General features: G+C 40.2%; 3 protein-coding genes across 3 annotated transcripts; 1 reads left to right on the plus strand and 2 right to left on the minus strand.

Annotated features, from left to right (window-relative positions):
* Nucleotides 1-442: 442 nt before the first annotated feature.
* LOC124150905 lies at nt 443-5,267 on the plus strand. The gene has a single exon (XM_046523095.2). It carries the CDS (start codon nt 460-462, stop codon nt 3,124-3,126), a length of 2,667 nt encoding a protein of 888 aa, XP_046379051.2. The 5' UTR covers nt 443-459; the 3' UTR covers nt 3,127-5,267.
* Nucleotides 5,268-11,279: 6,012 nt separating this feature from the next.
* On the minus strand, nt 11,280-36,168 carry LOC124150952 (solute carrier family 23 member 1-like). Its single transcript, XM_048393618.1, has 12 exons — nt 35,878-36,168; nt 35,629-35,786; nt 34,996-35,153; nt 26,102-26,199; nt 24,108-24,190; nt 19,231-19,412; nt 18,292-18,412; nt 16,576-16,732; nt 15,749-16,002; nt 14,437-14,710; nt 12,677-12,772; nt 11,280-11,887 (listed from the first exon to the last, which is right to left on the minus strand). The coding sequence occupies exons 2-12, from the start codon at nt 35,776-35,778 to the stop codon at nt 11,613-11,615; spliced, it is 1,848 nt and encodes a 615-aa protein (XP_048249575.1). The 5' UTR covers nt 35,779-35,786; nt 35,878-36,168; the 3' UTR covers nt 11,280-11,612.
* On the minus strand, nt 30,427-34,674 carry LOC125378251. Its single transcript, XM_048393619.1, has 4 exons — nt 34,387-34,674; nt 34,067-34,211; nt 33,535-33,720; nt 30,427-32,703 (listed from the first exon to the last, which is right to left on the minus strand). The coding sequence occupies exons 1-4, from the start codon at nt 34,512-34,514 to the stop codon at nt 31,564-31,566; spliced, it is 1,599 nt and encodes a 532-aa protein (XP_048249576.1). The 5' UTR covers nt 34,515-34,674; the 3' UTR covers nt 30,427-31,563.
* Nucleotides 36,169-54,452: the final 18,284 nt, after the last annotated feature.

Raw genomic sequence — 54,452 nt, forward strand, 5'->3', positions numbered from 1 at the left:
TCTTGCACGAATTCTTTGATTCTAAATCATATAATGCAGTACCGAGTTGGACTATATACCTGAAAGCGTTAAGTGTGGAAAGATAGGCTCACCTTTTCCAGAACACCTTGTATCATCACTATTTGATAGTGATTTGTTAACACATGGCCACAATGTGGTTGGAATCGTGCAATGGATTCTGCCTTTAGCAGGTATTCTTATGATTGTGTAAATGGTTTGGTCGTTTTATGCAATTAAATACGGTATGAAACTATCGACTGTTCATACGCCATCACCTGATCATTGTCAGATTTATTATTCTGTAACAGCTTCATGTCACTTGATTGGCTGGTATTACACAAGTCTTTTAATTTCATTGGTTTACACTCCGTTAAGAAATAACTTTTGGGAATATATATACATCTGCCCTGGGACAACCGAAGATGATTTTATCTCAAGCGCATTCAGTCTGCATCAGTCATGTTTCCACTTCTGCATTGTGCCTTCATGGTGATTTCTGTATCCGTGGTTTCCTCGGCCTCGTCTACAGCAACGCCATTGACGACAGTGGCGACAACCCAAGGTACAGTTTTCAATTCGTCTCAGTGTACATTAAAACCAGTGGATAAAGATGTGGGTGCTATTCTTCATATTTACTTGAGGAATACAGATATCAATATAGTAAGATATACCGTGACGTTTCAAAACTACCCCAACACGGTCCTCGCTGATGCTGGTGGGGATTTGTTTCGACCGAACATTTGGATCCGCACAGTCAACCAGCAAGGTGTCAGATTGCTGATGCTTAATGATAACTTTGAATTTTATTCAATGGGATTCCTCAGCAACGGTATTGCAGAAATGAACGTCGAATTAACTGATAGCCCTAGTGGATGCCTTCAACATATGAACAGTGCCCAGAGACTTCTTGCCATGCGGACCCTCCTGGCTTCGGATTTCCACTATGAAAAAAAAGAAATTTCTTTACATAGAACGCATCAACGAATATGCACCATGGTTGTGAACAAGACGATTGAGAACGGGAAAGTGGAAGCAAATCTCACATATGTCTGCTGCAGGTTTGAGAAAGGTCAAAAGGAAATGATATGTGAGTACATGGCGAGTGATGTGTGGATTGATCTGCTCCATACGATCATTTTAGTGGCAACAATTCTCGCGGTCTTGTTCTTTCCTCAAATCGTTCCACGATTCTTTTATATTCACCATAAAATTTCTTTTAAGAATTTTAAGGCTTACATTCTTCAACACCAACCGGTTGAGCTGATAAGAACATGCAAAGAATGGTCCATGAAAATAGGAAATAAAACGATTCCTCTGAAAGAACTTGACCATGAAGACTGTAAAGTACCAGTTGAAGAAACGACCTGGGTTATCAATAACGTTACAGTGCAAGTGGACTCTTCAGAATACCTCATGGAAAATGAAGCCCCTGTTACGTGGACCAAGCTTCTAAATGAAACACTTATTGCAGTCCCGAAGACGCGTGCGTGTTGGCTGGACTTTTGTATGAACTCTATGCACCTGTCCCTTTATGTTTCAGAAAAAATATGTAAAATTTTCTACTATATTAGAAGGATGAGAAAGCGAGCAGTCTGGGTTATTTGTTTCGTACCATTGGTTGTAAGCATTAGTTGTTCCTTAACTTATCTTGACTCGAAATATACTGAATATGTCATTGCTTTAGCAAGACAGAACATTACAGCCGAACAAGGTATTTACTCTACATCTGTCCGTATTAGAAGGTGTTTGAACACATTATTTGCTTCCCTAATACCTTTGGCAATCCTTATCTTTCTGCGGATAAAAAGCATAAAATTGCCAAGTCTTGGCAAGGTTCTTTGGACATGCGACAAGGAAAGCATACAAACAGTGCTTCATGGTAGCTTCCAGATGTGTTTGGTCATTGTGAGAAACACGGGAATGGTTGGAATAATTCTGTCCCCAATCATTGTTATAATTACCCTTCCAATATCAATAGTGCTACACATACCATTGTTGTCCGTTGTGGTACGCCTTTTCATCCTCCCTGGAATGCATATCTCAAGGTTAAGACGCTTTCTTGTTAAGATTAACAAGCTGATCAATCCAAATAGTACCAATGAACCACCAGAGTATCTCAAGACTGATGGCTGTAATATGTTCTTGTACGTGTTGTCATATAGCGTACTGTTTTGTTTGGTGCTCTACTGGACCCATTTCTGTTTAGCCTTTTATATTAAAGTTATCTTCTATACATTCCTTGGTTTAGTGTTCCATTCAGACAAAATGTTGATCTATTGTGCAATGGCATTATTTTCTGCAATGTATGCAAGAGACATATTGAGGTGCATTACTTTATTGTATGTTCAGTATTCTAGAATAATGAGGAAACTTATATTTGCTGAGGTAGAGACCGAGCTTGTAAAGTGTACATTGCCCGAAAAGAAACAAATAGTCCTTCTTCCACTGTCACCGAACTTCAATGGGTCCATTGACATTAACTATGATGAAAGAACAAATAGAGTTAGTTGTGACACTGTGGGTATGGCTGCAATTTTCCTTCGGAAATCTCAAGATAAGACTTGCTATGCAATATCAAAAAACTTTGTGATGAATAATATACATTTACGGGTGCCCGGATGTCCAGGCGTTGTTCGTACGAATGTTATGCGGTCATTCAACAGGCTTGTGTCAACTGGTGTCTTCCTAGGGTTGTTCCTGTTCGTGGTGCTCGTCTTTGGAGATAGGTATAAGGTATCTTCATTGAAACAACTTCTTTTGACCGCGTCTGGTGGACTTCTACCGTTAATTTTCGGAGGGGTTGCTAGAAGTGCACTTGGCACGTGTGGATTAAAGCTAGAGAATACAGAATTTTCGGACCTAAGACTTATGTTGAAACTTGGACTAGAAAACACCATTGAGAAATGGCAGGTCGTTGAAGTGAGTCTTTCCCCAAAAGATGGTAAAGCTGACGTTACTTCATTGTCATCTGAAGATATTGCAACTCCAGAAGTGACAGCATGTTTGTATGACAAATATGATGAAAAAATAACTGCAAAAGAATGTGCATGTGTATGTCCGCCTCCTAAAAAGAAAATTCTTGAGGAACCTGAAACTGTGGTTGACTTAGAGCCAACTAAAGAATAGACGATATTGCTAGCCTAGGGGTCGTCATGCTGTAGACCCGGGTTCGATGCCTTGCATGGGTACAATGTGTGAAGCCCATTTCTGTTATCTACCGCTTTGATATTGCTGGAATATTGCTAAAAACGGCTCAAAACTATACTCACTCTTTCCCTTTCCGAAGATATATTGTACAAAAACTTTGCCGTCGGCTACACAGTCACAACAACCCATATCTTTAAGAAATGTACACTCAATCAGGAACCGTTATACGCGCAAGACCTGCTTTCCATGAAAGTCATTCTTAAAATCTGTTTTAGCAAATTGAATACTGTCATTCGCGGAAATACCCTTTGGTAGATGGTCATGGACTGAGTGGGAACATTCATGCTTTTCTGAAGTTTTTCACGATTTCTATAAGTCCGACCTCAATATCATTAGATAGTTAATTAAAAGTTTCGTCAACAAGTCTTACCGTTATCTTCGTGTTTGTGACCATAGGTGTCCCTGTTTGAACAAATGAACACATGACTTGCCACCGGTGGGGCACCTTTTCGCAAGAACACAGACTCTGATTAGAGATATTTGTTATGTTTATGGTAAAGGTTTTGTCACGTTTATTTATAAGACTGCAGTCTGATGATGATTATTTTCACTTTGCCCATTTTTCAAATTGTAATTACAAAAGCACTAAAACTGTATATGTCGTACAATCAATTCTTCTCTCATTGACAGGGTGGGTGGCCCAGTTCTCTCAAAGAAAGGATTTTGTTTGATATTAATCTGTACATATAAATAATCGTGGTGCATTGTTTTGCCTTCAACTAAGCTCAGTTAAATTATTATAGTTTGCATTTTTGTCCAGTTCTGTTCTCCATTGATCGCTGTCAATTGTCTTCACTAGCCATAGCAATCATACAACCTGCACAGTTGTGGTATCACATTTAATGATTTGATTTCTTATTCTTGTTTTTAAACCAATCACTTTTAGGTGGTGTGTTGTTTGTAGTTAATATGCATTCCAATAAATTTATGTAAACGTCGGACATTATTATTCTGTTTGTTCATTTTAGTATTCAGTATTCAAATATTTTATGTTTTCCCATTCCTTATGAAACTGTGGATCTAAAAACTTCAGCCATATTCATGTAGAGTCTAATGTACACGATTTTCATTGTTTATTGTGCATATAGTTTTATTACAGTCTGTGTTATGCCTAGTGATGTGTACAATATATTTGTGAAATATTATTTCTGTATTAGTTCAATTTCTTGATCAAGTGAGTTAATCTAATGTATAGCGTCCATTGTCCATTGTCCATCCATCAACTTTGGTCGATTTATATATTTTCATAAGCTTTTTTTGTCTATTACGCTCTCTAGAATTCGAGATATCCGAGACTGATTATTTTCCGGCGTTGGAGCTTCTAATTTGTATGTTTCCGATTTAACCCCTTAAACCCGAGGACCAGTAAAACGGAAACACAAGCCCCTACCATTCTATTATTAGCTAATCAGTAAACCGCAGTCTATTAGCGGGCGAGGCCAAATGTGTTTCGGGTTCCTGGAAACATAAACCCCAAAATAAAATGTTTGTCTGGCGAACCTAAGAATCGCTTGCAGTATATTCCTCAGTTAAATACTGCACCTATACATATGAACTCAAATGAATCACCATCTTGCGATTATGTAGGTATTGTTTCAAATTTTGAAGCAATATTTAAAACATGATGTGTTAATATAAATTTTACTATTTCTACAAACATGTCTATGTTCGTGTTGTTTTGTGGTTGTTTTCCCGAGTTTGTGTTTGAATTTTGATTATAAAAATAGTTATGGCAATCTTAAATTAATCATGTGTTGCAGGTTTTGGTATCATATTCAGTTGAGTTGATTTCTTGAATTTATTTATTTGAGTTATATGTTTTGGATACAGGTGGTGGTTTCTTAGCTGTTCTTTAAGTATATTTATGTGAAAAGCACATACACGTCAGTATAATGTTGTGTATGAATAAATCTTATTATGATTTGATTTTGAGTGTTGTCCATTAAGTTCGACAATATGCTTTGTTAATAACATGTATAAATGCTGTTAGTATTGCCTGGGTACTCTTTGCATGGCATTATGTGATACTTGTTCACTTTTGAGTAAATTACTTAGCATTCCTACATTGTTATGTGATTCCTTTCTAGTTCTTGGTGTCATCTTTGAAGTCCTGATGCATATATGGAGATGACGAGGAACACAAAGGACGTTGCATCATACTGTAGTCGTCATCTGTGAATGCTTGTTTGTTTATTTGTTGTTTAACGCCGCACTCAGCAATATTCCAGCTACATGATGGCGTTCTGTAAATAATCGTGTCTGGACCGAATAATCCAGTGACTGACATCATGAGTATCGATCCATGCAATTCGAATACGATGACATGTATCAACCAAGTCAGCGAGCCTGACCACCCGATCCCGTTAGCCGTATCTCATGACAAGATTGATCGCTTTTTACGGCAAGTCTTTGTTGCTGAAGACCTATTCTACCCCGGATCTTCACCTGTCTGTTAATGCGTACAACCATTATTATTATGCAACACCTTTCATCTGTCAATGAGTCCTACCATTAATATTATGCAACACCCTTCCTCTGGTGAGTAGTACTACCATTAATATTATGCAACACCCTTCCTCTGGTGAGTAGTACTACCATTACTATTATGCAACACCCTTCCTCTGGTGAGTAGTCCTACCATTAATATTATGCAACACCTTTCATCTTTCAATGAGTCCTACCATTAATATTATGCAAGGCCCTACAATTGTTTATGATTACTACCATTAATATTTAGCAGCACCCTTCGTGCTCATATGGTATTGAGTCAACTGCATAAGATCAAAAATCATATAAACCTCTAAATGTTCATTATTATCATTACAAACGGATATACATATATCATAGTCCATGCTAAACAGGGGGCACGGGTGGCCCAGTCGTCTAAGGCGCCGCGATTCGCTGTGCAGAGTTGCGTCCCTTGGGCACGCCAGAAACCTATTGTAGGTTCGAATCCCGGTTCGTCCCGATTATGTTTCTAAGTTTGTCAGCACCATACCAGTACTCGTGGATTTCACCGAAGTGGTAATCGTCTGAGACCTGCATCACTTCGGGCTTTCCTTCCACATTAAGCTGACACGCCGTGATATAACTGGAATACTGTTAAAAGCGGCGTTAAACCCAACTCACTCTCTCACTCACTCATGCTAAACATATCAGTACATATATGTTCGTATTGGTGCACCGCGTCAATCATTCTCCAAAGTGTAGCAGTTGAAATACCAGTGAGTGATGCAAGCAATATTGTAGAGTTGGAGCGTGTAAGCTCGTCTGTCCTTTAACGTTCGACTTCTTCTCCAAACAGATTGAAAGGATGAGCCTGGAATCTTTGCAGGAAATCTTGCACCATAATAGGAACAAGACGTATTCATGGCGCTATAATCAATTTTGGTTTTAAATTGCAATATTTCAAAGTGTATTAAATGTAGTATCAGATTATGTGTATCAACGCGATGATATAAGAGTATTCATGCCATTCAAAAACGCTTTGTAAAAATCAATTCTGAACGGTGAAGAGACTTACCCTTAGAAACCACAGAGCCATGTGGGCTGAAACGTTAAGATGGATATGTGGATGTATGGTTGCAATTGGTGATTGCGTCATCATGTCTTTCAAACAATCTTCCAGTTTGTTCAATAAAAGGATCGTTAGTGCAAAGTTTAAATAGGCATTCGATTTGTATAGAGGCAACTGATGCAAGTCACTTCACAAGCGCGAGTACAGCTTTTTCGAAATCACATTTGCTACCATCACTGCTGAACAACCAACGGCGTAGTGTACGACGACACATACATCGAGGTACAACATGATAACAAGTACTCAATCATTCTGCCCTGGGAAGCTAGTCTCACTTGTAATAATACCCATGTGGTATATGAAGCATTTTATATGCTTGTCGTAAAAGGCGACTAACGGGATCGGGTGGTCAGGCTGGCTGACTTGGTTGATGCATGTCATCGATCCAAATTGCGTGGATCGATGCTCATGATATCAATCACTGGATTGTCTGGTCCAGACTCGATTATTTACAGACTGCCGTCATATAGATGGAATATTGCTGAGTGCGGCGTTAAACAACAAACCAACCAAACTATGAACTTGTATATCGCACTTATCCATTTGTAGGTGTTCAATTGCGCTTAGACTATGATAGATCTTAATATTGCCCCAGTCACCTGATTAGCGTGCACCCGATTTATATTCTAAGCAATCTAGGGCCAATACACCCCAAGCTGCCTGTGGGACGTTAGAAGGTTAAGTCACATTACCATCTCCTCCTACCGGGTACCCATTCACTACAGGGCATACATAGGCATATTTTGAACATGCCGAAAGGGGACATTGCATGTGCTACAGGCCGTAGAAACAAACTCTCAGCAGTCAGTTGTCGAAAATGGTCACCCATCCTAAAACTTTCCGTGACCATCGTCGCCCAACCACACGATACAGTTCATGTTTTTATTACAGGTGATAAGTAAAATATAAAATATCGTTCTGGGTCAAACATGCTTCCAGAATGGAAATCATTTAATGACAAAGTGAGTGAGTGAGTTTGGTTTAACGCCGCTTATAACAATATTCCAGTTATATCGCGGCGTGTCAGCTTAATGTGGGAGGAAAGCCCGAAGTGATGCAGACGTTTACCACTTCGGTGAAACCCAGGAGCACGGGTATGGTGCTGACAAACCTAGAAACATAATCGGGGCGAACCGGGATTCGAACCAACAATCATAGGTTTCTGGCTTGCCCAAGGGACGCAACTCTGCACAGCGAATCGCGGCTCCTTAGACAACTTGGCCACCCGTGCCCCCTTAATGACAAAGAAGGGTTGTAATAACCTGTTCTTAAATAAAGATTTTCTGCACACAATTCACTTGTTTGGTTTTGAAATAATCTTTGTGTGTATAAAATCACATACAAGTCCAGACAGTAAATTGGACCAAATATATATTTACACAATGGCCAATGTGAGCGTCGTTATTGGTTTCATGTTTCTATATAGAAATTATGTGCATAAACATTTATTAGACACAATGATATTGTATCATATTACCAGACTGCAATGTAACATTGTCTCGAAGTGAGAGAGCCAGGTTCAAGCACATGTATATCCCTAATGCTGTATTTCTGTAAAAGGCAAGTTGTTGGTTTCGATTTGTGAGTAAAAAGTAACAGACTGTTGATATGTTTTATAATCCAACTTAGAATCACTTCTGCTACAGTGGCCAAAAATGTATATCAATCATAACCATTTTCATTTTTTTTCACTATTTTCATTTCCCCCCACATTGCCACAACGCTAATTGGTGTATTGGAGGACATTGTGTGTTTGCCTTTTGCATAGTATCATGGTCATTATCACCCCACATGCTAATAATGAGTATTAATACAGACCCCACATACAGTGGGTGGCATTATTTCCTCTGGTCGGTGGATCAGTGTGTATTCTATTTGCTTTCTCAACTTCCTGTCAAGTTTTATTTACTGAAGGGCGGTCGGGTAGCCTAGTAGTTCAAGCGTTCGCTCGTCACGCCGAAGACCCGGGTTCGATTCCCGACATGGGTACAATGTGTGAAGCCCATTTCTGGTGTCCCCCGCCGTGATATTGCTGGAATATTGCTAAAAGCGGCGTAAAACCATACTCACTCACTCACTTATTTACTGAAAGGCGCCAGAAGGTTTTGCACACACATCCCCATGTCATCCAACCTGAAACCATTCCTGCTGTGCCAACAGAGGCACATTTCTGTCCGCAAGCGTTGCGATGTATCAATTTCATTTACCGTATTCGACGTAATAAGCGCCCAGGGCGACCTCAAAATTAAATATAGAGGGCTCATATTAGAATATTATTTTGCGACCTCATAATTAAATATAGAAGGCTCATATTAGAATATTATTTTGCCGAAAAAAAAATATAAAAGATAAAATTTCGTGGTTTATGCTGACAGCCTGAAATGTTCATGTACGACAGATATATTTTATAAGAATTTAATTGCCCATAATTAAGGTTGCATTTAACACACGAGTGCGATTTATACGCGAATAAATTAGTCTTGTGTACATTGATCAATCGGAAGGGGTGCTAATTGGTATTGTTCACAAGCCAATATATTAGCAAATATCGCCGTGGGCGCTTATTAGAGCGGGGCGCTTATTACGTCGAATATGGTACTACAGACCAGACTACATTATAACCAAAGCAGTACTTCACAGGAACAGTATTCATGGGACGTAGGAATGTGACAGTTGGCAAACCATTTGGTAGCATGATTACATCTGTGACAAGAACACTATCGATCGACAAACAGGTTCTATATGTAATGTGGTTTGGACAATGCGTTAATTTGGCAAATATTTTGTTCAACTCTTTTTTGTCCGAAAAAACTTGTGGTTAGAATGACCTTAATGAACACGACATATTTTCTCCATTAAAACCTCATGATGATGGATAAAGGTACATGATAAAGGTACATGAAATGTATCATTCCAGTAAAATTGCAAAATGAATATATTTCCTAACCCTGCAATTGTCAATTGTAACATATTATAGTTTACTGAAACGGCAGATCAGCCACAATATGCACTGTTATGATCCTTACAATGTTAAATTTTTTACGTTATTTCCAGCATTGTAGTGAGTGAGTGAGTGAGTTTGGTTTTACGCCGCTTTTAGCAATATTCCAGCAATATCACGGATTCGAACCCGGGTCTTCGGCGTGACGACCAGCATTGTAAGCGATATGAGTTTCCAGTAATAGTTGTATGATGATAACGAACGAAATGGGAACCATTAAAACCGGTAGCGAAGTATGATAGTAGATGTTATGACCGCCAACGATCTTCATGGACGATAGGGGTAAGATGGGAAATGTGACGTTTTGGAACAGTAGTGAGTAATATCACCAGGAGGTGAGGTGAGGTGAAATTGGGTTTAACGTCGCGTCCAAGATTATTGCACTTATATAGCGACGTGCATGCACGTGTGTGTGTGTGTGTGTGTGTCTGTGTGTGGCTGCTTGTACTAGACCGGACTGATGCCGATTTATAGTGTTAGCCCACTGAGATACCATGCCGCAGTTTAACATGAATACACCACTCACAGTATACTGACTCCGAGCCGACCAGTCCTTGCTTGAACCCTTTAAAGCCGAGCGCCAGACAGGGTAACAACAAGTACCATCTTTTAACGTCTTTTGGTATGACGCGGCCGGGGATCGAACCCCGGACCTTCCGCTCTCCGGGCGGACGCTCTACCACTAGACCACGGAGGCGGTCTAATATCGCCAGGATGTACAAAAATAAAAATTCATTCGACGAGGCATACTGCCTGTGAGTCTCCCAATGGAGTTGAGGGAGTCTGTCCTACTCCTCTTGCAGCGACTGGACAAGTTCAGCCTACGTGGTCGGCGGCCAATGACGTTGACGCACGCGTCTCCCTGTCATGTCCCAGACGTGTTCAATGGGGGGAATATGTGGGCTCATTGCTGGTCATGGCATTCAATGGATGTAGTGCTGCTTGGGGTAAGCATTGACAAATCGGACCCGTGAAGATTCCGGGGTAGAATAGGTCTTCAGCAACCCATACTTGCCGTAAAAGGCGACTATGCTTGTCGTAGAAGGCGACTAACGGGATCGGGTAGTCAGGCTCGCTGACTTGGTTGATGCATGTCATCGATCCCAATTGCGTGGATCGATGCTCATGCTGTCAATCACTGAATTGTCTGGTCCAGACTCGATTATTTACAGACCGCCGTCATATAGCTGGAATATTGCCGAGTGTGGCGTTACAGTAAACAAACAAACATTGACGAATCGTGCATGATGAGGCACGTGCAAACTATGGAATGTGTTTTTGGTAAGTTTTACAGACACAAACGTTCTTGCATAGAATGTTTGTCGTCAACACTTGTCTTTGTTGCAATACTTAGTATTTACATGTAAATTCATGACTCCGTACTTTTTGTTAAGAGTGAACATTTCACAAAATCTATCCACCCTATCGGCTGTGGTTTTCCTAATAAATCTGACTAAGCATAAATAATATGCCATTTCCAAAACAACACACAAATTTGATAACACACGCTGTTTATGCCTTAATCATGTATAAGGTGGGTGAGTGAGTGACTGAGTTTGGTTTCATGCTTCCTTGAACAGTATTTAAGCTTCAGTGTGCTGACAAACCAAAAAACATGGTCGTGGCGAATCTGTACCCACGATCATAGGATTCTGACACGCCAAAGGGACGCAACTCTGCTGCCTCTCAGAATGGATGATCACTGGAACGAAATCTCGAACTCTATCAAGGCAGGTCTAAATCATCCCCATAAGCAAGATAAAGTAAACAGCCGTCTGACTACATTGAACATGCACCACTCTCCTCCCATAATGAATATCGTCATTGTCAGTTATGTTTCTGACATTTTTTGAAAATTCCACCCCCACGTCTCTGCTTGTATCCGGGTAAAATGGGGATTTTCTTAAACCAACGTGATGTCTTCCACGACAACGGCAGAAACGGGATGTCGTATACCGTGCCCTCCTCTGTCGTGTTATCGCCTTTGTTTTGAACTTCATTGCTGAATGCATCTTTATTTGAGGCCATTTCGTCATCAGTTGCTTCCGTATCTTCCACCATGTCCACCTGCCAGCCGACGAGTCCCCGTTCCTTTAAAGTCCCTGTCAAAACAATACAGTATTTTGGATACCTGGGATAATCACATTGATACTGGCTGAATCCACGTCGTGCATGCAGAGTGTTAATAAATATTATATTATAATATATATATGAGATGACTTTTTCGCAATCTTGATCTTACTGGGTGCGAGATCCTAGAAATACTAATACATAAAATTATATAACTCCGCACTAATTTAACTGACTTCGTGAACGTATTCTCTAAAAGCATTTAATATAACAACAACAATGTTTTGGGCTTCAAATACATAAAAAAAACTCCGCACTAATTTAACTGACTTCGTGAATGCATTCTCTAAAAGCATTTAATATAACAACAACAATTTTTTGGGCTTCAAATACATAAAAAAAAACTCCGCACTAATTTAACTGACTTCATGAATGCATTCTCTAAAAGCATTTAATATAACAACAACAATGTTATTGGCTTCAAATACATAAAAAAAAACTCCGCACTAATTTAACTGACTTCATGAATGCATTCTCTAAAAGCATTTAATATAACAACAACAATGTTATTGGCTTCAAATACATAAAAAAAACTCCGCACTAATTTAACTGACTTCGTGAATGCATTCTCTAAAAGCATTTAATATAACAACAACAATGTTTTGGGCTTCAAATACATTAAAAAAAACTCCGCACTAATTTAACTGACTTCATGAATGCATTCTCTAAAAGCATTTAATACAGCAAGAATGTTTTTGGTTTCAAATATATATTTACATAACACTGCATTCAATGATATCATTGCCACACCTAAAACACACCTGGGCACGTGTTGTCAAGGAAACAGGCGAGGCCTCCTCCAATGATTGCAGGATTACTGAGAAGACTTCTAATTACACTGTCAGCTTGTTCACTACCTGTAACAGGGATGTTAACATGTGAAACGTACTTGAAATAGTCCAGTGTAAGCGGAAATCTAAGAATTGACTGACATCTTCTGAATTGATGCGTTAACATTTCGATTTCCAGCGTTTCAACACTGATAAACGATATTATTGTAGACTAATGGACAAATACATGGTTATGCTAAACAATGTATCTATTATTGTAATATCAGTATATTGTCTTGTGATACGAAGACATTCTTTGATGAGTATTTTCATTTTACTGAAGGGGCGGTCGGGTAGCCTAGTGGTTTAAGCGTTCGCTCGTCACGCCGAAGACCCGGGTTCGATTCCCGACATGGGTACAATGTGTGAAGCCCATTTCTGGTGTCCCCCGCCGTGATACTGCTGGAATATTGCTCAAAGCGGCGTAAAACTATACTCATAGTCTGATAATCTCAACTCCTACTATTTTTCATTTCAGTTTCAATTGTTTAGAAATTAAGTGTGTGTTCAGGAAGGTCATACCGATATTGAGCTTTAACTTGAATATTTATGAAAGGTCCTTATCATCAGTTTCGGAGTTGTCATCAAGGTCTTGGTGATGTCAATCATGTGAACACGTTCACTAATATTCTAGTTCTTCCAATTGCTGTCATGTCATTTATTCCCAAGACAATATATGTGAGTATGTCAGTTTAGGAAATAGCAGTGACCCTTACATAAAGTGTACGAGTTCGAATTGACAAACTTAACCCAGGACAGACTTCCATGTGGCCATTATACGTCTGTGTTGACAAACTCACCAGTGGCCCTTGCGTACAGTTTGACAAACTCACATGTGGCCACTTCGTCTAGGTTGACAAACTTCCCTGTGGCTACTGCATCAGGATCGACAGATTTACACGTGGCCAATGTATCTAAGTTTACAGACTTATCCTCGATCACAGCATCCAGGTCGACAGACGGACCTGTAGTAAAAGCATCTAGGTCGACAGACTTACCTGTGGCCACAGCATCTGGGACGGCATATTTACTATAAGTCACAACATGTAGGTCGACAGATGTACCAGTAGTGACAGTATATTGGTCGATAGGCTTACCTGTGGTCAAAGCATCTAGGTCGACAGACTTACCTGTAGTCACAGCTTCCAGGTCGACAGATTTACTAGTAGTGACAGCATATTGGTTGACAGAAATACATGTGTTCAAAGCATCTAGGTCGACAGACCGACCTGTAGTCACAGCATCCAGGTCGACAGATTTACTAGTAGTGACAGCATATTGGTCGACAGGCTTACCTGGGGTCAAATCATCTAGGTCGACAGGCTTACCTGTAGTCACAGCTTCCAGGTCGACAGATTTACTAGTAGTGACAGCATATTGGTCGATAGACTTACCTGTGGTCAAAGCATCTAGGTCGACAGACTTACCTGTAGCGGCAACCTCTAGGTAGGCAGATGTACTAGTAGTGACAGCATATTGGTCGACAGACATACATGTGTTCAAAGCATCTAGGTCGACAGACCGACCTGTAGTCACAGCATCCAGGTCGACAGCTTTACTAGTAGTGACAGCATATTGGTCGACAGACTTACCTGTGGTCAACGCATCTAGGTGGACTGACTTACCTGTAGCAGCAACCTCTAGGTAGGCAGACTTACCTGTAGTGACAACCTCTAGGTAGGCAGACTTACCTGTGGCTGCTGTGTCTGGGTTGTGTTGTGTCCAGTGAGGAATCATCAGGCCCATCATCAAGGAGATGCCGAGGATGGACACATTGCGGACAGAGTTCAGGTCGACCAAGGAGAGGTTGGATAGAACGACGCCAAAGAGGATACCGAAGTTGACGATCTGAATTCCACCGAGCACCGAGTAGGGGATGGAGATGAAGAAGGCTCCTATTTTCCCCACAATGCCGAACACGATGTAAATCAAGCCTACCGCCTGAAACACGCGCCGGCTCGCAACCTACGAATGTTATTTTAAAATTAACCGAAGGTGTGCATGGAAGTTCAACTCTCTATACATGGTTACCCAATGGAAGTTCAACTCTCTATACATGGTTACCCAATGGAAGTTCAACTCTCTATACATGGTTACCAAATGGAAGTTCAACTCTCTATACATGGTTACCCAATGGAAGTTCAACTCTCTATACATGGTTACCCAATGGAAGTTCAACTCTCTGTACATGGTTACCCAATGGAAGTTCAACTCTCTATACATGGTTACCCAATGGAAGTTCAACTCTCTATACATGGTTACCCAATGGAAGTTCAACTCTCTATACATGGTTACCCAATGGAAGTTCAACTCTCTATACATGGTTACCCAATGGAAGTTCAACTCTCTATACATGGTTACCCAATGGAAGTTCAACACTCTATACATTGTTACCCAAAGGAAGTTCAACTCTCTATACATGGTTACCCAATGGACGTTCAACCCACCCAACACGAGTACACTCGACTGTAAAAGTGTAAGTTGATGAGCTAAATGTACCTACTTAATATAACATCGAGATATGATACAAGATATAAAAGACGTTTCAGCAATCTAGATCTTACTCGGTAACAAGATCCTCGAATTGATCCGTGTAAAGGAAATAAGGTCTTGCATCACAATTTTAATATTTATGATAATTTTATATTTTAATAATTATTAAAAACGTCAATGCCAGAGAAAACCAATAATCAATGTTGAATATCTGCCAAAACGAGTTGTAAAAGACAAAAATGAGATAAAATTATGATTGAATCACTTGTACCAGAGTATTAAGGGACGATGATGTCTTAGGACGCACTTTAATGTCGGTACGGAATAACAGACAATAGCTTGGAACTAATTACTTTCCCACGAATTTCGAAACAAGTGGGTACTTGCATAATGCATAATGAAAACGAACAAGCAACAATTATACAATTATATAAAATCATTCATTCTGTGGCTACAACGTTTGAACTTTAGACAAACCAAGATATGGTGAAAGAGAAACATCAATCTCACCCTGGTGACTCCTATTGCGCCGATGTTTCCGCCAATAGTTGACGTTGCGTGGCCAATTCCCATTGCTCCTGAAAGGGTAGAAGCGACTCCTTCCATACATATACCACGGTTGACTGCATGGGAGGGAGGTGCGGGCTCTTGACACACCTTAGCGCATGCGTAATAATCCCCAAGAGAGTCGATGATGGAGAGAAACGTTGCGATGAGGAAACTGGCGAAGACGCCAACGTTCATATTTGGAGGACCAAACTGACCTAAAATAATAACTTATGTATTTACAATGAACCTCATTTGTCAAAAAATGATAATCCCACTCTCTCTTACTGCTATGAACGTGGGCGAGTTTAATTAAACGCCGCTTAGGGCATTTCTTCAGCTATAACAGCGTGTCAGCTTTATGTTGTAGGAAAGGCCGAAATGATGCAGGTGTTAGACGTTAACCACTTTGGTGAAACCCACGAGCATGGGTAAGGTGAAGACAAACCTACAAAAATAATTAGATCGAACAAGTATTCGCACCCACGATCTGGTTTCCGACACGCCTACGGGACGCAACTCTGCACAGATAATTTCTGCACCAAAGGGGACAGGGACAACCGGGTCTCTTCAAAGGACATTATATTTATTATAATAAAATCAGACTATCTAGTGACTGACATCGCAAACATGAATCTACGCATCTGAGATACTATGACATGCATCAACCAAGTCAGCAAAGCAGACCACCCGATCCCGTTAGTCGCCTCATACCACAAGCATGGGTTGCTGAAGGCCAATTCTAATCTGGATCTTCACGGGTTCCAGTTTAGTCAATTAGTTTATATCACCTGGATACGGAATGGAGAACCATCCAATTTCAGTGATGATGTGTGTCCGGGCGTCCGTCCTGGCCAGGTATTGGCGAATGTTCGGATCTGATGTGAACACGCCCATCTCCGTCAAGATGAGGCTTACAATCCAACCAACCATCATCGCGATCAATATCTGTTTATGAAACAAGTGTCATAGATACATTGTATGTTTTCATTTTTTCTCAATAAAACCTAGGGCAAATTGCCAGTTCCAGCAAGTTTCGAGTCGTTCAGTTTGTTTGCTTGACTGCTTGTTTGTTGCTCACACGGCAGTATTCAAGCTCTATGACGGTGGTCTGTAAATAATCAAGCCCGTGCTAGACAATCCAGTGCTTCACATCCTGTGCATCGATCTTGGGGATACGATAGTGAGTGAGTGAGATTGGTTTAACGCCGCTTTTAACAGTATTCCTGTTATATCGCGGCGTGTCAGCTTAATGTGGGAGGAAAGTCCGAAGTGATGCAGGTCTCAGACGTTTACCACTTCGGTGAAACCCACGAGCACGGGTATGGTGCTGACAAACCTAGAAACATAATCGGGGCGAACCGGGATTCGAACCCACAATCATAGGTTTCTGGCGTGCCCAAGGGACGCAACTCTGCACAGCGAATCGCGGCGCCATAGACGACTGGGCCACCCGTGCCCCCTCAAGCTCTATGACGGTGGTCTGTAAATAATCAAGCCTGTGCTAAACAATCCAGTGCTTCAAATCCTGTGCATCGATCTTGGGGATACGATAACATGCATCAACAAAGTCAGCGATCCTAACCACCCAATCCCGTCAGTGGCCTCATACGACAAGCCTGTTGAAGATCAATTCTAACCCGGATCTTCACTGGGGCACCACGTTCAGTAAATGTGGATATATACAAGGGAACATTTATTCTAGTTCGTTATAACCGTAGTTCGTTAAAAGCATATATACAGCAATTGGCCGGCACCAAAAAAACAATTCGTTATATCCGTCAGTTCGTTATAAGCGTGCTCGTTTGTTTACGTAGTTTACTGTGTATACAATCTCATTAAAATCAGATCTAAGTTCCCGCTACCGCTAAACAAAGATCTGAGGGCATTCCATATACGGGTCACGTCAGACCAACCTTGCACGAACGTTGACCGACCAATGAAACGACTGACAAGAAGTCGACATTTGCCAATCAGAAGGCAGCTTTCTCGTGCTTTACGGCACTAATTTCAAATTGGCGACTTTGACAAATTCTCAATAACAAATTTGACACCTGAACAAAATAACATTCTGGAATGGCTAATAGATGGTCTAGATTGTATGGATTCAGTTTTTAAGTCCGTAACTATCGTCCGGAATACCCCTTGTTAAACTTTTCGAGGTTGCATGATAAGAAATCACATTCCGACTGTCACTTTCATGATCTGGTAAGCGACGCTCTGATTGGTCGGAAGAAAGGTCGGTCTGACGTGACCCCTAATGGGATGTCCTCAGATCTTTGTTTAGCAGTAGCGAGAACTAAGATCTGATTTAAATGAGATTGCTGTGTATATGAATGTTGTTTTTACTTCGCAGTCATCAATTTTCAAACTATATCACGGAGGGATATAAATAATCAAGTCTGGTCTAGGTACAACACAGGTCGAAGCATTAGCAACACATGATGGACTCTATTGGTGTAATGTAAACAGTTGTAGCTGAAACTAATCCCTTTAAACAATCTCACCGAGAAGACTTTGTGTAGTGGGTATTTCTTGATAAAGAAGCCTCGTTTTCTTCCCCAACAGGGTATAGGTGTGTTGTAGGGAGCAAGGTACAGGGACAGCACGACGGCAGTTATCGTCGTCCTGCGAAACACATACAAATATTATATACTTAAATCGAACTTGAAGTAATGTTTAGTTGCGTAATACTATGCAGAAGACATTATATGAAAATTGCTTGATCGCAGATAGTGTTAAAATTGTTCTACAGTTCAACAGACAAAAAACAGCTATCATGTTTTCATATCTAGTTAGGGTAATAATGGAATTAAAGTTGTAGAATTGCTATAGGGATGAGGAGAAATATTTACTTATCACATAGTTATTTTTGTCAAAAAAATCTCACAACCTCAGAAAACATTCCGATAATATCCTTATTAAATTGTATACTCCCATCAAGAAGTTTATTTGTTTGATGTTTAACGCTTCACGCGGCAATATTCCAGCTATATGACGGCGGTCTGTAAATAATCGAGTCTGGACAAGACAATCCAGCGATTGAGATCATGAGCATCTATCTACGCAATTTGGATCGATGACATGTATCAACCAAGTCAGCGAGCCTGACCAGCCGATCCCTGAAGGCCAATTCTAACCCGGATATTCACGTGTCTATAATAAAGTATATTTGCCAATAAAACGTGTTTTTCAACGCAACTGTAAGAAGTTACTATTTTCAGAAGAGTGAAAGAAAATATTTTGCTCAACACTTCAGTAAGCATAACACTAAAACATAGTTTTTAAATACTCGATTTTGGAACAGTCAATCCAATGCTTGAAAGCATGAACACACAACGAAACGCAATCAGCAAAGGAGATCCGTTCTCCATTATCTCGGCTCTTTCTATTAACATGACAACGTTGAGATCATTCTGACTCGTATTAAACCAAGGGCTACTCACAATAGACCAACTCCCCATTGTGTGGATATGAACTTCACCAATGCCTTGACCATGAAGATTCCGATGAGTGTTATGGCGGGGACCACTGTAAGGGGGCCAATAAACCGGAGTACCGCCCCTACCATACCCGTCAGTCCAACAATGGTGTGGATGCATCCAGCCACAAGGAGACTCCCACTCAGCTACAGGAAACAGGAATACCGTATTCGATGTAATAAGCGCCCCACTCTAATAAGCGCCCACGGCGATATTTGCTGATATATTGGCTAGTGTTTCAGCTACAGGGAACAGGAATACCGTATTCGACGAAATAAGCGCACCACTCAAATAAGCGCCCACGGCGATATTTGCTGATATATTGGCTAGTGAACAATACCAATTAGCACCCCTTCCGATTGATCAATGTACACAACACTTAATTATTCGCGTATAATACACACTCGTGTGTTATATGTATCCTTAAATATGGGCAATTAAATTCTGCAAAAATATATCTGTCGTACATTAACATTTCAGGCTGTCACCATAAACCACGAAATTTATCTTTCAACTCTGTTTTTTTCAGCAAAATAATATTCTAAGAAATATAAGAGACACCTTTTTCTAATTTTGAGAGCGCCCTGGGCGTTTATTACGTCGAATACGGTACTAGTTGTGACAATAAACAAGAACATCGCATGAAGATCATCTGAAGATCATTGGACTTACATGTACCTCAGTCCTATGCATCAACACGGCCAGTATTGAGACGAATCCACATTGGAACCAGTTTCACTCATTCACGTGTCTCTCATATTACACAAAACATGGATAAATGTTGTCGGTATGAAATTATATAACCTTTTTAAGTAAAATAACAATATTTCTCTCAAAATCGGCCGTCATGTTGTACGCGGAGGCATTAAACGGTGAGGTGAAATTGGGTTTAACGTCGCGATCGAGGATTATTGCACTTATATAGCGATGTGCATGCACGTGTGTGTGTGTGTGTGTGTGTGTGTGTGTGTGTGTGTGTGTGGCTGCTTGTACTAGTCCAGACTGATGCCGATTTTATATTGCTAGCTCACTGAGATACCATGCCACAATTTAACAAGGATACCCCACTCAGACACAGCATACTGACTCCGAGCCGACCTTTCATTGTTTCAATGCCGAGCGCCAGGCAGGGTAAGAACAAGTACCATATGTTAACGACTTTTGGTATGACGTGGCCGGGGATTGAACACACGACCTTCCGTTCTCCGGGCGGAAGTCAGCTGCTACTTCTACTAAGCCGTTCACTTTTATTCACAGAAGAATTGTGTCATGGCTACATAAGTTCACTTTTATTTTATGCCATGAGAAAATTATTTTATATTTCTCGATTATACTTGACTCTTTTCCCTTTCCTCAAGACTTCTGAGTTCTCGAGGGGGAACGGGTGGCCCGTCGTCCAAGGCGCCGCGATTCGCTCTGCAGAGTTGCGTCCCTTGGGCACGCCAGAAACCTATGACTGTGGGTTCGAATCCCGGTTCTCCCCGATTATGTTTTTAGGTTTGTCAGCACCATACCCGTGCCTGTGGGTTTCACCGAAGTGGTAAACGTCTGAGACCTGCATCACTTCGGGCTTTCCTCCCACATTAAGCTGACACGCCGTGATATAACTGGAATACTGTTAAAAACGGCGATAAGCCTAACTCACTCACTCTGAGTTCTCGATCTAAGGCTTGGGGTAGGACAGCAGCCCGCTAGGGACGCCTCGTGTTGGTGATTGTAAATATGAGAATAGAACATTAGATTTCTGGAAGCTCCTGAATCAGGATTTTACCGAATACTTAAATCCTTTTGACTTCATCGGCGTAACAGAAGTTTGATATTTCCAGGCTTCAAGTTTTGGATCAAAGAAGCTGAAAAGATTTCCGACTTTGGTAGACTTTCAAGTGGTATTGCCATATTAGTTAGACAACAGCTTGCTAAATATGTACAATGGTCTAAGGTTAACGACAATGGCATCTTATGTTGTTAGATAAAACCGTATTTGGATGTGAGAAAGATTTACTTTATTCATGTGTTTATGCTCACCCTGACTGGCGTGGTAAACAAACCCTTTGAGCTATGCAAAAATGGCATACATATATACTGAACAGCACTGAAAACGCACCAGCAATAAATCTTGAAATATTACAAAAAACAACTTGAGCAATGATCGATTTTAATTAGAACAGACATAGACGGATTATTAAGAAAGACGACAAAGGAAACAGGAATACCACACAGTAATTACATTTACGTCATCAGTGTGAGGAAGACACATAGGGTTAAAATGAAAAGTCAATATCTGGTATGTCCGCCATTGGCAGCAACACAGCCCATGCAACGTCTTCTCATTGATCGAATAAGTCTGCGAATAGTGTTCTGGGGCTTTCACTCTTGACGTAGTGTATCTTCAAGTTCTCTCAGGTTCCGTACTTGCGGACGACGTGAGAGGAGTTGACCCAGGTAATCCCATAGATGTTCAATTGGCGATAGATGGGTGACAGGGCTGGCCATGGAAGCAGAGGCACATTATTGTTCGCTAGGTACTGTGTTGAAACACGTGCCGTGTGCGCTCTTGCATTATCTTGCTGGAAGGTGTGCATATCCTGGTGCTGATGAAAGAATGGGATGACGTGATTTGCCAATATGTTATTCTTGTAGTAAAGGGCATTAACTCTTCCACGACAAACATGGAGCTCTGTTTGATGGACTGATGCCACCCCACACAATAACACCCCCCCCCCCCCCATCGATCTGTCTGTACAACGCAGTCATTGTGGTAACGTTCTCCACGTCGACGCCGCACTCGCAGTCGACCGTCAGCATTCCGTAAATGAAAACGGGACTCATCAGAGGACAGCACGCCATGCCACTGCCGCAATCTCCAACGACGATGCCTTTTGGCCCAACGCAGACGTTCATTTCGATGTCGATCAGTGAGTATGGGTCCAACATATGGACGTCGAGCACGTAGCCCTGCTTAGCGGAGACGTCGACGTACGGTGTCAGCACTGATCAATTCCGTCGGCCTTGTACGGTTGCTGCAGTCCTGGTAGCCGGAAGTGTACGATCACGGAGATGCCGACGAACAATATGGCGATCCTGACGTGGTGTAGTTACACGACGTTGACCCGGACGTGGTCGATCTCTGGTGGTTCTTGTCTTCTTGACTGTTGAATGATGGCATTGAAACCGTTGTGCAACGACTCTTCTTGACGTACCAACTTGAAGCATGCCCAAGACACGTTCACGTTCCTCTGCTGTTAATCTTGGCATTTCTTGTGTCAGTACCCTTAACGTCTGATGTGATGTGGCTTTTAAAAGTTTGTCTTTTATAGCCCTATTCTGCATGCTTCCCGTGAAACAAAATACGTTTTCCATGATGCACGCGCAATTTGTTGCGTTTTGGCGTTGTCGCTCACAAAAAAATTAGGAATGTGTTTTGACGAGCTGTTCTTCTTCATGCTTCGTCCAGAACGTCGTATATTACTCATTCAATTATATATTTTCATATGACATAAGCCCGGATAAAAATACATCCATTTTCATGGTGGTGCGTTTTCAATGCTGTTCAGTATATTACAAAATGCCTTACTTGATGTATTAGCACGCTGTGATGCGGTTTATATGATGGGAACTCGCACATAATCTGACTTTGTAGATGATATTATCCTCTAAAACCTCGAGGAACATCATAACAGTGTATGGGGACTTCTGTTGGACAATTTCAGCTTAAAAAGATTTTCTGTTGAATTATTTTCGAATAATTTGGGTATATATATATATATATATATATATATATATATATATATATATATATATAGAGAGAGAGAGAGAGAGAGAGAGAGAGAGAGAGAGAAGTATAATCCTTTTCAGAAGAGTCCACGCATCGTTTTACAAAACCCAATAGAGTGGAAGAAAGAAATAATACACTGGTTACCACAACAAACTATCATTACAAATGTGAATGATAACAGGAGTGAAAACGCTCAATGGCTCAAAATATATCTGGAACCCTGTTCTCCCACACTCCCACTCAAGTGTTTAGGAAACTGGCAACCCAGGGAAGGTAAGTGATTAAGCTGGTGACCTGATGGAAACGTGTCACCAGCATAATTGTGGTTTGTTTAGCCAGACCCTAATCGTTATAGGGTTAATGAGGTCATATCAGCCTTGATGGCAAAGGTATCAGGATATGTGAAATAAAATAACGTGAACTCTATTTTTCAAATAATTGACACATTTGATCATCTTAGTACCGGTAATATGAGCATATAAAAATTAACCAACTACATACCCTTGATCTCCGGAAATGATACAAGCCTTTCAACGGCATGAAAACATTTGAAAATGTGCAAATTCACAAAATCTTTCCTCGTCAAAGGAAATGCCCACATTTCAAACCCTAATAAAATGGAGTACCCATTCAGCTCTATTACAACTGAAAGAAATGCATTGGAAATACTCTATTATCAAGTATTTACTGAGGTATCAACTTTTGAATTCATGCTTGGAGATATCTGCAAATCCGGTCACAGTATTCATGACAATGGTTCTTGTGCATACGGAAATATACGATTATAATATGTTTCCAAGGCTAAGCTTCATATGAAATAAACGCCCAAAGAAAGTTCATATCGGGAAACATACCCAAATCCGGTCATTGCATGCATTTCCTACTTTGTTTCAATGTTGTTAATTTCGGCTTTTGGTCCCGTGATATATCAGAATAACTTTGATCAATTTTCTTAAAGAAACGAAAGAGGATAACTAATCATACATGTTTCTAGTGCTGGTCACGTATAGCATTTCATCTGGTGCTTCAATGTTATACAAAATGTAAATAGAAGATTATGGTGTACCAGTTGGATTTTAGGGATGATGACGTGTTCCCTGTATAGAGCGTCCACGTCGCTGGAGTTGGTCAAACTGAAGTTGGCCGGCCCTGAATGAAAAAGATTGAGGGTTATATGCACTAAAGTAAGTCTCCAATGTAGGAACCAGAAATATCTGAGGGGTAAAAGAAAGTATACCGAATTTGTTTTTAATGTCATTGAAACTTTAAACACTGTTGTTAAACTTGCTTATGTATATTTAACGAGCACTCGTTCCTGCATTGGTTTGTGACTGGGTAGGTTTGTGTAAAAATGAATTGATTCAATGAAGACTGGGGTAAGAAATGCATTAGCAAAGACATGACCCCTACCACGTTTGTTCTAATGCGTGTCGAAAAGAGCAAATTTATTGATTTACTGAGCTGAACTATCTAAGATTCCCATCAGCATTTGTGTATCATTTTCAAAATTACATTACCTATTTAGAAAATAAAAAAACGTAAACGTATTTTGTTGATCGGTGTCAAAGGGGCAGTACTGTTCATTTTATTGATAAGATTTTGCTACTTTTATATATTTTAAACAGAAAATCAAACATATGATAAATTCAACTGAGAGGTATAGCTTCTATTGCGCAACTTTGAGCAATGGGTTTATGTAATATCATAATTGGACACTGAATTATAAAAATTGCAGTACATTACACCTAATGGTTCATGTGTGAGTGTTCATGGGTACAATGTGGGAAGCCCAATATTGCTGAAATATTGCTAAAATATGGCGTAAAATGCAACTCACTAACTGACTCACTCTTGTATGAGTTTTACGGTACCACAGTTTCTGCTGGATCACTCAACTCATGTTACGTAAATAGTGAGTGAGTGAGTGAGTGAGTGAGTGAGTTGGGTTTAAAGCCGCTTTTAACATTATTCCAGTTATATCACGTCGTGTCAGCTGAATGTGTGTTACGTAAATAACTTTGGGCCTTGTATATGTGCATGATTTTAAACATTATTCATAAAAGATAGCAATGTGGTCACGAAATGGTTATTTGTAAGTGTAACATTAAAATAACTTTCTTTTTCAACATTTAGCTTTGAGTTTTTTCGGTCACGTTCATAATGCAATAGTGTCCTGCAATTTGTCATAAAGAACGGAGATGAAGCATGTTCGTTGCGTAACTGTACAATTAACATTAATTATTACTTATCACAAGGTAAGATGACGCTCTTATTAAGAGTTCTCGGGAACTAAACATCACATCAGAAGAGGATCCCAATAAACCATAATTTTTTTTTTTTTCGGGGGGGGGGGGGGGGTTGTGTATGGTGACTGGATATTCTTTCATCTACAGCTGCAAAAGCAGTTATTTTCTTTAATTAAAAAATAAATCAACGTATATATAACCAACTCCCCTTAAATAGTTTTATTATCTTACTACAATGTAATTTTGTGACAGGCAATTTCGGGATTTTTTCAACAGTCTGAAGCGTATTGTATTTCTCAAGAATTTTCAGCAGAAATTTAGTTTGGCCGCTTCCAAGGAAACGTCGTCAAGGCATGACGAATACAGGTACTTGGGACATATGTTGCTTCCGACTAAAAACAGTTAACACTAAGTTAACATTGTAGTTACCATGTAGTGAGTTTAACGTGGTCTTACATCACTAATATAGCTGCGTATAAGCTTAAATGTGGGAGGAAAGCCCAAAGTGCTAATCAGGGCAAATCTTGGGACAGAACCAAAGATCACAGGATTTTGGCACGGCTAAGGGACGCAACTTATACCTCTAGGTGGGCGGTAAAGTGCACAGCAATACTCAATGTGGTCACGATATACGATCCACCCAACTCCCTTCAAAATTAAGCTTGAGCTCTATGCAAACGTAATACCGTTAAAAACAGCGTTAAACCAAGGCTACTCTTGCCCCACCTCCTGTAAGTTATGACATTATTTACTTCTGATGTGTACAATTTACAATGTGATTACTGAACATCATTGGACCGTTAGAACCACTTACCAAAGTTGGTCAAATCTGGGCACCGCCATTCCTTCAGTGGAGCCAGTGCCAGGAGAGGTACCACATAGGCCGCGGATGGTCCTTGATACAGTGGCAAGCTGAAGGAGAACAGTTGGTATGTAGGCTATTCTGGGTTTTTTTTTGTTTTGTTTGTTTGTTGTTTAACGCCGCACTCATCAATATTCCAGCTATATGACGGCGGTCTGTAAATAATCGAGTCTGGACCAGACAATCCAGTGATGACATGTATCAACCAAGTCAGCGAGCCTGACCACCCGATCCCGTTAGTTGCCTTTTACGACAAGCATCGTCACCTTTTACGGCAAGCATTGGTTGCTGAAGACCTATTCTACCCCGGGTCTTCACGGGTCGTAGGCTGTTCTGACAAGTGTCACTTGTAGGCTGTTCCGACAAGTGACATTTGTGCTAGGGCGCGCTATCGTTATGCAATAAGTCAAATATAGATAAGATCAATAATATATATTGATATTAGACGTGCAAATCAGATTCCAGGTACTTGCATAACACATATGCCACCAGGACTTATAATAAACGTGGTGAAAGGTTTAGAAAACCCAATAGAGTGGAAGAGAGTAATAATACACCGAACACCACAACAAACTGTTATTACCAAATGTGAATGATAACGCTCAATGGCTCAAAATCTATCTGGAGCCCTGGTCTCCCATACTCCCATTCAAGTGTCCAGGAACTGGCAACCCGGTGAAGGGAAGTGATTAAGCTGGTGACCTGATGGAAACGTGTCACCAGCATAATTGTGTTTTGCTTAGCCAGACCCTAATCGTTATAAGGGTAATGAGGTCATATAAGCCTTGATGGCAAATAGATCAGGATATGTGAACTAAACTAACGTGAACCCTTTTTTTGACACTAAAATTGACACTCATGACGACAGGAGTTTCCGTGGAACAGGTGGTCGAGTGAAGGACTACAAATCAAGGAGTCGCAGGTCCATATCCCGCACATTAAAATGTGTTGCGCTTATAAATGAGTTTTGGGGCGGTGGACATGCAGAGGGATTTACTTAATATGTTGCTTGTCAACATGATGTCACATACTATGATGTTAACACCTGGCATTCACTTTTTGATGAAACTTGTGTGACATGAGATGCTACTGATAGAGCAGGATATGATGACCCTTTTCGTGAACAGCTGGTATTATCAATGATTTCCATGATCCATCGTGAGCATACATGTATGATAGCATCCCAGGTCGTAACAGGCGACTATGCTTGTCGTAAGATGCGACTAACGGGATCGGGTGGTCAGGCTCGCTGACTTGGTTGATGAATGTCATCGTATCCCAATTCCATGGATCGATGCTCATGATGTCAATCACTGGATTGTCTGGTCCAGACTAATTAATTTACAGACAGTCGTCATGTAGCTGGAATATTGCTGAGTGCGGCGTTAAACAACAACAAAATAAACAAGTATTCACAGATGACGACTACAGTATGATACAACGTCCCTTGTGTTCCTCGTCATCTCCATATATGCATCAGGACTTCAAAGATGACACCAAGAACTAGAAAGGAATCACATAACAATGTAGGAATGCTAAGTAATTTACTCAAAAGTGAACAAGTATCACATAATACCATGTATGCCTTTCCAGTATAATTCAACTCTGCATTGGTAGTTGACATACTGCATGTTTCTTCCACGTTTTGCTAGGATTGCCTTAATTTGTGACTGGTAGCCTACACAACAAAGGATTTAAACAATTTCGTTTTGCTCTTTCTCGATATCGTAGTTATTTACACTTCTCCATTTGTTTTAGCTGTACATTAACAATGGGTGTGATTTACTACCAAAGGTTTAGTATACTTATTCTACAGGTATATTTCTAAAACACATTTACTGGTACCAATGCTTATTCAGTTTCTTTACAAAGTATGTTTGTAAATGCATTTCGATATTGTGGCCAGGTCAAGTTTTACGTATTTGTACATATAAGTTAGATATTTTAGATGTTTCATTTCAGCTTTTAACTTTACATACAGTACACTACAAACCCTTAGAGTTATTAATCACTGGATTGTCTCTGGTCCAGATTTGATTATGCACAGAACGCCGTCATATAGCTGGCATATTGCTGAGTGCGGCGTTAAACAACAAACCAACAACCTTACAGGTTGTTTTACAAGCCCTCAATACAATAAACCCTGCATTTAACAATAGCCACCTAACTGGGTCAGGCCAGATTCTGACCCATGCGCAAGTCTCTTTTGTCTTTCTGCTGTAGTTTCCCTGGTCAGCTTACCATCTATTGTGTATTTAGTTTTAAAGGTTAAAGCAGTCTTACACATGTTTGAGGAGGTCACTTTGATCGTTTTCCCTAAAATCAACCCCTAGAATAAGAACGTTTGCATATTTTATATGGCCATTATTCTTCCCCGGGAAGTATAAGGGAAACATTAATTTTGTAGCATGTATGACGACATGTTGGTTTAATTGAAATTTCAAGAAACGCATTTACGGAAACAATACATACAAATCATGTGCGTGGAATGTTGACGCCATACTTTTCCAGCAATAAGAGATACTTCAAAATCGTGTCTATGTAGTTAATTGATGCATCTGACCGTTTCTGGTCATTAGCTGACATTATTAAACCATTCATGTGTAATCCGATGTCCTCATTTCCTCAAGGACTAATTTTCTGATTTTCACGGTGCATACAAAAGAAAAACTGTACTCCGGAGATCGTAAATAACAGCATAATATAAAATATGTTATGAACGTAATATGGCTGAATTCCACATTCTACATACCACACTTTTGATTGCTTGGATGCTCATATTCACTGGAAATATTTGGAATGGTTATATTCCGTATTTTGAATTAAGCCAGTCCCCCGTGTGTTTATTTTAATAATTGCACCGCACATAGCTACCAAACGTTTCACATGTCACAGTGGCTAAGTCAAAGCAAAATCGGAGTAGTGTGTCGGCGAATTTGCATCAAGGCTGTAGTATTTTTCAACCGTTTTAATGCATTGGAATTCAATGTACAGCCGTAGCTCTGGTCGTTATCATATATTTTGTGTCCCATGGCTCGAATCTATTTGCGTCTGTACCGTGTTTCACTGACCTCGTTAATCGGTTGGATAAAGGCACAGCTCTCTACAGTCACAAAGTTAACACCGAAGGCTATGAGGGGTATTTAGGTCACAATCAGTTTTATGGCCCCGTCACAGGTGCTCCAAATATTGAAGCAGGGAAAACAAATTTAATAGAATCATTTCAACAAGCAATATTGATATCACAGTCACTTTTTGTAACTTTTAATGATGCTTCTATTGCAATTTTTACGGATTTTGATTTGTATGCATTATTTGACTCTCCTCAGCGGAATGATCCGAATGGACAAGCAGTTTTACTTCTGTTTAGTATTATGGATGAATTGTTTTGTTACATCTTACAACTACAGTATATCAGGCGACTATGCTTGTCGTAAGAGGCGACTAACGGGATCGGGTGGTCAGGCTTTGGTTGATGCATGGCATCGATCCCAATTGCGTGGATCGATGCTCATGATATTAATCACTGGATTGTCTGGTCCAAACTCGATTATTTACTGAACGCCGTCATATAGCTGGAATATTGCTGAGTGCGGCGTTAAACGACAAACCAATCAATCATCATCATATATGAACTCAAACCAGTAATTGTTACAAGTAAACCACATTCCACAACAGTTACTGACACTGGATACAAAACAGTACATAGAAACAGACCAAGTAACTCAACTCACAATTACTGTTCTTTGAAAGAAAGAAATTAAAAAAAGAAACTGACCAAAAAACGTAAAACAAGGAATCTCCGTTATTGATTAGTCCAGGTATTGAAATGTTCTCCAACTACGTGATAATATTTTGAGTATGTGCATCTGTGGTTGTGACAAAAAGACCTTATCTAGTATGACTTTTTTGCCATATGGAGCCCTTACTATTTTCATTTACATTATTATAACCAAATGCCAAGTGTAAAAAGAATGTGATCTATTATTTGAGTATGTGCATCTGCCAATGTTGTTGGCAGTTTTGATACTATTTCAACATGTTTACATTTGTGAAAGAAATTGCTTCCATTTCCTTCGATCTACTTTTTAAATAAACCCATGCTTGCCGTAAGAGGCGACTAACAGGATTTGGTAGTCAGGCTCGCCGATTTGGTCGATGCATAACATCTGATTAATATTTGAGTTTAAATACATAATATGTAATAGAAACAATCATATCATGAAAACAAAACCAGTAATGGCTTCCTGAAACATTTGTTATTGTTTTCAAGGAAACATTGTTTAGAGTTTAACAAACAATTATGGCGGTGACAAAATGGTTGGGCTGAAAGGCATAAAAATGTTTTGCATATCTACAGCGGTAATGTTATTAATATTTTTCATTATTACTATTTTCAAAGTAATAGTTACATTGTTGGAATATTATTTTATCATAAACTAGATCAGTGGAGACATGCAGATACTGTTACAATTGAAACAATGGTTGTGAGTGTGTAGTTTTTTTAATATAACCACAACGAATCATACTTCTCGCTGAGTGATACCTCCGTAATGTTTACTCTTGTAGTCTTGACATGTCAATTATTCACGCTGTACAAAAGTGTGCATACCTCCTATACGGAAACTGGGTCAATGTTTCAGGCCTGTTCCCAGGACAGACATATCAATTTGTACAACAATACCATGTTCAAATGATCATTCCAATACATGCTGCAGTTGTTGGGAAAAATACCTTGATAAACAGTGAAATAATTGTAATACCTTGTATTCTAATAACAGTTATGACGATACATCTCACCTTCAGGGACATGTAATAACACAGGTGAAGTACTACAGCCAACAATGCTGTTAAATATTAAAGTGGTTCAAAGCTCATATGATGATGGCTGCATGTCTTTGAAGAAAGTTTAGCATGATTCCAAAAACGATTTTCTGGGATAATATGTATGAACATTATGACACAGAACAGATCACAATTGTGAATGATTCAAACATCTACATTCACAAAAATAAAACTGATTAACTAATTAGTAGCTATTTGATAAGGACGCAGTGAAAACTGAAACAGACATGAGTCTAAAATTGTTCACCAGCGCCAGCCGTGGACATATACATGAGGTGTCAATAAAAATTTGACGAGCAATATTACTCTTTTATTATTTCTTGCTGCAGGTAGTGACAAGTCATGATTGATCACCGATATATGGCATCGCAAATGGAACCTGGCGATAGATGCTGAGTGATGACTTGGTTCATGATGTACATGTTTTAGTGCGCTTTTTATTGTAAAAAAAAGTAGTATTTATGAGATATTGAAAAATAATCGGCCGATAACTACAACTACTCTGACTAGAATTATCGTACCTCCTATCACATGTATTATAAATTCAATCATGGTAATGGGCTAATGCCCTATTTAACAAGTGGTGGCTGATAGTTGGAAAGCATTCCTATAACAAAAACTATCTGGGACGCTAAGTGTTTCATTGAAAGAGGAATAACTGTGTTTAATATACGATACTCCCTCAACCTTCCCACTGATCTCTCCACATGTATTCTTGTTCTAGCAATAGATCGAGTCAAGATATCTTCTTGAGGAGTCAGCTTGTCCCTTTTGCCTAGAAATGGAGGAATATTCAAGTGTGCTCTACGGCTCATGAGGAGATCTTTGATATTGAAGCCTCTATCGGCTAAGATCAAATCACCTGGGTTAATTTTTTCCAGAAAGCCTGATTTCCTGATAATATCTCTGTCTGATATGCTACCTTCATATGCATCAGACAAAAATGTAACAGCACCAGTTGGAGAAATACCAAGTAAAACTTTCAAGGTGTTGTGAGTTTTGTACTGAGAGTACATGTTACCTTGCTCACCATAATCACTTGGTCGCTCAGAAAACACTTCGAAACAATCAACAATAACTCTGATGTTTTTGAAGCTTTTAAACACAGATGGCAATGTTTTCCTGATAAGATGTCTAGAAGGAAAGATGTGATCTTTCAAAGTAATAAATTTCATGTACAAAAACTGAATCCAAGTGGTAATGATACAGGAAACAGAACCGACACTGATGTTATATCTATAGGATAAATCTTTTGTTGGAAAGTTTCTCCTTAATCTGACAAGTGTCAAAACAAGCTGGTCTTTGATTGATAAAACCCGGCACTTGCCAGGTTTACTGGAACTTATCTTATTTCCACGCCAGTAACAGATGTCATTTACACTGTCACCAAGGGAAGCAAAAAGATGATTAAAATGAACAGTTTTCATGCCAGTATAGTACTTGAATTTCTTCTTATTAGATACCAAATTAATAAATAGTAAATCACAGCTTTTGTTGTCAAGATCCCTGCTTATTTCACAATCTGAATCAGGGACTTGTGCTGTCATCTTTTCATAATTTTTAGATACCAGAATGCTGGAACACACAAACTCAGTCTGATTGGACTCATGCTTCGTTGTTGGCATTGGTTGGCAGGCAGCATCACTGGACCTGAGCTCAGTCAAGGTAGCATCTTCTATGTCAGCACCAGTAGCACAGACATTCTGTTCCTGTTGACATAAAAATTAACTTATGATACATAATGTTTGATCATTAACATCTAAGGCATGGTTAGGAAATTGTTGTATCTTAGTGGCAATGTCATGGTTGAAGTAAGTTCCTGGTGCCTGAGTGAGTATGGCTTTACACCGCTTTTAGAAATACTCCAGCAATATCATGACAGGGGACACAAGAAATGGGCTTCACACATTGTACTCATGTGGGGAATCGAGACCATTCTTTGGCATGGCGAGTGAACACTTTAACCACTAGGCTACCCCACCGCCCCTCCTGTTGCCTTGAGGTCATACTTGTAAAATCTATTATTTCAACAATACCATAATACCACCTATTACAATGATTGCATCAGCTGCTATTAATGAGATAAACAAATGGTGAACAAACAACGTGCTTAAATGCTTAATGCATCAATGAAAACAGTGTTATCAATTTCAATGAAATTGAAAAGGGCAGGGAATAACTTTTAAATTACAACTGCTTATTATCTAGCCATGGTGAAATGACATTAATGAGTCTAACCCTTTAAGGTTAGGTGTAAGGCGACATTTTCATAAACAAGTTATCTGCTGAAGCTAACACTGACTTGCAACTATGTCTATATTCAAAGTAAATATTCCTTTAGGATAACATTATTAATGGTTTACATTCCAAAATTGCATACCATAATTTTTTTTACTTAAACAAAATATGGATCTAATATTTACCATTGTTTACACGGTTAAATATGATTGCAGAGCCCATTTTACATCTGATTACAGGCTTAAATAAAAAAAACTTTACAAATGTAATACATTTATGGCAATACAAAATTTGGTCCATACCAATTCAGTATTGACTGTTTCCTGCCACTCCAGGTGCTTTCTAGAGGTGTATGGGTCGTCAGCTGCACACACTGCAAGTAAAGATAGGCCATCACCTGCTGTAGAAGTGGGCTCCAACCTGGATACCTTACTTGGAAGGGGACATCTCTCCACAGGGCTCTTTCTTTTCTTAGAAAATTTCACCACCTAGAAAAAAAATAATATATGGACTGCACAAATCTGCCACTATGTTTGGAACATGGGCCTAGAATCTACTTATTGCTCACATGGTTGCTTTAATCAATTTTCCATGACATTTGAACCCAAATTAATGTTGTCATAATTCCTAATTAAATAAATCTAAATCAGTTGTTAAATCTGAAAACTGTTCACCAAATTGACAAAATGTGGTATGACATATCCAGTAAACACTTTGAACATCGAACATTAATTTGACCTTCTAGGCCTAGTCTACCTATGGTGGTATCGACATAGATCTAGATCTATGTGTCTGACGTTATAATGAAAAAAATACACAAATCATAACACGTACCTGATCAAATGTATATGTTACCGGGATAGGATCGGGATGTTCAAGTGAAGGACCATTCCCGCCGATAAAGTGCTTTGAACATATGTAGGTGTACTTGTTGACCTTGTCCGTCGTAAAGCCCTCTCGACGACAGGCGCGAACCCACCTTGTAGTGAGTGAGTATGGTTTTACGCCGCTTTTAGCAATATTCCAGCAATATCACGGCGGGGGACACCAGAAATGGGCTTCACACATTGTACCCATGTCAGGAATCGAACCCGGGTCTTCGGCGTGACGAGCGAACGCTTTAACCACTAGGCTACCCGACCGCCCGAACCCACCTTGTACACTTCTCAGGCTGCTTGTGAAACTTAGGAAACAAAATAAAATGGATCCCTGCCATGTCAGGCCTATCCGTATAGCGGTTGTCACTTCGGCAGATCCCATACGCACAGTGTTTAGCTGGCATCGTGTTAAAATATCCGAAACCGCGCTACGATTCTAACAAGCGGAAGAGGGACAAAATGGCAATGTTTGTCCCTCGTTTTTCGCGCATGCGCGAACCCAAAATAGAGCGGAAGTATCTAAAATTCTATTTTTAGTAGTTTGGCCTTGTTGATGAAATGGCTTATTGCGTAGTTCGATGGTGTCAATCACTGGATTATCTTGTCCATACTCACGCCGGCTGGAATACTGCTGAGTGCGGCGTTAAACAAGAAACTATTTTTAAATAGACCTACCCGATGCATATGTATCAACTGTATTGCCCAATACTCAAAATAAATAATATTTTTTTCCACAACAGCGTTGTGTTATTTGTGGTTAATATAATTATGCTCCTTCATGCCTTTCTCTCTCTGAACCAATAATTCATTTATCTTATTTATCTTTTCTTCTTGTTCTTGAACCACTGTATACCAGAGAAAATTATATGAACGAAGCGAACTTACCGTATTCCAACGGTGCTTTGCAATAATGTGCAGATCCCTGACATCAACAGGGTAGAGGAGAAGAGTTTTGTTTTCATGTGTTCGTCTTTGTCTGAACATACTAACTCGGCCACAAGGATGCACACAGTCAAGCTCTTGGATAAGGACAGCATACTTTGCTGGGGAAAAATTGAGCGAGGTGAGTGTTTGTTTGTTTGGTTTGGTTGGTTGTTTTACGCCGCACTCAGCAATATTTCAGCTATATGACAGCGGTCTGTAAAATAATCAAGTCTGGACCAGACAATCCAGTGATTGACAGCATGAGCATCGATCCGCGCATTTGGGATCGATGACATGTATCAACCAAGTCAGCGAGCCTGACCACCCGATCCCGTTAGTCGCCTTTTACAAGCATAGTCGCCTTTTACGGCAAGTATGGTTTGTTTGTTGCTTAACGATTCACTCAACAATATATCGAGGTGAGGTGAGCGAACAGCATTGCATTGATGGGTTAATGCACCATACAAGCATTGAGATCAACATTTCTTTCGTAATGCTTTAACAAAAATCAAGTCAGTAAGAAATAGTCTATCATATGTTCTTACTCAAAAGTAACAACCCTACACCCCACTTTATTAACTGCTCGCTTCTTACCTGAATACCAAATAGAAGGCTAAGGTAAATCGGTGGGTTCTCATTCACTCTGTAATGCAGCCTTTTAAAATCGTCCATTTCCATTACGACATCGTCTTCCATTACGACATCGTCTTCCACGTGGGTCGTCATGTTTAGATGTATTGTCATGCATCAACCTTGAAAATAAATCGATTTCTTTACGTGGCATGATTGTTCATGACCTCAAAGTACTGTCCAGACGTTTAAACAAAACAAGAGAACCCTTACCGTGCATCCAAACGTCTGACCTGTATACAGAAAGGGCTCAACTAACGCGAAATATCAAGGCGAGCATGCCGAAACAAGGTTCCCAGATCAAGGCTGGAGCGATTTAAATGTGCTTCACGTGGTTGGAATTTGATATGTCAGCTTGTAAGGACGATCAACGGGGACTCGTTTCCGACAGGTTGGTATCGTTTTCCCATGGACCAGGTGCCGCTGTACTTAAGGTATGATCACCTCAGCGCTAAGATCGCTTTGTACAACGGGACCCTGGTTTATTCCAGGCCAGTATGTGCCTAAAACGTCGCCTCAGTACTGTCAACGCTTTGCTTGACTACAAAACATGAAGATATGCTTATTCCTCATTTGTAGTGGATTCCAAGGCTCCATTAGTTTGTTTGTTTGTTGTTTTACGCCGCACTCAGCAAAATTCCAGCTATATGACGGCGGTCTGTAAATAATCGATTCCGGACCAGACATTCCAGTGATTTACATCATGAACATCGATCCACGCAATTTGGATCGATGACATGCATAAACCAAGTCAGCGAGCCTGACCACCCGATCCCGTTAGTCGCCTTTTACGACAAGCATAGTCGCCTTTTACGGCAAGCATGGATTGCTGAAGACCTATTCTACCCCGGATCTTCACGGGTCTCAAGGCTCCCTTAAAATCCGTACACGGGTATTGTTCATTATATATAGTGCTAGTTCCAGAACATCTAAGGACATGTAGGTTGGTTGGTTGGTTGGTTGTTTAACGCCGCACTCAGCAATCTTCAAGCTATGTGACGGCGGTCTGTCAACAATCGAGTCTGGACCAGACAATCCAGTGATTGACATCAAGAGCATCGAACTACGCAATTGGAATATGCTGTCATGGATCAACCAAATCAGCGAGCATGATTATGCTTGTTGGAAGAGGCTGGTCATCCTCGATGATCGGGTGCTGTGTGCGGCGTTCAACTACAAACATCCTCATCATCGTCTGGCCGTCCCGAAGATGCCATATTTGAAACTCAAGTGGAGGTTGTCACCACATGTTATGGCTGACCAACGTGTTACAATTAATCATATCGCTAACACTGTTGGGATCAGTTTGAGGTCAATAGAGTCCGTCTTAACTTATGCACTCCAGATGAGCAAACTGTACGCACGAAGGGTACCCGGACCGTTGACGCCAGTTCAGAAGCTGACTCAGGTGGATATATCCATGAACGTTTTGTTCAGTTATCAGCAGAATCCCAATACAGTTTAACGCAAATTGTTATCCCGAAAGAGACCTTGGGCGCGCTGCAAAGCGCAAATAGCTTGCAAGCGATGTACAGGGATTCGCCTTACAACGCTGCGCTAACTTTCAGCCGCATGCAAGCCCAACAATCGCTGGCTGAGGTCGCTTCGCTCTCAAACAAAATTGGCGGGTGAGTTTGACAGCGGAATGAGAAATTCGTGACAGGATCAACTGGGAAATTAGCACAGGCAGCTAACGTCGCACCATCCTCAGTCTGCTCCACATCTACAAAGTAGTCATAAATGCATCTGCTAGTCATCGAGCTTCTTCTATTACATTCTTCATTAGGGCAAGACAACCAAGCGGTAGTTTAGCCGCCATTTTGGAAGAGTGCACAAGTGCACTGTTGCAGACAGGGTGAGCAATTACTTTGATTAATATAAGCGATTCGGGGCTTGCTACGCGCCCCATGTCCCATTTCTTTGATCCAGACAAAAACAGTGGAAACTAAAGACGTACAAGCTGGTATTGTCAATTGTAAAGTCACGTTTTCAGTGTCTGTGGTAGTGGACGCGGCTGGACTTTGCGGTTTTGAATTACCACCTCTATCCCATTAATCTCCTTAACTGGCATCCCCTAAGTCAAATTACAAATAAGGTTGTTTTTTGTTGTTGTTTTTTTTGTTAGTGTGTGTGTGTGTGTGTGTGAAAGACGTCATCACAGGTAATGTTTAAGTCTAATGCCATGGCACTACCATACTTGGTTTCCATTACACCGTTAAGCTCTATAAACATGTTACTGCATATCAATGATCAGGCATTGAGAGTACATGGCGTATAAAAATGCTAATAGTCTAATGAATGTCCGTGATTGAATACGTCTACTGTCTCCGAACGTTCTCGTTCTATCGGGCGGTCAGGCTAACTGAAGTGGTTGATGCATGTCATCGTATCCCAATTGCGTGGATCGATGCTCATGATATCACTGGATTGTCTGGTCCAGACTCGATTATTTCACAGACCGACGACATATAGCTGAAATATTGAGTGCAGCGTTTTTTAACAACAAACGTATGGACATTTGTAACATTTTGTGCTTGAAGGTTTCACCGAATTTGTAAATGCTCCACTTCGGGCGTTCCTCCCAAATCAGGCTGACAGGCCGAGATATAACGGAAATAAAGTTAAAAGTGGCATAAAATTCAACTCAATCATTTTTTTAATGTTGATTGAAGCCGTCTCTATTACATGTTTGTGTTTCTCATCCTCGTTGCCCCTCGCGTGCTGAATGTCTAGTATGACACCTGGTATCACCACATGATAGTGATTTATGAACACACGATCGTGGTATATAGTCGGAATCGTACGATCGAGTTTGCTTTCAGCAGAAATTTCAAATGACTATGGAATGAATTTTGTCGCTTTCATATGCCAATAAAGCATGTCAAAACCATATTCACACTCACAGACACACGCACGCGCGCCTGAATTGTTACTTTGTAATCACGTTTGGTTACCACTAAAACATTCACTTGAGAGACCCGTGAAGATCCGGGGTAGAATAGGTCTTCAGCAACCACGCTTGCCGTAAAAGGCGACTATGCTTGTCGTAAAAGGCGACTAACGGGATCGGGTGGTCAGGCTCGCTGACTTGGTTGATGCATGTCATCGATCCCAATTGCGTAGATCGATTCTCATCATATCAATCACTGGATTGCCTGGTCCAAACTCGATTATTTACAGACCGCCGTCATAAAGCTGGACTATTGCTGAGTGCGGCGTTAAACAACAAACCAACCAACCAAGTATCCCAATTGCGAGGATCAATGCTCATGATGTCAGTCACTGAATTGTCTGGTCCAGACTATTTACAGGCTGCCGTCATATTGCTGTATTATTGCTGACAACAAAATAATTTCATATGACTATAGTTATTTGGTCATTGTTGATGGGTTTTGATACCCAAAGCCTTCCAATTGTGGGCGTTCCTTAACTGTTTAGAGTTGTATACATAATGCTACACTGAATGTCCATCATTCATACAAGCTGGGAGCCACATCAAAGACTGTTAGAAAAAAACGTACCTTGTACCACAAGGCTACAGAGGTGCTGAAAAATCACATTGTTTTCAGGATGTCCTTTTCAAGATCCGTATGCCAGCAACAGATATTTTACGCCCGTTTCCTAATGTTCATGGAAAGTATGTTCGAAACATAAAAATGTTGATACACGTTGTTTTCTTTTTTCGGTTCTTAAGTTAGATAAAACACTTCCCCTCGGGTTGTTAGTGATATTTAAACCCTTCCCTCGGGATGCGGGTTTAATATCATAACAACCCTCGGACGTGTTTTATCCTATACATAAAGCATTTGAAACAGTATTCTTTCTGAAAAAATCCAAGCACACACTAACACCTCCAGAAAATCAAATGGTCAAGATCTTTATTGGGTCTACACTGGGCGAGTAGAGATAACATAACAAGTAGGTGCAAATTAATTTATTTTTGTATTTCTCTCAATAAAAGTCTATTTCTTAAGCAGTGTCTCTGTGAATGTTTCTATGACAGCAGTTCTTTCTCTCGGAACCTCGATGCCCTACCTCTGGAGTTCTTTTATCTCCATAAGTTGCTGATTCTGGTTTCTGGCAAATTCCAAAAACCATTCTGGCGCATCATTCCGGCTTTCTTCATTAATTGTCTGGCCTCACTTCGAGGCGACAGTGATGTAGATGCCTGTCTTGAGGTAGATGCCAGTGTTGATGATGAAGATGCCTGTCTTGAGGTAGATGCCAGTGTTGATGATGAAGATGCCTGTCTTGAGGTAGATGCCAGTGTTGATGATTAAGATGCCTGTCTTGAGGTAGATGCCAGTGTTGATTAGGTAGATGCCTGTCTTGAGGTAGATGCCAGTGTTGATGAGGTAGATGCCTGTCTCGAGGTAAATGCCGGTGACGATGAGGTAGATGCCTGTCTTGAGGTAAAAGCCGGTGACGATGAGGTAGATGCCTGCCTCGAGGTAAAAGCCGATGACGATGAGGTAGATGCCTGCCTCGAGGGAAATGCCAGTGTTGATGAGGTAGATGTCTGTCTCGAGGTAGATGCCAGTGTTGATTAGGTAGATGCCGGTGTTGATGAGGTAGATGTGATGAGGTAGATGCCTGTCTCGAGGTAGATGCCAGTGTTGATTAGGTAGATGCCAGTGTTGATTTTGTAGATGCCAGTGTTGATGAGGTAGATGCCAGTGTTGATGAGGTAGATGCCTGTCTCGAGGTAGATGCCAGTGTTGATTAGGTAGATGCCTGTCTCGAAGTAGATCTTATCTCCAGAAGTTGCTGATTCTGATTTCTGGCAAATTCCAAAAAACATTCTGGCGCATCATTCCGGCTTTCTTCATTGGTTGTCTGGCCTCACTTCGAGGCAAACGTGATGTAGATGCCTGTCTTGAGGTAGATGCCAGTGTTGATTAGGTAGATGCCAGTGTTGATGAGGTAGATGCCTGTCTCGAGGTAAATGCCGGTGGCGATGAGGAAGATGTCTGTCTCGAGGTAGATGCCTGTCTTGAGGTAGATGCCTGTCTCGACGTAGATGCCTGTCTCGATGTAGATGCCAGTGTTGATTAGGTAGATGTCTGTCTCGAGGTAGATGCCAGTGTTGATTAGGTAGATGTCTGTTTCGAGGTAGATGCCAGTGTTGATTAGGTAGATGCCAGTGTTGATTAGGTAGATGTCTGTCTCGAGGTAGATGCCAGTGTTGATTAGGTAGATGTCTGTCTCGAGGTAGATGCCAGTGTTGATTAGGTAGATGCCAGTGTTGATGCGGTAGATGCCAGTGTTGATAAGGTAGATGCCAGTGTTGATGAGGTAGATGCCTGTCTCAGGTAGATGCCAGTGTTGATTAGGTAGATGCCTGTCTCGAGGTAGATCTTATCTCTATAAATTGCTGATTCTGATTTCTGGCAAATTCCAAAAACCATTCTGGCGCATCATTCTGGCTTTATTTAATGGTTGTCTGGCCTCACTTCGAGGCGACAGTGATGTAGATGCCTGTCTTGAGGTAGATGCCAGTGTTTATGATTAAGATGCCAGTGTTGATTAGGTAGATGCCTGTCTTGAGGTAGATGCCAGTGTTGATGAGGTAGATGTCTGTCTCGAGGTAGATGCCTGTCTCGAGGTAAATGCCAGTGTTGATGAGGTAGATGCCTGTCTCGAGGTAGATGCCAGTGTTGATTAGGTAGATGCCTGTGTCGAGGTAGATGCCAGTGTTGATGAGGTAGATGCCCGTCTCGAGGTAGATGCCAGTGTTGATTAGGTAGATGCCAGTGTTGATTAGGTAGATGCCGGTGTTGATGAGGTAGATGCCTGTCTCGAGGTAAATGCCAGCGTTGATTAGGTAGATGCCAGTGTTGATGAGGTAGATGCCTGTCTTGAGGTAGATGCCAGTGTTGATGAGGTAGATGCCAGTGTTGATGAGGTAGATGCCAGTGTTGATGAGGTAGATGCCTGTCTTGAGGTAGATGCCAGTGTTGATGAGGTAGATGCCTGTCTCGAGGTAGATGCCAGTGTTGATGAGGTAGATGCCGGTGTTGATGAGGTAGATGCCAGTGTTGATGAGGTAGATGCCAGTGTTGATGAGGTAGATGCCTGTCTTGAGGTAGATGCCTGTCTTAAGGTAGTTGCCAGTGTTGATGAGGAAGATGCCAGTGTTGATGAGGTAGATGCCTGTCTTGAGGTAGATGCCAGTGTTGATTAGGTAGATGCCTGTCTCGAGGTAGATGCCAGTGTTGATTAGGTAGATGCCTGTCTCGAGGTAAATGCCGGTGACGATGAGGTAGATGCCTGTCTTGAGGTAGACGCCAGTGTTGATGAGGTAGGTGCCAGTGTTGATGAGGTAGATGCCGGTGACGATGAGGAAGATGCCTGTCTTAAGGTAGATGCCAGTGTTGAAGAGGTAAAGGTCTGTCTCGGGGTAAATGCCGGTGACGATGAGGTAAATGACAGTTTTGAAGTAGATGCCTGTCTCAAGGAAGATACCGCTGTCGAAGACAAGGCAGGTGTTGATTGTGGTAGTGAGGATATGGTTGATGTCGGAGGAGTTGAAGCTGTTCTTGGGGTGAGAGCAGTTCCAAAAGCCTTTCCATGATTATCTACAAAAAACAACAGAATTTACACATCATTAATTGAAGCTTTTCAGAGTAAGTGAGTTAGTGAAAGGTGAAGATCCTCCATTCTGTGTCCCTTGTGATGACAGAATCACAGACAAGCATGTCCTGCTTGACTGTATTGATTTTTCTATCACAAGGGATCAATATTTCAAAGTTTCAGAAATCAAGGATCTTTTTAATCAGGTAAGTTCTCATTTTATTTTTGTTTGTTTTTAAAGGAAATTGAATTGTTTCATAAAATTTTGATAACTTTGTTTTGTAAGTAAATAAATTCAGTTTTATAATTGGTAAAATAAATCAGTAACTGAGATTGTTAGGGGGTTAACGTAGTATACAATTTTTGTCGCCCTGAGAGGGTATGTAATACCACGTCTTGCAAAGTATATTTATTTCTACCACGTTTTTAATCGTAGCATACATGTATGTGTTGGTTTAATGTTTGCTAAATTTGTCAATAATCGCCAACAGCTGAATGGATGATATGAATCCGGCTGGGGTCCATGCAGGTAGCAAAAGTAATGTAAGTCCCCATTGACCCTTGCATGATTATCTCTCTTCAGTGGGGGGCACGGGTGGCCCAGGCGCCGCGATTCGCTGTGCAGAGTTGCGTCCCTTGGGCACGCAGGAAACCTATGATCGTGGGTTCGAATCCCGGTTCGCCCCGATTATGTTTCTAGGTTTGTCAGCACCATACCCGTGCTCGTGGGTTTCATCGAAATTGTAAACGTCTGAGACCTGCATCACTTCGGGCTTTCCTCCCACATTAAGCTGACACGCCGTGATATAACTGTAATACTGTTAAAAGCGGCGTTAAACCCAACTCACTCACTCTCTTCAGTGGCTGGCGATCCATAGCTCATTTTTATCTTGTATTGTTACGTATGGTGTTATATCTTTATGGGTATCTCCTAATTTAAATTATAGAATATGTGATAAATCTAGTTATCTTACTGACCTTCGACGACAGGTTTACAGTATAAATATATCTATTTTGAATATAATACTTTTTCTCGTCACGATATGGCTGAAATAATGCCGATGTGACGTTCAATTTTAACTCACTCACTCACTTACTTAGACATGTCATTACTTTCCGTCAGTAAATGATAAGGGCGATACTGTTCTGACGGGTGCTACTGTTGGGTCTCCCTCTAGAACATCGGCCATCACGTCGTAAAACTCCCATGGTCGCCTTCCCCTTCCTGTGGTTGGTTGAGTTGGTTTGTTGAACGCCGTAATGTATTTTCTAATTCCTTGAATACTTCAATTAATGGTTGAAAGTCTTTTTCTCAGATTAACCACAACTGTTGACTCGGCAACGACATCAGATGTTCTTGCAATTTCAGTGCAGAATAGTACGAGGCGACCAACGGGATAGGGTGGTCAGGCTCGCTGACTTGGTTGATGCATGTCATCAATCCCTATTGCGTGGATCGATGTTTAACACGCGTCTATGTTGGTCGTAGGAGGCGACTAACGGGATCGGGTTGTCAGGCTCGCTGACTTGGTTGAAGCACGTCATTGTATTCCAAATGCGTGGATCGATGCTTATGATATCAGTCACTGGATTGTCTGGTCCACACTCGATTATTTACAGACCGCCGTCATCCAGCTGGAATACTGCTGAAAGCGGCGTTAAACAACAAACAAACATAAAATGTAGATATGGTTTTATAATGAAATGAGTGAGTGAGTGAGTGAGTTGGGTTTAATGCGGCTTTTAACAGTATTCCAGTCATATCATGCCGTGTCAGCTTGACGTGGGAGAGCAGCCCGAAGTGATACAGGTCTCAGACGTTTACCACTTCAGTGAAACCCACGAGCACGGGTATGGTGCTGACAAACCTAGAAACATAATCGGGGCGAACCGGGATTCGAACCCACAATCATAGGTTTCTGGGGTGCACGAGGGACGCAAGTCTTAGTACTTCTGACATTTCTGTAGGTGCAAGAAATATTGTTTCTAAACAGATTATTGTTAAATAATGAAGAAACAGTTTGTCTTAGTTTCATATATGGCATATATATATGTGTGTTTGTGTGTGTGTGTGTGTGTGTGTGTGTGTGTGTGTATAAACGCTACTCCAGAACATGCAACAAATCTGTGAAGTGAAAAGTATTTACTGAATCTCCAGACCGCTAGGGGGCACGGGTGGCCCAGTCGTCTAAGGCGCCGCGATTCGCTGTGCAGAGTTGCGTCCCTTGGGCAAGCCAGAAACCTATGATTGTGGGTTCGAATCCCGGTTCGCCCCAATTATGTTTCTAGGTTTGTCAGCACCATACCCGTGCTCGTCTTAGACCTGCATCACTTCGGGCTTTCCTCCCACATTAAGCTGACACCGTGATATAACTGGAATAATGTTAAAAGCGGCGTTAAACCCAACTCACTCACTCACTCACTCCAGACCGCTCATTAATTAATGATAATATTACACAAAACGAGAAGTAGATACCACTGAAGCATCGACAAAATATTGCTAGAATGCCGCTCACTAAATTGACCCCGTCCGCCACGTTTGCCCCTCAGCATGCCTACTGCTCGGAATGCACGGAGGCGCGTGCGGGCACGGACAGCAGGCGTCGCGTTCATTACGAAATACTCGCTGGCGCCTCGGGACCCCTCGGCTTATTGAACGCACGCCTGCGCTGTCATGTGTCATCCATGAACACCCTACCACTCAATAGTTCCTGTGTAAATAGGTATGTTTGTTTGTTTGTTTGTTTGTTGATTAACGCCGCACTCAGCAATATTCCAGCTATATGACAGCGGTCTGTAAATAATCGAGTCTGGACCAGACAATCCAGTGATTGACATCATGAGCATCCATCCGCGCAACTGGGATCGATGACATGCATCAACCAAGTCAGCGAGCCTGTCCACCCGATCCCGTTAGTCGCCTCTTACGACAAGCACAGTCGCCTTTTAGGGCAAGCATGTGTTGCTGAAGACCTATTCTACCCCGGAATCTTTACTGGTCCGAATGTATTCAGTATGGTAATCACGTAATCTTTTTTCTTGTCAAAACAGGATAGCATACTTGTCATCATCTGCCGTTTGTAATATACTGTTGTTTGACACTGGCGATAATGCCCTGGACCATCAGTTGGATCTTAGATGTTGTGTTGGGTGGCAGAAACACAAGTTTGATGTTCGTGAGATTAGACACAGGTTGGTGCGCAGGACAGTTGTCAATAAACAAAACAATCTTTCGCTTTTGTTTGGCCGTGCTCTTAATTATATAGATCTCGAATCCAATCAGTGAATATTTCACCTGTCATCCGTTTTTTTGTGCTTTTTTATGCTTCTAACTTTCTTAAAACAACGAGGTTCTGAGATTTATCACTCGCAAGCAAATTCAATTTGTCCGTGCCCGACATATTGGCTGCTGCTAACAGCGTTATTCTGTCCTTAGCTATCTAACAATCACCACCACCCTCCCCCAACACACACACACACACACACACACACACACACACACACACAAACACCATTTCTCAGATTTAAGCTGAAGAGATATCTCGGGTGTCAGTTAATAAAAACATGCTGGTTTCGTCATCATTTCCTGGCTCGTATATTAAAAAAAACCTTGGAACTTGATAGATCAACCAATCGTCGACAATGCTGCCGGGACAGCGGTCATAACATGAAGAAGAGACAGGTGTTATTCGCAATTATAGCCATGTTTATAACTGATAAATTAAACCCTGGAAAAATTGTGAAACATTCATTAGACAAAATATTAATATATGCTAACAGTAATATTACATCAAATATTTCATTAAACGTAACCGTATAGATAATATTTAAAATACTGTTAAGCTGGCATTTACTTTGCATTAACACTTAATTAATGTTATAATACATACATACTTTATCTCACATATAAACGTGACATGATACATTTACTGTCATGTCTACATACAATATACAATATATATGAGAAATATATAGAAAACATAATAGATAAGCTTGACATTAGGAGTGAGTATGGTTTTACGCCGCTTTTAGCAATATTCCAGCAATATCACGGCGGGGGACACCAGAAATGGGCTTCACACATTGTACCCATGTCGGGAATCGAACCCGGGTCTTCGGCGTGACGAGCGAACGCTTTAACCACTAGGCTACCCGACCGCCCCCTTGACATTAGGAAAGCCGAAGTGTGAAGTATATAAAGTTCATACAACATACTTGACTGAATATTGTATTCAGTCAAAGCTAAAAACTAAAACTATCTTAATATATCGAAATAATTGATCCTCTTATATGCTTCCCTCATTCCATGTTCTTCATCAAGAACAGAATGCCCTGGAGATGCTGGTGCTGATATGTCCAAAAATGCCAGTTGCTGCCAGTTCTTCAAGGCGTCGACTCTTCTGGGTCAGAAGTCTAGAACTGGCACATAACTCAATTTCCCGAGGTTTGCCAAGCAGGCTTCCTTCCTTATTTACACAGACCGCCGTCATATAGCTGGAATATTGCTGAGTGCGGCGTAAAACAACAAACCAACCAACCAACCAACCAACATTCAAAGGAAATGCAACGATAAACACAGGAACGTATAGTACCAATTAAGTCAAGGAATTGCATCGAAGATAATTGATGTCACTGAAGCGTCAAATTTGGAAATGTCATTGAAATTGGCATATGGCGCTTTTTGAAATATTTCCAGAAAGAGCAAGCTCGATTGCACCTCAAACGTACACATGTGGACACCAAAGTCAACAGCTGCTGGAATAGATTCTTTTTTAAGTGACAGTTAGACGTTGTAGTATTGCACGACATATTTTAAAGGGACAGATGGCCATTGGAAAGCCATCCCTCTTATCATGCAGACTTGTGGAGTTGGTTGGTTTGTTGTTTAACGCCGCACTAAGCAAAATTCCAGCTATATGACTGCGTCTGTAAATAATCGAGTCTGGACCAGACAATCCAATGATTAATATCATGAGCATCGATCCACGTTATTGGGATCTATGACATGCATCAACCAAGTCAGCGAGCCTGACCACCCGATCCCGTTCGTCGCCTTTTACGACTATTTACATCGATTATTTACAGACCGCTGGAATATTGCTGAGTGCGGCGTAAAACAACAACCCAAACCAAACCCAAAATAGCATAGTCGATTATTTTACAGAAAACACTGGACTGTCAGGTCCAGACTCGATTACTTTACAGACCACCGTCATACAGCTGGAATAATGATGAGTGCGGCGTTAAACAACATCAAGTAGTCTGGACAAAGATCTTCACATGCTGTCGTGGTGAATTTAATATCTTGTGCCGGGACTTGCATGAAAACACTTTGAAATGTATTTCATTGTTAAATGGGGTCATCAGACTCAGCGGTAATAAAAAAACCCTCCCATTTGAGAATAAATTTGTTTTTCTATGATTTTGTCGGTCGTTTGTCCGTAAACCAATAATAAACACACCACGCCTGATAGCATTTGAATTGTACTCGAAACAATAATATGACAATAGGAGGAATAATTCATGAGAAATTAAATATGTATGGTGATCACCATCTGTGCATTACATTGTGGTAGGGCGAAACAATATTACGATAATACAAGGAATAATTATCAGAAATTAAATATGTCTGGTTATCACCTGCTGTGCATTCCATGGTGGAAGGGCTAAAGCCGCATTTCTTTGTTATAATACACTCTTCGTTGGTCGAAGACAGTGCATCATTATCTAATCCTTACGTTGTTGAAGTCCGGTCTGTTTGGACTATGAACTGTCGATGCTGTTTTGTTAATCGTGGCAATAGATGTTACTAACATATTTTATATATGCTATTGCGTTAACTGATTGATTGGAGAGAGTAACTGTTATGTCTTTGGTATTTCCTAAATCGGCGGTCGGGTAGCCTAGTGGTTAAAGCGTTCGTTCGTCACGCCGAAGACCCGACTTCGATTCCCGATATGGGTACAATGTGTGAAGCCCATTTCTGTTGTCCCCGTGATATTGCTTGAATTCTGCTAAAAGAGGTGTAAAACCATACCCACTCACTCACTTACTCACCCCCTGAATCGGCATGTGAAATATGACAATCGAGAAGAATTACACCTTCCGTTGAATTGGATATACCATCCTATCGCAACTGTTTTGGGCCCTTTAGATACCGTTACACCCGTGAAGATCCGGTGTGTATGAGGTCTTCAGCAACCAATTTTTGCCGTAAAAGGCGACTATGCTTGTCGTAAGAGCCGATTTACGGGATCGGGTGGTCCAGCTCACTGACATGGCTGAAGCATGTCATCATATTCCAATTGCGTGGATCGATGCTCATAATGTCGATGACTAGTTGGTCTGGTCCAGGCTCAATATATTTATAGACCGCCGTCATATAGCTGGAATATTGCTGAATGAGGCGTTAAACAAACAAATAAACAAATCCAATATCGATTGTGTCGTCACGTCACACATATCATCTACAATGCCTGTCAAGTGTGACCAAATTGTCAGGCGAAATCACTAGAAATCGCAGACCAGTGAAAAGAATTCACTTACATAGCGTTCAGTTTAAATCTGGAACTAATTTCATATGACGAATTAGTAAGATGTGGCATCTGTAACCAGTCACACATTGCTGTTGAAATCAGCGCCGATATTTCTCACAGAATTCACGGTCAGCGGAGATTTTTCTGACGATCATCCACCTAGGAGACTCCAGAGATCTCTATTGAAGGTGTACACACCAACCAGTAGAAGTCACACTCAGCAATATTCGAGGTATATGACGGCGGTCTGTCAATAATCGAGTCTGGACCAGACAACCCAGTGATTGATATCATGAGCATCGATCCACCCAATTGGGATCGATGACATGCATCAACCAAGTCAGCGAGCCTGACCACCCGATCCCGTTAGTCGCTTTTAACGACAAGCATAGTCACCTTTTACGGCAAGCATGGGTTGCTGAAGACCTATTCTACCCCTGAATCTTCACGTATACACCAACCAGTAAGTGTAAACAAAACCAACTGGTAAGTGTAAACAAACGGGAAATATAAAAAAAGTACTTATAAACTCATTACAATAGAATGATATCTACAAAAAGGTAGATTTTTAAGATCCATGGAAAGAGAAATCTGGATGTCAATAAAAGCACTGTTATATACACTATGTTTGTATTTGACTTTTTATTGGGCGTCTTTAGTATACATTGGCCGTTTGAACTTGTTTTTGCCGTTATGTCTTTGCCATAGGACGTTTCGTTTTTTGACCGTTATGTTTGTTTGTTGGATTGTTGTTTAACGCCGCACTTAGCAATATTCCAGCTGTTAGATGGCGGTCTGTAAATAATCGAGTCTGGACCAGACAATCCAGTGACTGACATTGGCCGTTATGGACTGTACACAATGTTTGAACGGTTGGTTGTTTAACGCCGCACTCAGCAATATTCCAGCTATATGACGGCGGTCTGTAAATAATCGAGTCTGGACCAGACAATCCAGTGATTAATATCATATCGATCCACGCTATTGGGATCGATCACATTCATCAACCAAGTCAGCGAGCCTGACCACCCGATCCCGCTAGTCGCCTTTTGCGACAAGCATAGTCGCCTTTCACGGCAATCATGGGTTTTTAAGAGCATTAGGATGTTCACGGGTGAGTTGGTCATGACGTTCCGCTGTAATGATGCGAACTGTGGCAGGAACAACACCCATTGCATGGGTTGCTGAAGACCTATTCTACCCCGGATCTTCACGGGTCTCCTTTGAATGTGTTACGACGGGTGCCACCGGTGGGGCAAGATAGATAACGCTTACCTTTTCGCGAGCACCTGGCACATGTGTATCATCTCTTTTTCATGATTATTCATAAACACTAGATCATGATATAGTCGGCATCTACAATTGATTTTTAGGATTGCTTTATTTACGGTGTTTGAACACAAAGAGTTATATTGATGAATATTGTCCCGTGGATACAAACCCACATGACGTGAACTAACATTTAAATATCACCATGCAAATTAGGTTTTTCACATAAACATTGTTACTGTTTGGATTTTTCTGATCAAAGTTATTTTAATGGCCTAGTATACATGTAGGTTGAGGCAAAATTTAACAAATCAATACTGGTGATGTGTTTTGTAGTAGAACAACTGATCTACTAGTTTTCCTAGTCACAGTGACCAGCTAGTCACTTGCTTTTGACCTTAGTTTTTATTTGTTATTTCTTACATATCAAATGAATTCCTTGAAACTGGCATCATATAATGTGGGGGGTTTAAGAAACAACCAAAAAGACGTGAATTATTTCTTTACTTAAAAAATCTTAAATTAGACATCATCTTGCTGCAAGAGACACATAGCATCCTAGAGGATGAGAAGTACTGGGTTTCTAAGTGGGGATGTGACATCATTTTTTCTCATGGCAGTAGTGATTCTCGTGGGGTAGCCATATTAATTAACAGAAAAGGCATTACTGTACTTGATAAGCAGACTGATGATGATGGGAGGTTCATACATGCATCATTAGATATTAAGGGGGATAAACAGCAGTTGTTCAATATTCATGCTCCGAATATTGCTAGAGATAGAGAGGTTTTCTTTAGTGAAATCGATGAATATATCAACAGTCTCACGGTACAAAATGATATAAATATTGGTGGGGATTTTAATACTGTCATTCAACCTTCTGTTGATAGATGAGGTATTTCGTGCCGCATAAGTATAATGCTCCAGAATGTCATAAATAACCATAACCTTGTAGATATTTGGAGGAGATTACACTTTGACAAAAAAATCTTACACATGGAGAGGTAACAATCATACACAATCCAGGATAGATTTTTGGCTGATTTCGGAACATCTGTCGAAAAAGGTTAAGAGCTGCAGTATATGTCCCAGTATTCGCAGCGACCACAAAATTGTAATGTTGGAATACAGCAGCGATAAATTAATGAAACCAAATTTTTGGAAATTTAATAATTCACTTCTAGATCTAGAGGATAAGGTATATGTACATAAAATAAAAGACTTTTTGCAAAATGTCAAACCAGAAACTGTAGAACAAAGTATGCAGTGGGACTGGATCAAGTTCAATATTATGACACTTACTATTGATTATGCTAAGAATAAGCAACAACGTCAAAACCAAAGAGAAAGAGAGATATTTAAAAAAATAGCAATACTAGGTAATCAGTTACTAGATGTTAATGATAACAATCTCCTACAAGAATATGAAAATTGTAAGCAAGAATTAGAGTGTATTTATGAACGAAAAGCGGCGTGTGCCTTTATAAGATCACGTGCTAAATGGGCAGTAAAGGGAGAAAGAAGCAATACATATTTTTATAATTTGGAAAGAGAGAGACAAAACAAGAAAGATATTAAAGAATTAGTTAATTCAAATAGTCAAAGGATTGAAAATAAAAAACAAATACTTACAGAAATTAAGAATTATTATTCAACATTATATTCAAACAAGACTGATAAGACATGCGAAGAAATTTTGACATATTATAATCAGAATGTTCCTCAGATTGATGATTTGGATAGAAATAGATCTATGGCAGATATTGATGAAGATGAATTGTTTACTGCCTTGAAACAGATGAAACCAAACAAGACTCCAGGATGTGATGGTTTAACAAGTGAATTTTTCAAATGTTTTTGGCCAGAATTTAAAACATTATTTTAAGCATCACTAAATTGTTCTATTAATGAAAATAAATTAAGCATATCACAAAGAAGAGGCATTATTACATTAATTGAAAAACCCGGTAAAGGATTGAAAGCTATTAAAGAATTGGCGCCCAATTACATTACTTAATGTTGACTACAAAGTTCTGGCAAACAGAATTAAGACTATACTTGAAGGGATTATTCATGAATCTCAAACTGGTTTTATAAAAGGGTGAAGTATTCATGCAAACATAAGGTTATTACTTGACATTATCGAAATATATGAAGAAGAAGGTTATGTTCTATTTTTGGATTTTGAAAAAGCCTTTGATTCGGTCGAATTTAATTTCATAGATGCAGCTCTAAAGAAATTTGGTTTTCCAGATGAATTTATAAATTTAGTGAATTTGTGTTATACTGATATTTCATCATGTGTATTAAATGGTGGTCAGACAACAGGTTGGTTTGGAAACCTCAGGGGTACCAGACAGGGATGTCCCCTAAGTCCTTATATCTTTGTAATCTGTGCAGAGTTAATAAATACAAAGTTTCGAAAAGATCAAAACATTAATGGCCTAATATTTGGAGAAAAAGAAATAAAAGGAATATATTATGCAGATGATTCGGCTCCCATTCTGAGAGATACAAAATCGGTCAAGAAAACCCTGGAATTTTATTTAAATCAAGGTGCCTCCAGCGGCTTAAAACTGAATTTAGATAAATCAGTCGTAATGTCACTTAGAAAAGTCAATTTTATTCCTCCTTTTGGCGTAAAGAAAATTTCTAGATATAAATTTCTTGGCATAATGATAGATGTAAATGATACGGTGTGTCACGAGGAAAATATTGAAAGACCTTTAGAAAATATTTAAAGACGTTATACAATCTTGAAAAGTAGAAATTTAACAATAAATATACGTTGTCTTTTAAGCAAATCTGAAGGAATTTCTAGGTAAGTCCATCAAGCAAGTTGTATTTCCTTTTCACCAAAAATAATCAAAATAATCAATAGAGAACTGTTTACCTTTATTTGGAACAGCAAGTCAGAAAAATTATCAAGAAATCGGTTAATCCAAAAACAAGAAGAAGGTAGCATTAATGCTCTAGATTTTGGTACCTTTAACGCAGCGTTAAAACTAGTTTGGCTCGCCAAGTATTTCTCTAAGAAGATCTGGACAGTTCCTATTGCACATTATTTTAAAAGCATTGGTTCGCTTGAATTCTTACTTAACTGTAACTTCCAAGTGTCCAAATTAAAATAAAAAATCCCATTATTCTATAAAGAAATTTTATCCTTGTGGAAGACCTTTCTTGCAAAAAGAGAAGATGGCATCTATAATGAAATAATTTGGAATAACAAAAATATCTTAATCAATCGAAAAAGCATTATTGATGCGAAATGGAAAGATGCGGGCATTATTTATATAAGGCAATTACTTAAAAAGAATGGGCATTTCTTTCAACGCGAAACAATTGCTAGGAAATATGGAATTGACATAACACCAAGACAATATAGTAGGTATATCAATGCTATTAGGAAGGCAATAGAGCAGAACATGTTTAGTTTCCAAAACGCGGGTCCTATAGAAATTGAACCACATCCTGGAGTTAAAGGAATCAGACTTGCTGACACACCTTGTAAAAGTCAATTTTGGTATAATACAATCTATAATGTGTTCCAAGTTGCTAATAAAGATGTTTTTAAATGGAAAATTTTAAAGGACATGAGAATTGGAACCAAGTATAAGCAACTGCAATTCAAAATTCTACACTCAATCATTCCTTGTATTGAATTGTATGGTATAGAAGGAGGCACAGAGGAGTTTGATGAATTATTTACTACTGCTAGCAAAGTATATTGTGTACAGATGTAAAGTAACTGAAACCGACTGCCTTTTAGAATATTTAAAAGAGAACTAGAAATACAATACAAAGTACGACAGTATCACAATGTTAATCTTGCAGAAAAATTTAAATGTGTACTGAATAATTAGATGAGTATTATTGCTTTAAGCCACTCAAACCTAATATAAACCCTGGTATGCCAATCCACGTGGCAATGTACAGGGCCATGTAAAATCGTGGACAATTAACATGAATAAATGATGTAAAAAAACAAAAAAAATACATTATTAATATCATATAATGGTAATAGTAGACGCCGTCACAGAACTGGAACTGAGCCGTGAATAGAAAATCTTCATTTAAAGCTTAATTAATACTGCACATAATTGTTGTAGAGGATGACTGTTCATTCAAAACAGCACACGCAGTTGACCTATTGTGCGATTATACCTGGGAGTACTGTAGCTCACCTTGCACGATATAAACCTATAGCATAGAGAAATCTGTTGTACATGTTGTAGGTGAGTAGTTTGGGTTTAATAATTTCATATAATGTATTTGTAATGTAGGTCTTAGACATGTACCACTTGGTGTAATCCTCGATCCTGCTCTCACACCAAGAATCACAACCAAGCCATACCATATGGGAGGTAAGGGTGGCCCAGTCGTCTAAGGCGCCGCGATTCGCTGTGCGGA

This window comes from Haliotis rufescens, unplaced genomic scaffold (assembly GCF_023055435.1).
Source record: "Haliotis rufescens isolate VD_foot unplaced genomic scaffold, xgHalRufe1.0.p SCAF_12, whole genome shotgun sequence".
Lineage (NCBI taxonomy): Eukaryota > Metazoa > Mollusca > Gastropoda > Lepetellida > Haliotidae > Haliotis > Haliotis rufescens.

Excerpts from the sequence above, each read along its gene's own strand:
- LOC125378251 (XM_048393619.1), bottom strand. The coding sequence starts at position 34,514 with ATGCCAGCTAAACACTGTGCGTATGGGATCTGCCGAAGTGACAACCGC. Across the intron at positions 33,721-34,066 it reads TAACATATACATTTGATCAG|GTGGTGAAATTTTCTAAGAA; the intron begins GTACGTGTTATG and ends TTTTTTTTCTAG. Across the intron at positions 32,704-33,534 it reads AAACAGTCAATACTGAATTG|GAACAGAATGTCTGTGCTAC; the intron begins GTATGGACCAAA and ends TTATGTCAACAG.
- LOC124150905 (XM_046523095.2), top strand. The coding sequence starts at position 460 with ATGTTTCCACTTCTGCATTGTGCCTTCATGGTGATTTCTGTATCCGTG.
- LOC124150952 (XM_048393618.1), bottom strand. The coding sequence starts at position 35,778 with ATGACAATACATCTAAACATGACGACCCACGTGGAAGACGATGTCGTA. Across the intron at positions 16,003-16,575 it reads GTTCTCCATTCCGTATCCAG|GTCAGTTTGGTCCTCCAAAT; the intron begins GTGATATAAACT and ends TTATTATTTTAG. Across the intron at positions 14,711-15,748 it reads GCGCAATAGGAGTCACCAGG|GTTGCGAGCCGGCGCGTGTT; the intron begins GTGAGATTGATG and ends TAACATTCGTAG.